Source organism: Neofelis nebulosa, chromosome 8 (genome assembly GCF_028018385.1).
Source record: "Neofelis nebulosa isolate mNeoNeb1 chromosome 8, mNeoNeb1.pri, whole genome shotgun sequence".
Taxonomy (NCBI): Eukaryota; Metazoa; Chordata; class Mammalia; order Carnivora; family Felidae; genus Neofelis; species Neofelis nebulosa.
In genome coordinates, this window is record NC_080789.1 from 100041243 (window position 1) to 100112094 (window position 70852).

Consider the following 70852-nt stretch of genomic DNA (forward strand, 5'->3'; position numbering starts at 1 on the left):
GACTCAAGTACTGTGAGATCATGACCTGAACCGACACCAAGAGTGGGACATTTCACCAGCTGAGGCACTCAGGTGCCGAGATATGAAAAGATCTTGTTGAACCAGCAGAGGGGAAGCTGACTTCACCTGGAGCCCAGTGGGTACTGAGGGCATTGATGGCAAAATGCTGCCGCACGAAGGATCTCAAAGGTGGCAAAAGTCTCCCTCTGAATCAAGTTAATGCAGAAGGAGGGAGAGACAGAATCAACAATCACTGCCCTTAGGAAAAGAAAAGAACAATACAGTTAGCAGCAGAATTTGGAGCTCGGGTGTAAACTGAGTCAACATGGGGCACGACTCAGTCATCTGAGTTCCCAATGTACAAAGTTTCAGGGAATGGAGATAATCCTTCAGTCAAAAGAAACAGCTAAGAGGGGCATCTGGGCGGCTCAGTCAGTTAAGCGTCCGACTTCGGCTCAGGTCGTGATCTCATGAATCGTGGGTTCGAGCCCCGTGTAGGGCTCTGTGTTGACAGCTCAGAGCCTGGAGCCCGTTTCGGCTTCTGTGTCTCCCTCTCTCTCTCTCTCTCTCTCTCTCTGCCCCACCCCCCTGCTCATGCTCTGTCTTTTTCTGTCTCAAAAATAAACATTAAAAAAAAGGCTTTCTTTTTTTTAACTTCATGTACTTATTTTTTTAATTAATTTTTGACAGAGAGAGAGAAAGAGAGAGAGAGAGAGAATGAATGGGGGAGGGGCAGAGAGAGAAGGAGAGAGAGAATCCTAAACAGGCTCCTTACTGTCAGTGCAGAGCCCTGACGTGGAGCTCAATCGCATGAACTGCGAAATCTGAACCTGAGCCCAAATCAAGAGTCAGACACCGACTAAGCCACCCGGGCGCCCCCCGCTGCTATTTTTTAAACTGTTATTTAACAGTTGTATTTTTCACTGAACTTTTTATTACGGTGAGACAAGCATCGATTTGGTGTCATTTGATCAAAATCATTTGTGGATGTGAATAGTTAGTAGTAAGAATAATAATAAATCCCGTTTAAGAGTCGTATGAATATGTTAATACACAGGAAAGTTGAAAAACCTCAAGGACACAAGCACAGGCAGGACACGCACACACATGCACACACACACACACACACACACACACACAGAATATCTGCCCTTTTCATGAATATAGAGCTTGCCAGGCCCCCCGGTCCAGTTTACCTTTGTCAGAAGCCATGGTGCTCTGTCACTGGACTTTTCCCCCCGGAACCGTATATTGTGCTGATCGCTCTTACCAACAACACGCCTGGACATCATAGGTGTGGCCTCTGATACCTGGCTGGGGCAAAGGATGACTCAGTCCTGAGTCTCCGGCAATTGCCGGGTATCTCGACTGTACAAATAGTGAGCAGATTAAGAGGGAAAGAGGTGTGGGGAATTCACATCAATGTGTTGATAAGAAAGCTTAGGATTCTGTAGAGTAAATCACCGAGGATATCCGCATTTCCAAGTTCTTCCCCGGAAACCTCTGAATTTAGGAACGTTTCCCTGTTTTAAAAATGAAGGGTCAGGCAAGACTGATCAATCATTCTTCATTAGAGAGCGCAAAGGAAGAACAAAGGGAAGAGAGAACCGACGGGTTTGTAGAATCTGAAAGCTTTCAACGTTACCTGGTGCAGACACTGAGGATTATTTACTTATTTCTTTACTTGAGCGACCATTTGCTTATATCTTTAACGATTATTTACTTATTTCTAACTTCCTCTTATTTTGTTCTTTGCCCCCAATCTTGTTGGAATGGGGAGGGGCACCAATAGATGCAAAATCACGAGGACTTTGGCCTCTGAGTTGGGTAATTAGTGCATCTAATTACGTCTTTGGTGATCCCTCTTCCTTTTTGAAGCTAAGGTTAAGTGTATGGCCAGGTCCACTCCTGCTTTCTCATCCTTCTTGAGGAAGTGAATACTGTGCTCCAGACTGCCGTTGCCTCCTGTTGCCTGAACCCTGGCTCATGCATCTCTGAGGCTCAGCACACACTCCCAGAATTGAGGGCATTTTCAAGACCCAAGGCTCCCTCCCTCTAGGGTCTCACAACTAGAGCTTCTGAACTCTGAATCTCAAGGACCATCCACCCCTATTATACCTAAGCCCCTACCTATAAGATCTTCCTTAATTATGAAAGTCAAAGTAGAGCCTCCACAAGATAAAGCAGTTGTTTGAGTGGCAGTTAAAGAGTTATGAAGAAGAGGGGCACCCGGGTGGTTCAGTTGGTTGAGCGTCTGACTCCAGCTCAGGGCACGATCTTGTGGATTGTGAGTTCAAGCCCCCCTGTCAGGCTCTGTGCTGACAGCTCAGAGCCCAGAGCCTGCTTCGGATTCTGTGTCTCCTTTCCTCGGTCACATTCTCTCTCTCTCTCAAAATGAATAAACATTTTAAAAAATCAAAAAAAAAGTTATGAAGAAAGGGCAGAAGTGCCACCTCATAAATGAAGGTCCTTCAGAATCCAAGTGTTTCTTTTTTTTTTTTTGCTTTTAAGTTTTCTTTCTTGATTTTTTTTTTTTTTTTTTTTTGAGAGAGAGAGAGACAGAGCATGAGCAGGGGCAGGGATAGAGAACGAGGGAGAGAGAGAGAGAATCCCAAGCAGACTCCGTTCTGTCAGTGAACAGCCGAATGCAGGGCTCAAACTCACGAACCGTGAAATCGACCTGAGCTGAAATCAAGAGTCAGATGCTTAACCAACTGAGCCGCCCAGGCGCCCCAGGAGCCAAGTGTTTAAAAGTTATGTGGGTGCTAAGTAGAATACCAACCCCCCCAGAGATGGCCACATTGTAACACCTGGAACCTTATAATATGGTACCTTACAATGGCATAAGGGACTTTGCAGGTGTGGTTAAGTTAAGGATCTTGAGGTAAAAAGATTATCCCATCCTGTGTGGTCTCAATCTAATCAAAAGTACCCTTATGAGAGTGATGCAAAAGAATTAGTCAGAGAAGGGTGCCTAGTGGCTTAGTCAACTAAGCGTCTATCCAACTCTTGGTTTGGGCTCAGCTCATGATCTCATTGTTAGGGATGGAGCCCCACACTTGGGATCTGCATCGATAGCACGGAGCCTACTTGGGATTCTCTCTCCCTCTCTCCCTGCCTCTCCCCTGCTCACACTTTATCTCTCTCTCAAAATAAATAAATATTAAAAAAAAAAAAAAAAGACGCCTGAGGCGCCTAGGTGGCTCCGTCAGTTAAACGTCCGACTTCGGCTCAGGTCACTATCTCGTGGTTTGTGGGTTTGAGCCCTGCGTCGGGCTCTGTGCTGACAGCTCGGAGCCTGGAGCCTGCTTCAGATTCTGTGTCTCCCTCTCTCTCTGCCCCATCCCCACTCACACTCTGTGTCTCTCTCTCTCTCTCTCTCTCTCTCTCTCTCGCTCTCAAGAATAACTAAACACTTAAAAAAAAAAAAAAAGAATCTGGCAGTTGAATTGCTGGATCAAGTAGGTAAGCAAGCATATATTTAACTCAAGAAAATGCCAAATGTTTATACCAGTTCACTTTCCCGTCAAGAGGGTGCGAGAGTTTCAGCCTTTGGGAGTGTCAGCTCTTAAAGTAGCGATCATTTTTGTGGGTATGGTAGTATCTAATTGTGATTTTTACTAGCATTGTCCTGATGTTGACCATCCTTTCACGTGCTTATTAGTTATTTACATATCTTCTTTTCTAAAGTCTGAACATTTTATCCATTTCTTACGGGTTGTTTGTCTTCTGAGTTATAAGAGTTCTTTATACATTGTGGATACAATTCCTTTGTTATATATGTAAACACACTTGCCTTTTCATTTCCTTAATGGTGTCTCTTCTGAAGAAAAGAAGTTCTCCACTTTAACGAAACTCAATTTGTCAATTTTTTTTTTTATGGTTAGTGTTTTGTGGATCGTGTCTGTAAAATTAGTGCCTACTCGAAGGACGGGAAAATAGTTTCAGTTTTTAGCTTTCTGGGTTTTTGAAGATTTTTCTTTTTAAGTATTTTAAAATAACTTAAGAGTAATTTTTAAGTAACTTGAAAGTAAGTTTTAAGTAACCCCACTCTCAACGTGGGGCTTGAACTCACAACCCCGGGATTGAGAGTTGCACCCTCTACCGCCTGAGCTAGCCAGGTACCCCACTTTTATATTCGTTCTATAATCTGTTTCTTTCAGTTAATTTTTGCGTATGGTATAATATGAGGGCCAGGGTTCCTTTTTGTCCATATGAATATTATTAGTCAGCTAGAGCTGTAGTAACAAAATACCACAGACTGGGTTGCTTAAACAACAGAAGTTTCTTTTCTCACAGTTCTGGAGGCTAGGAGTCCAAGATCAAGGTTCCAACCAATTTGGTTTCTGGTGAGAACTCTCTTCCTGGCTTGTAGACACTGCTTTCTTGCTATGTTTTCACGTGACCTTTCCTTGCGTTCGCAAGTTCAGAGGGCTCAGACCATTAGTAGGTAGCTCACGTAGGTCTCTTCTTATAAGGACATTGATCCTGTTAGATCAGGACCCCATTTGACTTTAATTACTTCCTTAATCCTCCACATGGGGAGGATTAAGACTTTAACAGGGGTTAAATGTGTGGGGGACACAAACATTCAGTTCAAAGTAGATTTTCTATATCATCTCCCCCCACGTGGATGCTTGGTTTTTAGCACTATTTGTTGAAAGGTCTGTACCTTTCCTATGGAATTACCTTGGCACCTTTACTGAAAAACCGATCAATCATACAGTGTGGAATCAAATCTCTCTTTCATTCCATTGATCTATATGCCTATCATTCTGCTTATATCACACTGTTATAATTATCGTAGATTTATAATAAGACTTAATATTAGTAGTATAAATTTTTATTTTCCCAATGTTTCCAAATTGCTTTGGCTATATAGAGGTGCCTGGATGGCTCAGTCAGTTACGCTTCTGACTTTGGCTCAGGTCATGATCTTGCCATCCATGAGTTCGATCCCGCATCAGGCTCTGTGCTGATGGCTCAGAGCCTGGAGCCTGCTTCAGATTCTGTGTCTCCCTCTCTCTCTCTGCCCCTCCCCTGCTCACCCTCTGTCTCCCTCTCTCTCAAAAATAAGTGAACATTAAAAAAATGTAATAAATTAAAATAAATAAATTGCTTTGGCTATATAAATTTAAGTCTGTCAATTTTTACAAACATTCCTCTTGGGATTTGGATTGGTATTGTGTAGAGTTTCTAGATGTACTTGAATAGAACTGGAACATTAAAATATTGGGTATCCAGAGACACCTGGTGGTTCAGTCCGGTAGGTGTCTGACTCTGGATTTTGGCTCAGGCCATGATTTCACGGTTCATGGCTTCAGAGCCCAGCATCGGGCTGAGTATAGAGCCTACTTGAGGTTTTCTCTCTCTCTCTCTCTCTCTCTCTCTTTCTCTTTCCCTCTCTGTCTGCCCCTGTCCCCAGCTCATACTCTATCTGTAAAATAAAAATAAAAAAAATTAATTTACAAAAATATTGGGTATTCCAAATCACAAACATGGCTTATTTTTTTGGTTATTTAGGTCTTTAACTCCGCTCAGCAATGTTTTGTAATTGTTAGTAACATTTTGTACAGTTTATGAAATGTATCCCTTAAAAATGTAGTGTTTTTCATTGGATGGTAAATGGTATTCGTTTTTCAATTTTATCTTCTAACTCTTCATTGACAGTGTTGTTTAAGGAAATTTCTGGATCACGATGGAGCTGCGGCTGCCCTCTCTGTCATGTCAGCAGACCAAACTCTAGGTACCTTCTGTGTCCCAGTAAATGCTCCCCTTGCCAGAAACACAGCATATCCAGAGCAGCTGATCTCCAAACCCCAAGCCCACTCTGAGCCTTCTCACCCCAAAGTGGACTATGTGACCCCAGGCAATCAGATGTTTTCTTTTTTTTTCCTTGTTCTTTATCCTCTAAAAGCTTCCTGCATTCTGCCCCATTTTGCAATTCCCCAAAAGGAGACCTTTTGCTTCATCAAGGTGTTAAAGTTTGTTTGCATCACTCTAAACAGTCTTCTTTAATTATTTTTTAAGAGGTTATAGAGGGGCACCTTGGTGGCTTACTCGGTTAAGCGTCCGACTCTTGATTTCGGCTCAGGTCGTGATCTCGAGGTTCGTGGGTTGGAGCCCCACGTTGGTCTCTGTGCTGACAGTGAGGAGGCTGCTTGGGATTCTCTCTCCCTCTCTCTCTGCCCCTCCCACATGCTCTCTGTCTCTCTCAAAATAAATAAACAAACTTAAGAAAAACGCAGGGGGCACCTGGGTGCCTCAGTCGGCTAAGCATCTGACTTCCGCTCAGGTCACGATCTCATGGTTCATGGGTTCGAGCTGGCGTCAGGCTCTGTGCTGACAGCTCGGAGCCCGGAGCCTGCTTTGGATTCTGTCTCCCTCTGTCTCTGCCCCTCCCCTGTTTGTGCTCAGTCTCTCAAAATTAAATAAATGTTTAAACAAATTATTAATAAAAATAAATAAATAACAAGTATACGGAAGTAGAATTGATTCATTTGTAGCTTCTAACCTTGTCAGCTTGCTAAATTCACTTACTTCTAATGGTTTTACGGGGCGTGTTTGTAGATTCCTTAGGATTTCCCAGGCACATAATCATGTTATCTACAAATAAACAGTTTTACTCCTTCCTTTCCAACATTTGTGCCTTTTCATTTCTTCTTACTGCCTTATTGGGATGGCTAAAGATTCTAATAAATGTTCAATACAGAAGATAAGAATGAGTATTCCAAACTTCTTCAAGATCTTTGGAGAAACACATTCAGTTATTCATTAGTTGTAGGTTTTTTACAGCTGCCCTTTATGGGGCTAAAGAAGTTCCTTTCTAGTTTGTTGAGAATTTTTCCCATAAATGGCCATGAATTTTGCCACATTATTCTTTTGCATCTTTGGGCATGATTATGATTTTTCTCTTTATTCTGTTAATGTCAAACTTCCACCTAATATTGTCTTATATTTTTATAATTGTCTTATATAATTGTTTTATAATTTTAATATTGTCTTATATTGTCTTATATTTTTATAATTTTATTCACATCTGTGGTTTTTATTGCCTTTCCTTTAAACTTGATTTTTTTTGTTTTTTTCTCTTTTTATCCCTTGAACAGTGGGAGGCAAAAAATTTCCCTCTACCCTTTCACATTCTTGGCTGAGACCCCTGTAACAAAAAAACAGATTAACAGGAGGATATGTACGTACATACAGGAACCCCACAAAGATATGAGACTCAAAGAAGTGACCAAGGCAGGGAACTTCATACCTATTACGCAAAGAAACAATAAATTTGTGAAGAATTGACAAATTTACGAGACAAAGGAATTTTTTCTGAAATGCCACTGACTCATTACTTTATATATTTTTTAATTTTTAATTTTATTTTAGAGAGAGAGAAAGGGTGAGCAGAGGAGAGGGGCAGAGCAGGGAGAGGGGGTAGGGAGAGAGAGAAAGAGAGAGAGGTAATCATAAGCAGGCTCCACGCCCTCCTGGGGACCAATCCCTCGATCCTGGGACCATGACCTGAGCCATAATCAAGAGTCAGATGCTCAACTGACTGAGCAATCCAAGTGCCCCTAGACAAAGGGGTTTGAGCTTTAGATAGTGAAATGCTGAAGAGGTAACAAGACTTGTTTATACAGCCTTCTCAATCTCAAACTGCCTGTCTCTGCTTTCCACCCTCCTGGTACAGCAGGGTACTGTTCACATGGGAGATTTACCTCCTATTTTCAGGGGCACAAAGGAGGGTCAGAGTGTCCTTGTGCCCACCATTTCTCAAGTACCTTCGACTCACGATAATCAATATGCCCAAGTGGCATATTTGGGGAAGACATTTTCTGAACCCCTATAGAAACATATGCAAGATCTACCAGAGAAATAAATCCATACATCTAGAGTATGGGTAAAATTGATTTTATTCTTTTTTAAATTTTTAATTGGGTTAAAAACCACATAACATAAAATGTTGTATTTGAAGAGGAGGGATAGTAGGTGAGAGCAACACTATCAAACTCTTAGGAAAAAAATGTAGGAGGGGCCCCTCGGCTGGCTCAGTTAGAAGAGCATGTGACTCTTGATCTCAGGGTCTAGAGTTCAAGTTGTACATTGGGCATAGGGATTAAGTAAATCAACAAACTTCTAAAAATTTTTAATTTTGGGGACGCCTGGGTGGCTCAGTCGGTTAAGCAGCCAACTTCGTCTCAAGTCATGATCTCACGGTCAGTGAGCTCAAGCCCCGCGTCGGGCTCTGTGCTGACAGCTCAGAGCCTGGAGCCTGTTTCAGATTCTGTGTCTCCCTCTCTCTCACTCTCCCCTGTTCATGCTCTGTCTCTCTCTGTCTCAAAAATAAATAAACGTTAAAAAAAATTTTTTTTTAATTCTAAAAATTTTTAATTTTTTTAATGTTTATTTTTGAGAAAGAGAGAGACAGAGAGACAGAGTGTGAGCAGGGGAGGGGCAGAGAGAGAGGGAGACAGAATCTGAAGCAGGCTCCAGGCTCTGAGCTGTCAGCACAGAGCTTGACGCAGGGCTCGAACCCACAAACCGTGAGATCGTGACCTGAGCCGAAGTCGGAGACTTAACCAACTGAGCCACCCAGGCGCCCCTAAACAAATTTTTTTAGAAGTAGGTACACAAGTTCATGACTTTGGATTAGGCAACAGCTTATTTTAAACACGATACCAAACGCACAAAGAACAACAGCAGAATAGATCAATTGGACTTCATCACATTAAAAGAGGACACTATCAAGAAAGTGAAGAGACAGCTCAGAATGAGAGAAAATGTTTGCAGGTTATATATCTAATAAGGATCTAGTATCACAATTATTGCAACTCAACCATAAAAAAAATCAAATAACCCAATTAAAATGGGTGAAGGAGTTGAATAGACATTTCTCCAAAGGTAGAGAAATAGCAAATAAGCACACGAGAAGATGTTCAGCATCATTAATCATTAGGAAAACCCAAGTCAAAATCACAACAAGATGCCACTTCATAACCACTAGGATGGCTTTAATCAAAAAATTTGAGGGGTGCCTGAGTCGCTCAGTCCGTTCAGTGCCCGACTCTTGGTTCAGGCTCAGGTTATGAGATCAAGCCCTGTGTCAGGTTCTGTGCTAAGCATGGAGCTTGCTCAAGAGTCTCTCTCTGTCTCTCTCTCTCTTTCTCCCTCTGCCCCTCTCCCAGCTCACATGTGCTCTCTCTCTCTCACTCGCTGAAATTAAATCATTAAAATTACAAAATAGTTGACAATAGCAAGGGGTAGTGAGGATATGGAAAAACTTGAACTCTCATGCGTTGCTGTTAGCAATGTAAAATGGTGGGTACGACCACTGTGGAAAACAGCGTGGCAGTCCCTCAAAACATTAAACGTAAAGTAACCAGAGGATTTGACACTTCTAAAAGAATTAAAAGCATATGCTCACACAAAAACTTGTATGTGAACGTTCATAGCAGTGTTACTCATAATAGCCAAAAGGTACACACAATTCAAATGTCCATCAACTGATGAATGGATAAATATGTTGTGGTATATCCATACAGTGAAATATTATTCAGCTATAAAAAGGAAGGACTGACACATATTACAACATAGATGAAGCTTGAGAACATTATCCTCAATGAGAGAACCCAGTCACAAAAGGCCATATATTACATTAGCGGGGTGCCTGGGTGGCTCACTTTGTTAGGTGTCTGACTTCGGCTCAGATCATGATCTCGCGGTCCGTGAGTTCGAGCCCTGCGTTGGGTGCTGTGCTGACAGCTCAGAGTCTGGACCCTGCTTCAGATTCTGCGTCTCCCCCTTTCTCTGCCCTTCCCCCACTCATGCTCTGTCTCTCTCTCTCTGTCTCTCAAAAATAAATAAACATTAAAAACATTTTTTTTAAGTTAACTGGAGAAAGGCAAACAAAAGAGAGAGGAGTTTTCCAAATAGTGTCAGGGCATTGTCTTGTCTAAGGCAAGACAGAACTCAGTACCACAAGGAAGCGACATGAAGAGAATTGGGTTTTAGAGGTCCCACTGTAGCTGAAGTGTGGAGAATGGTTGAAGGGGCAGTTATAATCATAAACGTACCATAAAGATATGAATGCAAAAAGAAAGAAATGATGTAAGAAATATGTCCCTTAAAAGAAATGGAGTATTACAAAAGAGTTCATGTGTACTTCTCTCTCACACACACAGGGTCATGAAGAGACAGACAGAAAAAGAGAGAGAGAGCGGAAGGTTGTGAGGAAGGAAGGAAGGAAAGAAGGAAGGAAAGAAAGAAGGAAAGAAGGAAGGAAGGAAAGAAGGAAGGAAGAAAAGAAGGAAAAAAGGAAAGAAGGAAGGAAGGAAAGAAGGAAAGAAGGAAGGAAGGAAAGAGGGAAAGAAGAAAGGAAGGAAAGAAGGAAAGAAGGAAGGAAGGAAAGAAGGAAAAAAGGAAAGAAGGAAGGAAGGAAGGAAAGAAGGAAAAAAGGAAAGAAGGAAGGAAAGAAAGAAGGGAGGAAGGAGGGAAGGAAGGAAGGAAAGAAGGAGGGAGGGAGGGAGGGAGGAAGATACCTGACTTAAGAAGAATGTTTTCTCACAACCCTATAGTCTACGGCAGAGATTCCATGAAGCAACTGAAATTGTTTGCAAAATATTGTGTGTTTATATGTATTATATTCTGGGGAAAGTCTACATGTTTTATCAGGTTCTTGGCCTCACCCTTGATCCTCCAGATGGAAGGATTTTAATAGATTTGCTCTTCCTTCTTTTAATCGCCAGAGGGCAGAAAAGCCATACCCTATGAATAAGTCCTCAGTTTCTGCCATCTATTTCCTGCCTTTGCTATAGCTTTCTTTCTTTTTCTTTCTTTCTTTCTTTCTTTCTTTCTTTCTTTCTTTCCTTCTTTTTCTTTCTTTCTTTCTTTCTTTCCTTTTCTTTCTTTCTTTCTTTCTTTCTTTCTTTCTTTCTTTCTTTCTTGTTTCTAAATAAGCTCTACGCCCAACGTGTGGTTTGAACTCACAACTCCTATATCAACATGCTCTACCAAATGAGCCAACCTGGCATTCCTTTGCTCTAGCTTTTCGCTGGGCTAAAATTCCCTACCTGCCAGACCCCTTCTTCATCTATCAAAACGCTACTGTCTCCAACTGCCCATATCAAAAGCAGCCCTTCTTGTTTGATTTAGATGGATTCGCTCCTTCCTTTCAGTTTCTACTTGCATTCTCCATGTCTACGGTAGTTATCATATGCTTCCTTTCAAAACAGCTATTTATTTAATTACTGTTCAGGAGACCTTGGGCAATTACCCGCATTAATCACTGCATAATTATTCTTTTTTTGAAAAATGGAAATACGGATTGTAGGTAAACCCATCACTCTCAAGTCACTTTCCAAAACATCTGTATGCATCTTTCTCAGAAAGGTAAATTTTACATTTGCTACAACACGGCAAAGGTAATGGTCGTCAAATACGTGATAAATATTGGCCCCAGAATAATTGTACCAACTTCCTGTTTAATATTGCTAAGCAAACAATTGAACAAAAAGAGTAAGAGAAGGGGTGCCTGGCTGCCTGGCTGGCTGGGTCAGTGGAACATGCAACTCTTGATCTCTGGGTTGTGAGTTCCAGCCCCATGTTGGGTATAGACATACTTAAACAATTAGAAAAAAAAAAAGTAAGAGAGGGCAGTGCCCCCGGTGGTCCCATGGATCCGTCTCTTGCTCCAACAATGTTTGGATGGAACAGACCCAAGGATGCCCCTTCCACCAGTCTCTGACCAACCTCCAAACTTTTTTCCAGTTGAAACCTTCAGAGCTATCTTCTTCGCAGCCACCCTCTGCCTCTGGGACCAGCCAACACCCTACTTTTTAGCTACTCTAAGTATTCTACTCACAAGCACAGTACAGAAAACTCTGTGACAATAATTGAGTGTTTAATGTTGTTTTGAAGGGAGAAACAATTGGTGAGAAAATAACCCTCGAATAACCCTGGGGGTCCTGCTACTCATGCCTCATTTCTTATTTCATTTATTTATTTATTTTTAATGTTTATTTCTTTTTGAGAGAGAGAGGGAGAGCGTGAGCAGGGGAGGGGCAGAGAGAGAGGGAGACAGAGGATCTGAAGCGGGCTCTGCGCTGTCTGGCTGAACCACCCAGGCTCGCCTCACTTCTTATTTTAAAATAAACAGGGGCGGGGTGCCTGGGTGTCTCAGTCGGTTAAGCGGCCGACTTCCGCTCAGGTCACGATCTCGAGGTCCGTGAGTTCGAGCCCTGCGTCGGGCTCTGTGCTGACTGCTCAGAACCTGGAGCCTGTTTTGGATTCTGTGTCTCCCCCTCTCTGACCCTCCCCCGTTCATGCTCTGTCTCTCTCTGTCTCAAAAATAAATAAACGTTAAAAAAAATTTTTTTTAAATAAAATAAACAGGGGCACCTGGTGGCTCAGCTGGTTAAGCATTCGACTCTCGATTTCAGCTCAGTCCTGATCTCACGGTTCACGCGTTCAAGCCCTACATCAGGCTTTGTGCTGTCAGATTCTCTAGGATTCTCTGTCTTCCTCTCTCTCTCTGCCCCTTCCCTGCTTGCTCTCCTCTCTCTCTCTCTCTCTCTCAAAATAAATAAACTAAAAAAATTTATGAAAAATAAAAAGAAAATAAACAAAAGTTAGGCCTGACCTGATTTTGGAATGCCTCGTTTTATGGCAGACTATCCAAAGACAGAAACTATGCCTTTCAAGGCATTCATTAAACCTCAAACAGAATTGAAATGGATTAAGCTGACAGTGAAATTTCAAACCCAAGTGGCCTGTGAGTGAGTGGACAGGCCTGCCAATAAATAAGACCACTAAGTCTTGAAATGCTCTGAGATAGCGGTGTCTGCCGTACAAGCCTATTTGTAGACTAACTGAACATTTATTGTTCCAGTAGAGACAGAAGGCAGTGTGTGTCCCAAAGCCACGAAGCCAGCGCTCTTGTTCATTTCTAGCCGTAGGCATAATGGCCTCAGGAGAAAACTCGATTAACTCAGGAGTGAACAAAGCTGCCGACGTCCGAACTGCAGGCAGAAGGACATAGCTGCTCTCCTTTTAATAATTGCAAATACCTTTTCCAAATAATATAATTGGGGGCACCTGGGTGGCTCAGTCAGTGGCGAGGCCGGCTTCAGCTCAGGTCATGATCTCCCGGTCTGTGGGTTCGAGCCCCGCGTCGGGTTCTGTGCTGACAGCTCAGAGCCTGGAGCCTGTTTCTGATTCTGTATCTCCCTCTCTCTCTGCCCCACCCCCCCCCCTTGCTCTCTGTCTCTCTCTCAGAAATAAACATTAGAAATTGTATAAATAAATAAATAAATAAATAAAATACAAATATGTAAAAATAATATAAATAGACACAGAACCCAAATCAAAACCCTGAGTGGACTAAGGAAATCCAGCAGTCACGCTTCCGATCAATGCAGAAGCGACTTCGGCAACGCAGCCTCAGGAATTGTGGTCAGTTGGGCTTTTGACACCTTCTTGCAATGAGCCCAAAGAAAAGGTTTAAAGTAAGAAAGGCCATGAAAGGAAGATAGATCTTCCACAGGCTGGTGTCAGGAGAGCAGGAGCATTTTAATCAATGTCAAACTCAGCAAACAGGAGCCAAGACAGGTCCCTGAAAAGCAGCAGCCTCCAAAGTCGGGTGCGTGCAGTTAGGGGATGTACAGCCTGAAACATCCCCTGAGGGTGGGGCGGGGAGGGGTAGAAGATATTAGAACTCCTATCCCTGAAACATTGAGGTAAGAGAAGAAAGCATTACAACTTCTGTTTGTATTTGTTTTATCTAGGGGCGCCTGGGTGGCTCAGTCAGTTAAGAGCCTGACTTCGGCTCAGGTCATGATCGTATGGTTTGTGAGTTCGACCCCCGAGTCAGGATCTGCACTGACAGTGTGGAACCTGGAGTCTGCTTTGGATTCAGCGTCTCCCTCTCTCTCTCTGCACCCCCCCTTTCAAAAATAAATAAACATTAAAAAAAGAAAAACAGAACCTGTATTTATTTTATCTGAAAGTAACACTTTAGGGGCACCTGGGTGGCTCAGTTGGCCAAGTGTCTGGTTTTGTTCTGACTCTTGATTTGGGCTCAGGTCATGATCTCATAGTTCCTGAGTTCAAGCCCCACATAGGGGTCTTACGCTGTCAATGTAGAGCGTCCTTGGGATTCTCTCTCTCTCCCTCTTTCTCTGTCTCTCCCCTGCTCTCTCTCTCTCTCTCAAAATAAACTTAAATAAGAGTGAAACCTTAATATGAGTGTTTTCACATATGCGCAATAGAATAATACAATAGTTAACACATGTAAGTTGTGAATAGTTAAATATTCACATCCTGGGGTATATGCTGATATTTTTCGCTTGTACGTATTCAAATACATTTTAGCCAAATATGCTAGATTCGAAGCTCTGTGAAAAAAGTGACCATCTATCTTTATTTCCCAGGACCTAGTGCAGTAATTGGTGTGTAATAGACAGTCACTGACGGTCAGTTCTGGAGGGCAGGGGGCGGAGGCAGGCGTGGCCCAAAGAGCCGGTGCAGTCACCAGCAGGGCGCGGTGTGGCCTTCCACACCAACCTTGACTACACGACTACGCGTGGCTGCCCCTGCTGGAACATGCATTGCTGTGGCCGCCGTGGCCAAGGTGCTATGTGACCCTTGTGCTGTGCTCGGTACCCATGGCCATCTGGGCGTCCTCTACCAGAGAAAGGATGATGGATTCGGGGACCTGAAACAGAAATTCTGGAATACATGTAAGAGTGGACTCAGGTCCCGGCTTTTTGTGCAGTTGTCAGCCTTGTTCCTGTTCACTGGGAAACAGCTCTCACTAGACTCTGGTTTTCTGTGGGCCACTCTCCTTCCTCTGCTTTTCCAGCGCAGTGGTGAGGGCACACTGACGTCAGCGTTCACCTCCCTATGTATAAAGCAGGCCAAGAGAAGCACCTGGGTGGCTCAGTCAGGAAAGTGCCTCGTGATTTCAGTTCAGGTCATGATCTCATGGTTCGTGAGTTCAAGCCCCACATGGAGCATTCTGCTGTCAGCACAGAGCCTTCTTGGTATTCTCTGTCCTCTCTCTCTCTGCTCCTCCCCCCACTTGTGCTTGCCCTCTCTCTCTCTCAAAAATAGAATAAACATGAAAAAAAAAAAAAAAAAGCAGGCCAAGAGAGTTGAAAGGCCCCAGAGAGATGAGAAGTCAAATTCTGAAAGTGATTGAATTTTGTCCCTTAAATACAGAGGCTTGTCTGCAGATAAAGACTGCTTAGTTATGTGCTCCATATTGAAGAATTACTAGAACATAGAGCCAATTGTTTCATTTTTATTTTTATTTTTTATTTAAAAAAAATTTTTTTTTAACGTTTATTTATTTTTGAGACAGAGAGAGACAGAGCATGAACGGGGGAGGGGCAGAGAGAGAGGGAGACACAGAATCGGAGGCAGGCTCCAGGCTCTGAGCCATCAGCCCAGAGCCCGACGCGGGGCTCAAACTCACGGACTCACGGACCGCGAGATCTTGACCTGAGCTGAAGTCGGACGCTTAACCGACTGAGCCACCCAGGTGCCCCTCATTTTTATTTTTTTAAAGATTTTATTCTGGGGGCTCCTGGCTGACTCAGTCGATTGAGTATCCAACTCTTGATTTCGGCTCAGGTCATGATCCCAAGATCAGGGATTGAGCCTCCCCTTGGGCTCTGCACTGAGCATGGGGCCTCCTTAAGATTCTCTCTCTCCCTCTGTCCCTCTCCCCTGCTTGCTTGCTGTCTCTCTGAAATTAAAAAAAAAAAAAAAAAATTAACATTTTTTAAATTTATTTATTTTTTAATGTTTTCTTTGTTTTGTTTTGTTTTGCTTTTTACATTTATTATTGACAGAGAGAGACAGAGCATGGGCATGGGAGGGGCAGAGAGAGAGGGAGACACAGAATCCGAAGCAGGCTCCAGGCTCCGAGCTGTCAGCACAGAGCCAGATGTGGGGCTTGAACTCACAAACCGCAAGATCATGACCTGAGCTGAAGTCAGATGCTTAACCAACTGAGTCACCCAGGCGCCTCAAGATTTTATTTTTAAATAATCTGTATACCTGGGGCGCCTGGGTGGCTCAGTCGGTTGAGCGACCGACTTCAGCTCAGGTCATGATCTCACAGTCCGTGAGTTCGAGCCCCGCGTCGGGCTCTGTGCTGACAGCTCGGAGCCTGGAGCCTGCTTTGGATTCTGTGTCTCCCTCTCTCTCTGCCCCTCCTGTGCTCATGCTCTGTCTCTCTCTGTCTCAAAAATAAATAAAACATTTAAAAAAATTAAAAAAAAAAAAAAAAGAGTCGAAGCCTGCTTTAAAAAAAAAATAAATGAAAATAAAAACTAAAGAATCTGTACACCCCAAATGGGGCTCAAATTCACAACTCCAGGGTCAAGAGTCACATGCTTTTCTGCCTGAGTCAGCCAGGCACCCCACACCTGGTTTTTCTTTTTTTTTAATTTTTTTTTTCCACGTTTTTTATTTATTTTTGGGACAGAGAGAGACAGAGCATGAACGGGGGAGGGGCAGAGAGAGAGGGAGACACAGAATCGGAAACAGGCTCCAGGCTCCAAGCCATCAGCCCAGAGCCTGACGCAGGGCTCGAACTCACGGACCGCGAGATCGTGACCTGGCTGAAGTCGGACGCTCAACCGACTGTGCCACCCAGGCTCCCCTGGTTTTTCTTAATTATCAATGAGCACTTGAAGTTTTATTCAAACCTCCATTTTTTTTCATTCTAGTCTGAAAGTATTACTTTTCTAATATTTTCACTTCTCGAATACTTTGGTTATTAACTAACCACGGTGGGGCACCGGGGTGGCTCAGTCGGGTGAGTCAGATGACTCTTTTGGCTCAGGTCATGATCCCAGGGTCTGTGGGTTGGAACCCCCAGTCCGACTCTGCACTGACCACATGGAGTGTACTTGGGATTCTGTGTCTTCCTCTCTCTCTGCCCTGCCCCCGCGTGTGCACTCATGCTCTCTTTCTCTCTCAAAATAAATAAGTAAATATTTTGAAAACACCACCAAGAGCAGCATAACGACATTTTACTATTATTACTATTTCTATTCTGATATTTTATTTTATTTTAGAGAGAGAGAAGTGCGAGGGTGGAGAGGGGCAGAGGGGGAGAGAGAGAGAGAGAGAGAGAGAGAGAGAGAGAATCTCAAGCAGGCTCCAGGCTCAGCATCGAGCCTAACCTGGGGCTCGATCCATGACCTTGGGATCGTGGCCTGAGCTGAAATCAAGATTCAGTTTCTCAACTGATTGAGCCACACAGGCCCTCCTCTATTTTAATATTTCAATGCCAGCTGGTTTAAGGAACCTATTTTGATTGTACACACTTCTCTTCTAAAATCTCACATTATCTCCTAAACACCTTTGGTCAGATTACTTTTTTTTCTTTTTTTTTTTTATTTTTAATGTTTATTTTCAAGAAAGAGAGAGAGCCAAGTGCGAGTGGAGGAGGGGCAGAGAGAGAGGGAGACACAGAATCCAAAGCAGATTCCAGGCTCTGAGCTGTCAGCACAGAGCCCCACACGGGGCTCGAAGCCACGAACCGTGAGATCATGACCTAGCCGAAGTCAGATACTCAACTGACTGAGCCACTCAGGTGCCCCACCTGTTTTCTTCTTTTTTTAAGTTTACTAATTTGGGGGGGGGGAGGGGGAGGGAGGGAGAGAGAAAGTTGGGGAGGGGCAGAGAGAGAGGAAAAGAATCCCAAGCAGGCTCTGCTCTGCCCGAGCAACTGAGCCACCCAGGAGCCCCCTCAAAATGATTTTTTTAAGTAACATTGTTAGCATATGAGATCTGCCAGGGAAAGTTGATGACTTTAAGGAAACGTATTGTTCAGCTGCTCTGTCTATGAAGTATAAACCGTAAGAACAGTAAGGCCCACTTCAAGAAACAGTGAAATAATGTTTATAGGTAACATGTAGAATAATGCTTGCCATTAGACCACCAATAAATGCCAGTTTTCTTTTTTTTTTTTTTTTTAAACATTTTTATTTATTTTTGAGACAGGGAGAGACAGAGCATGAACAGGGGAGAGTCAGAGAGAGGGAGACACAGAATCTGAAGCAGGCTCCAGGCTCCGAGCCGTCAGCACAGAGCCCGACGCGGGGCTTGAACTCATGAACTGTGAGATCATGACCTGAGCCGAAGTCAGCCGCTTAACCGACTGAGCCACCCAGGCGCCCCTAAATGCCAGTTTTCTTATGTCTAGTGTCTAATATACTGTCAACCGCATCATGACTATGTTAGATCATTAGGGCTAAGTGTGTGTGTGTGTGTGTGTGTGTGTGTGTGTGTGTGTAATTAAGGATATCGTTAGTTATGACGGATTTTCCAAGAAGACAAACTGTAAACATAAATACATTGATATTTCAGATCCAAGAAGCCATAGACCAAGTCGCGAGTTTTATTAGATTTACCCTAAGAACACTCCTATTTTCTATTTCTGACAGCCTACCCACAGCCACATTCATCAACCACCATTTCTTCATAGTGTCGTAAAATGACATTGTCATCATTGTCCTGATACAGCATGGAAATGGGGGACAGCTTGGTGGGGATACAGACTGCCTGGGGGATCTCTGGGTCCACTGCATGCATCAGGGCTTGCATGAAAGCATAATTGGAGCCGTTGAGGGAGGTGGTCAGAGAGAAAGGACAGTCCCCGTGGCAATAGTTTGCCGTGAACCCTTTGGGAGCGATAATCCACTTGTGCCAACCTAAGTCCCGGAAGTTGATGAATAGCTGATGACGATGGCAGAGGTTCTTGCAAGGAGCCTTCGGGGCGGGGATGGCTTCCCTCCTTTTTCGGGACGAAGGGTCACACTGCTCAGGGTGGAGAGTCACCACCAGCAGGGAGGCACGAAGGGACTGTCTCAGTCCGGCACAGGCGTCCTGAAGCTGAAAAGTCACCCCAATGTCTCTGTTTCCTTTGACCAGTATCTCTAGCAACAAACCCAAGTTCTTCTGGGGGTCGTTTTTCCAATCCTTAGCCACATCCAGCAGGTTGAAGTGAACGACGCCTTGAGGCCGTGGTACTGACTGTAACACAAGCATTCTACCCGGTTTAGGGATGGGCTGGTCCCCCACCTGAGGCTCCTGAACCAGGAACAGAGCCAACTCCAGTTCTGGTCCCAGCTTATAGTAAGTGTTGGGCCCCAAATCCAGGCCCAGTTGGGCCATTGTTAACTGTTCCTTCTCTTTAATGGCAGACAGGTTAAAATAGAGGAACTTCTGCAGGCAAGAGGAGGCCTGGGAAAGTTTCCTGGAGTAAAGAAAGAGACCTAGATGGGAACAGAGATGTAAGAGTCACCATAACATAGTTGACTTCATATCCGCCATTATGATATAAATATCAAATGTTATATGATAGCCACATATACCAAACAAGGGCAGGAAATGATCAGTTAGACTCGAACCCTACCATTGGGAGGATTTGTTTCTCCCACTCCTCATTCACAGCCAGAGGTTCTTATCTTCACATCCGCAGGTCCCCAAGGGGTCCTGGATAGAATTTAGAAGGCCCATGAACTTGGATGGGAAAAAGAATTATATCTTTATTCCGGTGGAACTCTAAATGAAATTTGGCATTTCTTTCAGTTATGAACATAGGCAACAAACAAATCCTAATAGGACCTATGACATTGTTACCAGTAAAAATCATAGGTACGTTCATAGATTAAATTGTTGTAAACATCTTAAAATAAATTAATGCTCATACTACTTTCCTTTTTTTTTTTTTAATTATATATCCATTTTGAGAGAGAGAGAGAGTGCCAGCGGGGGAGGGACAGAGAGAGAAGGAAAGAGAGAGAATCTTAGGCAGTTTCTGTGCTGTCAATGCAGAGCCTAATGTAGGGCTCGATCTCGTGAACCCTGAGATCACGACCTGAGCTGGAGTCAAGAGTCGGACACTTAACTGACTGAGCTCCCCAGGAGCCCCCCATTACTTTCAATTTAAGGTAAATATAGTCCCTTCCCTAGATCGTTTTATTGATTGCATTAATAAAGGACCCATGCTAGATTACTATACACACATTTGGTTTAAAATATTTTTATAAATGTATCTCAATATTTAATTGATTTCTTTGGAAATCCTAAATAGTTTTAGGCATATAAATCATTACTCTGAGAAGGGGTCCGTTAGCTTCAACAGAACGGCCCAAGGGACCCATGGCACAAAAACGTTTAAGAACATCGTAGGCTGTCAGGCGTCGCTGTCCCAAATCTAACTACTCAGATTGACTTCAAAACAACCTCCTACCATCTAGCCAAGACTGACCCTCCCAAAATCCCTTATGTTTCATCTTTAGATGATTCTTTATCTAAAGCCCACAGTTGTCAGTGTCAACAATTCCTAGTCTGGGATCTCTGAAGACATCATGTCCCACTGCACTGAAAGTTGGGGTGCAGCGTGATGTCTCCAGTTTCTCCACAAGGGACCCTCCCGTCTCTGTATCTTTGGCAATTGTAGATGTACTCTCCCTGTTTTCAAAGCTGACTTCTCTGCCTGGATTTTCAAACCTTACCTATTCCTTTAGAGAAAGGTCAATACTTTTATCCCCCCCCCTCCCTTTTTTATCCCTTCATCTTCAGTTTTCCCCTCTCTGCAAATAACCTCTTTGGCCTAATGCCACCCTATTGTTAGGTTGGGTGGCTTCACCCTAAGTAGGTATTTTCTAAGGTCATCGGCTTATGGAGAAATTACAACAGAAACCCAAACATGCTAACCATTCCTCCTTCATTCTCAAGTCTCATTCAAAAAACAACAAAATCACAAAATCAGGGTGCCTGGGTGGCTCAGTTGGTTGAGCATCCGACTCTTGATTTTAGGCTTAGGTCATGATCCAGGGATCCAGCGGCTTAAGATTCTCTCTCTCTGCCCCTCCCCGCCCCCTCCCCCCCCGCCCTGCCCCACACACTCTCTCTCTCTCTCTAAAACTACAACAACCAAAAATTACTAAGCATTTGAAATTATCCAGTCTCCTCTTCAAGCCTACCATATCATCTTTCCCTTTCTTCTCATTGGCCATCTTTTTACAAAGGTGGGTCTATATACGCTGTCTCTGCCTCTTAGTTGGTATTTTTCTGTTAGTTTCCAATTCTTCTACCCTTACTACTCCACTGGAACACCTTTCTTAAACGTTGGCTGTCCAATACAGAGATGTCTTCACAGAACTTACCTCTCTCCACTTGTCTGAAAAGTTGACCTCTCCTGTTCCAGGCTAGAACTCTAACCTGCCAGTCTCCCTTCCTCTTCCTGTCACTAAATCAGATTCCTTAAGCATAAAAGAAAAGCCAAAGCCAGAATGGAAAGGATGGACAGATTGGAGAGCATGAAAATAAAAAGGGATGCTTGGGTGGCTCGGTGGGTTAAATGTCCAACTTCAGCTCGGGTCATGATCTCGCGGTCGGTGAGTTCGAGCCCCACGTCAGGCTCTGTGCTGACAGCTCAGAGCCTGGAGCCTGTTTCGGATTCTGTGTCTCCCTTTTTCTGCCTCTCCACTCCCCCCCCCCCGCCCCCCCGCTCATGCTTTTGTCTCTGTCTCTGTCTCTCTCAAAAAAAGTAAATAAACATTAAAAATTTTTTAAAAAAGAAAGAAAAGGGGCGCCTGGGTGGCTTGGTCGGTTGGGCGGCTGACTTCGGCTCAGGTCATGATCTCACCCACGTCAGGCTCTGGGCTGACAGCTCAGAGCCTGGAGCCTGTTTCGGATTCTGTGTCTCCCTCTCCCTCTGCCCCTCCCCTGTTCATGCTCTGTCTCTCTCTGTCTCAAAGATGGATAAACGTTAAAAAAAAAAAAATTTTTTTTAAAAAGAAAGAAAAAAAAAACTTCTATGTTCAAAAGACATCATTAACAAAATTAAAACCACAAAGAACAACCAAGAATACTCGTAATACACATGGGTGAAAATTCACAATTAGAAAGAACTTTTACAAATGATTAAGAGGACTTACAAATCATTAAGAAAAAGAAGACTCCTCAATAGAAAATGGCCAGAATGTATAAATACGCAATGATTTGAAAAAAGTAAAAATGAATGATTCATTATCCATTTGAAAATGCATTCTTCCTGGGGCGCCTGGGTGGCTCAGTCGGTTAAGTGTCCAACTTCAGGTCAGGTTATGCTCTCAGTTTGTGGGTTCGAACCAGGCGTCGGACTCTGGGCTGACAGCTCAGAGGCTGCTTTGGATTCTGTGTCTGTATTTCTCTCTCTCTCTGCCCCTCCCCCACTTGTTCTCGTGCTTCCTCTCTCTCTCTCAAAGATAAATAAACGTTAAAAATAATTTTTTTAAAGAAAATGCATGCCACCTTTTTAAAGAAATAAAAATCAAAACAGCGAGATCATGTTTTCCTGCCAGTTAAACAAAAATTAAAAGCTAGAAGAGTATTGCTCCTCAATGGCCTTCCAGGGTAGCACACATAAGTACATTGTAATATATTCAGAGAATGAAATACCGTAAGCAATGAGAATGAACTAAAAATACACACACCAGGGATAAATCTCACAAACAGAATGTTGAGAGAAAGAAGCCAGACAGAAAAAAGGACACATTTTACATTTCCGTTTACGTGAAGTTGAAGTTGGGAAACAGGCAAAACTAATACAGAATGTTAGACGGCAGGAGAAAAGTTACTCTTGCTGAAGAGTCGGATTAACCAGAAGGGGGCGTGAGGGTCCTCTGGGGTAACCGTCTGTTCTGTTTCTTTCTTCTTTTTTTTTTTTTTTTTTTTTTTTTTTTTAACGTTTATTTTTGAGACAGGGAGAGACAGAGCATGAACGGGGGAGGGTCAGAGAGAGGGAGACACAGAATCTGAAACAGGCTCCAGGCTCTGAGCTGTCAACACGGAGGGCTCGAACTCACGGACCGCGAGATCATGACCTGAGCCGAAGTCGGACTCTTAACCGGCTGAGCCACCCAGGCGCCCCCGTCCGTTCTGTTTCTTAATCAGGGCGCTGGTTATTTTGTGAAAATTCACTGCGCTGTTCTCAATGATTTGCACACCTTCTTATTATGTGACACTTCAATAAGTTTCTATTACATTTCTATAAGGATTCCTGTCAAACTGTGGGAAAGTGAGAAATTCTTAGACACTCATGGTACCAGAAAAATGATTGTAAAGCTGTTCTTTTTTAGATTACGTCCACATTTGTCAACAGAGTACCAGTTACACAGATGATAGTATGTCTATACAATGGAATATCACGTAATCCTTACAAGGAGATCATCGTGACTTTTAGTTCTGATTTGTACGAGATATTCATACTTGAATGATGTATAGTATGATCTCATTTATTTAAAAAATACGAGTTTCGGGGCTAGGAGGGCAGGGAGGGTGGGTGATGGGTATTGAGGAGGGCACCTTTTGGGATGAGCACTGAGTGTTGTATGGAAACCAATTTGACAATAAATTTCATATATTGGGGAAAAAATAAATAAATAAAAATAAATAAAAATTAGAATCAAATAAAAAAATAAAAAAATTTAAAAAAATAAAGAAAGAAAAAATACAAGTTTCTATTATAAATACATGCAAAGAAGAAAAGTCTGGAAGAATATATATGTCAACTATTAATGGTGGTTTTCCCTAGGTGGAGGTTAGGGAGCGATGATGGGGAGATCATGTCCTTTTCCTGTGTCATTTGAGAGGATTATGGTCACCATAAAAACCAAAGTTTTTTCCCTGGGGGAGGAAAGGAAGTATCTTCAGCTCTTTTCTACTTTCCATGGAAAGCTCTTCAAACTAGCTTCCCACACCCCTTAACCTTCCTCCAGGAATTTTCCCTGAACCCCCCACCCCCAAGGTCCTGAGTCATTTACATAATAATGCTTAGCATAAAGTATGGAAGTTATATGTTTTCTATTTCCCTACTATGACCTTTTTTTTTCCCTTTGACCTTCTATAAACTCTTAAAGGGCAGACTTTATCTTTAATTTCTATATTCTCATAGCCATGGACAGTTCCCAGCACCTAGTAGGTCTCCAACAAATGCTTCTTGGACAAATAAGTATTCAAATTTTATCTCCAGTTACTATAAAACTAACCAATCAGGGCTCTCAATTCCTCTTCTGATCTGCGCCCGCCCCCCACCACCATGGAGGCTATACAGAAATGCAGATTACAACACCCATCTCTGACTTTGAATAAGACTTGAATAAGAATTGGGAGAGTGAGGGCAGGAACCGGGCTGGAGAGTCAACTTCTAACAACTGACCTAGGTAATTTGGGTGGGTGGTCAGTTTGACAAATTACTGAATGGCATTCACTTAGATCCTCATATAAACGGTGTGACAATGGCATATATTATTGCTCTGTACTCACAAATCATTTGTCAGTGTTTATTTATTTTCCAGTGAGAGAGAGAGAGAGAGAGTGGAGAAGGGACAGAGAGAGAGAGAGAGACAGAGGATCTGAAGCGGGCTCTATACTGACAGCAGAGAGCCCGATGCGGGCTTGAACTGATGAAAGGTGAGATCATGACCTGAGCCGAAGTCAGACGCTTAACCGACTGAGCCACCCAGCCGACTGAGAGCCCCTGTGCTCACAAATCAATAGCCTTTTCCATGCAACAAAAGTAGTGGGGGAGGGGGGGTGCGGAGGAGGGAAGCAAGAGTCCTGGGCAAACTGAACGCCCCATGTTCGCCTCCTTGCTTGCCATATCATAGGCACCAGAATGCATCAATAGTGGCCAGAAGAGTGAAGCCTGGGCCCTAATTCCACCCCACTCCTCCCACCTTAACCGTCGCACAAAAGCGTTGATTCTGAACAAACCGAATCTGAATCCTGAGTTGGTTCACGCACTGCTAGCTGTATGATCTTGGGTAGCTTCCAGATTGTCTACTGTCTGAGACTTAGTTTCCTTATTGTTAAAAAGCAGATAAGAATACCTGACTTCTGAACGTGAGGGTGTAGTGGGGGAGTAAAGGAAATACAATATGTAAAATACAGCACAAGGCCTCCTACACACCCTTCAGTAATTGGTACTGCCCCCCTTCTTTCCTTTCTTCATTATCACCCGCTGCCCGGCTTTTCTCGAGAAAGCACCCTCCCTCATTTCCTTACCTTGATCCGGGAGAAGTCGGAGTACGTTCCCGCGGATACCAAAATCCTTTATGTAGCAGAAATCTCGGGAGTCCACACTTGTTGCTGCCTCTCGATCCCGGAAAATTTTCTTCAAGATGTAAGGCACAGGTTGGAACTTCTGGGGTGAAGGCACTTTGTCTAAGCCCAGAAACTGGAGAAAGACATATTCCTGAAATTGGACCGTCTGGGCCAAAGCCACGGTTAACAGGAGGCCAACAGCCAAGAGGGGCAGGGAAGGAATCATGGTCTCTGAGCTGAGACAAAGCTGGCTGATCAGGCTGGAGAGAGCTCTAGCACCCGACTGCCTAGCAATTCAGAGGCTGCAAACTTACCTGATGTAAGATAATCAGGTGTGAATTGCTCTCTTCCCAGCTCCTCAAAGGCAATTGGATGTGAAAGGACACAGAATTTTTTTCTCTTCCCTTGCCCTACTCTTCTTTCCCAAAAGTTCACAAAACAAAGACTACCAATGCCTGGACCGGACTCCAAAACTCTGAGGTTTGTCAGCGGCGGATAGAATGGAAAGGAGACAGGCATGTATTCATTTGACCAACATTTATTACTCATCTATTATGGGCAAGGCTCTGAGGTAGGTGCTAGAATGGTAATGAAAAATGGTCACGACAAAAGTCTTGTCACTCGCGATCGATTTAGACAAATACACAGGGAGATTTCTGTTAGACTCTATCTACAGCGATGGGGGAAGCCAAACCAGGAAGAGAGAACTCTACCCAAGAAAGGTGATCTACACTCTGTTTTCAGCTCTAAGAGGGACTGAATTTTATTCATCTAACCTTGCTCTTCCTTTTTATATATATATATATAACTTTTACTTATTTAAGTAATCTCTACACCCAACGTGGGGCTTAAACTCATGACCCCTACCTAGATCAAGAGTCGCATGGTCCTCAGACTAAGCCAGCCAACTTTGCCCTTCCTGTTAAAAATCAGACTGACTGGGTTAATTCTGATTCGACTACTTTTTAGTTACATGACATTGGGTATGCCGCTTAACCTTTTGTAGTTTTTGTTTTCTCAACTGAAAAGAAAAACTGACCTTCTAGTATGCTATATGAATCTGATAAGATGATGTATTTTTTATTTTTTATTTATTTATTTTTAGATGATGTATTTTTTAAATCTTTTTTTAAATTTTATTTTTCAGAGACAGAATGTGCAATGGGGGAGAGGGGCAAAGGGAGAGAGAGAGAGAGAGAGAGAGAGGGAGGGAGAGTCTTAAACAGGCTCTACGCTCAGTGTGGAGCCTGACGAGAGGCTTGATCCCACGACCCTGGGATCATGACCTAAGCTGAAACGAAGAGTCGGATGCTCGAGTGAATAAGCCACCCGGGCGCCCCAAGATGATGTACTTAAAGTGCTCTGCACAATGCCTGCCAAATGGTAAGGACAAAAAAAGTGGTCACACAGGGGAACGATTTAAAGTTGAAGTAGACATTTTCTAGTAAGACGATCATGCATTCAAGACTGAAGGAATTACATGTGGAAAGGCATGGAGGTTATCGAGACACTGAGGTTTGGCAGTATATATCAATTCCTGGTTTTGTGTTTTGTTGTTTTATCAAACTACCGGTAGATTGTCAAACGCCGTAGAAGAATTAGCTGGTTTATTGCCAAACTAATTTTCGCGCTTTTTGAGAGCAGGCACTTTTTCATTTTACACGACTTTATTCCACCCATTCTAAGAACTTGTTTCCCCTAAAGGAAGAACAAAATGCTGTCTTTACTATATAATCGTTTCCTATCACCTACAGGATAAAATCAAAACTCTTTAGTTTGGCATTTAAAACCTTTATTGATCTCGCACCGTATCACTAGCCTCATTTCCTACCACCCACCATCACCAGTGTTAACGCCCTTGTAAGGATATTGACCTATTTGTAGATCTCCTATGACCTCATTGCATCTGAGAGCCTTTGCACGGACCAAGTTCAAAGGTTACTTCCACTTGTGCTCGCTTCGGCAGCACATATACAAAGGTTACTTCCACTCAAAGACGTCTTGACTCACTAAAATATATTTAGATGTTTCTTCTTTCTCCCACTGAGCTTTGAGTGAGCCCTCATGAGAGCACTCACCTCAGCGCATTTCACTGTGTCTTTTGTCCAGGTCCCTCCCAGGCAATGTACTTCTTGGGAATCAGACTCATGTGTTTTCATCTAAGTATCTCCACTGTGTATTTTCCTCTAAGTATCTCCACGAGCCAGGAAAGTGTCTGGCAGGTAGTAGACATTCAGTAGATATCCGTGCAAGAAATAAATGGACAAATGAATTGGTGCTGTTTTCAGAGGTCTCTCTCTTCTAGATAACCAAATTTTCTCCATTCCCATGTCTCCTATCTCCTCTTGCCTGCATCCTAAAAAGTTAAAAGTTAACACTCTGAAATTAATCTGTAATCTCCACCTGTTTTCAACAGTAAGTGTGGATTGCATTTTGTTTTTCACTATTTAACGTTTATGACTTAAAGTCAGAATCAGACAAACGGGCTTAAATTCAGGTTCCACCACTTATTCGTTGTGTGATCAATGAATGACCAAGTCACTCAAATGTAAACTAAGAACAAACGTTCTTTGCTACGGTACTGAGGAAATCTTATGCGATGATGTGTATGCCATGCTCAGGGCAATATCTACCAGTGAAGCACTTGATAAAGTTAATTAGTTTATTGAACCCACAAGATGGAGACCACCCCATTGGCCTGGTGCCCATGTCACAAACCTAAACCTAAGTTAGCCTGCATTTATGGAAACACCTATCAGGGAAATTTAACATACACCAATCACAATCCTCCAACTCAGCTTTAGCTAGCTCACCTTTCCCTAGAAAACGGGACTTGCTAGCCTTCTAAGGAACTCTCCAACCTCCTCGCAGATCATGCCCTGTGTTCATGTTGCCCCTTCTAATGTTCTATAAAACTCCCATGTGCACTAAATCCCTTGGGAACAGTGTCCCTTTGCTGTGAAGCACCGTATTTAACCAATCCATGGTTGTTTTCTCTTAAATGCTTTTTTTTTTCCACATTAAAAAAATTTTTATGTTCTTTCATTTTTTAAGTAGGCTCAATACCTATTGTGGGGCTTGAACTCACGATCCCAAGAACAAGAGTCACATGCTCTACCAACTGAGCCAGCCAAGCACCTCCATAGTTGTTTTCTCTTAAGTAAAGAACATCAAACTTGTTACTAAATTGTTTTAGTTTCATCATTTGACATGCTCAACAAAAGTTAGTAGATATTAATTATTGTTATCATTTTTATTTATTAAAGGAGAGTTTAATCAAGGGAAGGAAAATAATTGAGAGTGTGCAGTATAGCAATATATATATCACAAGAAAAAGCACCAAATCCAGCAGGAGTCAGAAGGTCTAAGTTAATCGCAGATCCTCCAAAGACCGTGTAATCTTGGTCATTTCACTCAGTGTCTCAGTGTCGGTGTTTTATGAAACATACCCAGACATGGAAATTTTTTTAAATAGAAAGATTTAAATGGTCTAAGATGTCATAAAGGGTCAACCTACCTGGGCCTCACTTTCTTTACCTATACAGTCACCAGGTTAAATTTGATGGTCTTCAAGGATTCTACAAACAAAAACATCCCGATTCTGGATTTTCAGCTTAAATCAGAAATTCAAAAGTGAGGCAGTATGGCTAAATAGCACAGAACTGCTTCTGAAGTCAGGGACTTAGATTAAAACCCCAGTTCTATCAATTTGTCCTGGACAAATTGTTTCTCTGGATTTTGGTTTTCTTATCAATAAAGTGAAAAAGATATCAGGCCAACAGAATTATTGCGATTGTAAGCATAAAAGATATTCAACCTCACTAGTAAAAAAATAGAAAAGCAGAATAAAGCAATGAGATGTCTATCAATTAGCAAGATGAGAAAAGAATAGCAGAGCGCGTGGCTGGCTCAGTTGGTAGAGCATGTGACTCTTGATCTTTGGGTCATGAGTTCAAGCCCCGTGTTGCGTATAGAGCTTACTTAAAACACACACACACACACACACACACACACACACACACACACACAAAGAACACTAGCTTGTGTAGGTAAAGAGGCAAGGAAACACAGCATTATACCCAACTCTGGGGTATAAATTTTTTTATTGAAAATTTTTTTTTAATTTGAGAGAGGAGAGAGAGAGCAGGAGAGAGGGACAGAGGGAGAAAAAGGGAGAGAATTTTCAGCTCTATACTCATTGCAGAGCCTGACTTGGGACTTGATCCCTTGACCTGGGATCACGATCCAAGCTGAAATCAAGAGTCAGACACTCAACCGACTGAGCCACCCAGGCGCCCTGGGCTATAAATTAATAACATTTCTCTGGAGGAAACATCTGCAATGTATATTAAAAGCTTTGAAACTACTCAAGGCCTTCCCTATATGAGGTACTTTAGTCAAATCTTAGAGACAGGAAGCAGAATGGTGGTTGCCAAGGCTCGTGGGAGGAGAGAACGGGGAATGGGGCATTATTGTTTAATAGATACAGAGTTTATGGTTTGTTTTTCTTGTTCTGTTTGTTTGTTTGTTTTTAGTAATCCCTACACCCAATATGGGGCCAGAACTCACAACCCTGGAGATCAAGAGTTGCATTCTCTTCTGACTGAGCCAGCCAGGCCCCGCCCCCAACCCCCAACCATCCAGAATTTCTGTTTTGTAAGAGGAAAGAAGTTCTGGAAAGGTGGTGATGGTAGCCCAGTGTGAATTTGTTTGATATCATTGAACTGTACATTTAAGAATTATTAACACGAGGGACACCTGGGTGGCTCAGCTAGTTAAGCATCCAACTCTTGGTTTTGGTCAAGGTCATGCTCTCCCGGTTCATGAGTCCGAGCCCCCAGTCCGGCTCTTCGCTGACAGTGCAGAGCCTGCTTGGGATTCTCTCTCTCCCTCTCTCTCTCTGCCCCTCCCTGCTTGCTCTCTCTCTTTCTCTCTCAAAATAAATACATACACATTGAAAAAACAGAATTTAAAAAAAAAGAATGGTTAAGACGATAAACTGTGTTATGTGCATTTTACCACAGTCAAAAAAAATACTTATGTCCTTTGATCAGCTATTCCAACTATAGAATATCATTCTAAGCCACTAGAATATAAGCTAGGGGCATCTGGGTGGCCCTGTCGGTTAAGCGTCTGACTTTGGCTCAGGTCATGATCCCGTGGTTCGTGAGTTTGAGCCCCGTGTCGGGTTATGTGCTGACAGCTCAGAGCCTGGAGCCCCCTTCGGATTCTGTGTCTCCCTCTCTCTCTCTGCTCCTCCCTCACTCGCACTCCCTCTTTCTCTCAAAAATAAATAAACATTAAAATAATAATAATAATAATAAAATTGTAAAAAACAACCAGTTCAAAGGACTAAGGGTATGGAAGCACCAAAACAAAGTCCTATAGGAAAAGAATTGGATATAGTGACATTAGGAACTAAGGAGAACTTCAAATATAGAATGAAGCTTCTCCAACCCTAACACACTAATCCCACTCATACCCTCCTACTAATATATATATAAGCCCCTTTTCCTGTAATAAAAAGACACTGAAACTTTTTTTTTTTTTTTTTTACATTTATTTACTTTTGAGAGACAGAGAGAGACAGGGCACAAGCGGGGGAGGGGCAGAGACAGAAGACAGAGACTCCAAAGCAGGCTCCAGGCTCTGAGCTGTGAGCACAGACCCTGACACGGGGCTCGAACTCACAAACCTTGAGATCATGACCTGAGCTGAAGTCGGATGCCTAACCGACTGAGCCACCCAGGCACCCCAACACTGAAACATTTTTTAAATGTTTATTTATTTTTTATTTTTGAGAAGGTCAGGAGGGGCAGAGAGAACGAGAGAGAGGGAGAGAGAATCCCAAGTAGTCTTTGCACTGTCAGTGCAGAGCCCTACTCGGCTCTTGATCTCAACACCCTGGGATTATGACCTGAGCTGAAATCAAGAGTCAGATGCTTAACCAACTGAGCCACCCAGATGCCCCTCAACTTCTTTTTGATAAAGCTACCAAGAGTTATCCCCTCCCTTAGTATTGTTCTCTGCATTCATTATGATTCTTTTTATATTTTTGATATTTTTTAGTAAGGTTATTTATTTATTTTGAGATAGAGTGAGTGCACACAAGGAAGCTGGGGAGAGGCAGGCTCCAAGCTGTCAGCATGGAGCCTAACTCAGAGCTCGAACTCACCAACTGTGAGATCATGACCTAAGGTGAAATTAAGGCTTGGATGCTTAACCAACTGAGCCACCCAGGTGCCCTATGTTTCTTTTTAGTTTAAAGTTTTTATTTTTTTAGGGGGCGCCTGGGTGGCTTAGTTAGTTAAGCGTCTGACTTCAGCTCAGGTCCTGATCTCACAGTTTGTGAGTTCGAGCCCCGCATCAGGCTCTGTGCTGACAGCTCAGAGCCTGGAGCCTGCTTCGGATTCTGTGCGTCCCTCTCTCTCTCTGTCCCTCCCCTGCTCATGCTCTGTCTCTCTCTGACTCTCAAAAAGTAAAGAAATGTTAAAAAATTTTTTTTCAAAGAGAAGAAATTAGGCCTATTTAACCTTCAATGAAATTGCTACCTTAAATCCATAAATTTACATACTCAGAAGATTTTTGAAATTAGAATGGCCTACCTCAAAGTATTAGGCATGGGTAAAAATTAGAATTTTGGAATTGGAATGAAAAATTGGAATTAAAATAAACATAAACATATAGCAATAGTCAATTATACATTTTAGACAGGATAAATATAATTATAAAATAAAATAAACATTTAACTCAGAGTTGAATAACTTTATAAATTAAAACTAGGTGAAAGTTTATATAATATTTCATTATAAAACTTTATATTTGGGGCACCTGGGTGGCTCAGTTGGTTAAGCATCTGACTTCGGCTCAGGTTCATGCGTTCTTGCGGTTCATGCGTTCCAACCCTGCGACGGGCTCTGTGCTGACAGCTGAGAGCCTGGAGTTTGCTTCGGATTCTGTATCTCATTCTGTCTCTGTCCCTCCCTGCCTGCATTCTGTCTCTCATTCTCAAAAATGAATGAACATTAAAAAAAAAAAAATTAAAAATGAAATATTTTTAAAACCTTTTTATTTAATATTAAGAAATTGCTTGAATGGCAATTTAAAATTTAGATAAATGTTTGTGAACAACTTCTCTTCTGGGTAACAGCTAGTGAATCTCTTTGGTTTCTACAAAGCCAAGGAAAATAAAATATTAATGCTACGTCTAAATTGTCTATCTTATCTAAAGCAGAACCCTGAATGTCTGGGCACAGAGCAAGGAAAACAAAAAATAGACCTCCTTCCCTCCAAGGGTATGTATATACATTTGTAGTTGATAAGGATTGATGGGGTCATTTTTATTGCCTTGGATAACAATGTTTTGTAAGCCTTGCATTCTTAGATAACAAATTCTTAAAAGTGTTCTTGCTTAAGAGGGTCAGAAGACAATAGAAAAGATGTTGCTTTTGACCTTTACCCTTGGGATTAACCTCTTTAAGCTCTGCTGAGATTCAGGAGCTCTAAGTTTATTCCTGCTTTTTCAATAATAGTGGCAGAATTTTCAAATTTTAAGGGAGAGGAAAAAAGAACAAAAATCAAAACAACCTTGAAAACAAATGTACTCATTCTGTGAATACTTGTGACTTACTATGTATGAGTGTGAAATATACATGTCCATTGATTTAACAATGAATGAACGAATGATTAAACAGATATTATGATGTCTTAATTTTGTTCCAGGCCCTGCCCTACGTGAGTGTTCTTCAAGCTTTGTTTTGAGTCATTAATGAATAGTGAAATGAAAAAAAAAAACAAAAACAAAAGTAAAAAACAAAAACAAAAACATAGACAATATCAGAGTGCATTATACACTGGCTAAAAATTCTGTTAATGCTGTTAATATTTATCTGGATCTGTTACTGGGTATATTTCTTTTCCCTTGTTTGGGGTGGGGGGGGGCTTTCAATTTATTTTATTTTTAAAAGTTTATATTGGGTATATTTCTCCTTTCTTTATGCCACCATACTAGTGACATTCTTGAACAGCTCTTTTCTTTCATGAAGTTTATACTCTGGTGAGGTGACTGAAAAGGAAACTAACAGTGATGATGTGATAGGGTGAGTACAGCATCCTGAGGCAGCAGTGTGAAAAGCACTTCACCTAGAAATGAGGCTTCCGGGCTGCTTCCTGGAAGAAGTGACATTTCAGTAAAGACTAGAGAAGCAGCTAAGAACATGTATTCTGAAGACAGACTGCTTGGATCCTACCGGGGCTCCAACATTATTTCTCGTCTGACTTTGTGCAAATTACATAACCTCTATGTCCTAGTGTTTTATTTTATTTTATTTTATTTTATTTTATTTTATTTTATTTTTATGTCCTAGTTTTTTAATCTGAAAAACGTTCCTATAGGAACGCTGCAAGGATTAACTGACATAATAAAAGTAAGGCACTCAGCCTGACCCAGTCTTAACAAATGTTTGCCATTAGTATCGCAGGATTGGGGATGGGCAGGAGTGAGAAGTGCCCACGTGCCCCCTGGTGTGAGGCCTGCTGGCACATAGGACTTATGATGAGGTTAAGAATAGAGCAGGGGGTGCCTGGGTGACTCAGTTAAGTGTCTGACTCTTGGTTTCAGCTCTGGTCATGATCTCGCAGTTCATGAGTTTGAGCCCTGCATCAGTCTCAGCTAAGAGCCAGGAGCCTGCTTCTGATTCTGTGTCTCTGTCTCTATCTCTCTACCCCTCCCCCACTCGCGCTCTGTCTGTCTCTCTCTCAAAAATAAACAAACATTATTATATATAATTTTTTTTGAATCTCTGTTTTTGTTTGTTGTTTTATTTTTTTAAAAAATTTTAGGTTTATTTACTTTGAGAGAGAGAGAGCACAAGTGGGGGAGGAACAGAGAGAGAGAGAGAGAGAGAGAGAGAGAGAGAAACCCAAGCAGGCTCCACACTATCAGTGCAGAGCCCGATGAGGGGCTCCAGCTCACAAACTGTGAGATCATGACCTGATCCGAAATCAAGTTCAACGTTTAACCAACTGAGCCACCCAGGCGCCCTAGTGCATATATGTTTTTTAAAGCCTTCCTCGCTGGACAGTGTTTTAGATGCACCTTCTTCTGGACTAACAGACCTCCATTGTAGGGCACAGGCTGGATTTCCCCATCACCTTTCTGCAAAATATACCCTCAATGAGAAAAGCAATGGAGGGACGCCTGAGTGGGTCAGTTGGTTAGGCAACCAACTCTTGGTTTCAGCTGAACCTTCAGAGAGGTTCGTGCAGAGCCTGCTTGGGATTCTCTCTCTCCCCTCTCTCTGCCCCTAACCCACTTATGCTGTATCTCTCTCAAAAGAAATAAACTGGAAAAAAAAAAAAATTAGAAAAAAGAAATGGATTGCAGAGGACTAGATAATACAAGGAGGTTAGCCAGGAGACTGTCTCAGTGATTCAGACTGCAAATAATGCTGGCAATGAGGATTGAAGAGAGAAACATGAATACATAGAATTAAGTAGAATTGGTGAATGAATATCTAGGCTGAAGAAAGTGAGGGATCATATAAAAAAATTGTTTTAATGTTTATTTATTCTTGAGGGAGAGAGAGACAGAGTGTGAGTGGGGGGGGGGGGGGAGACACAGAGAGAGGGGGAGACACAGAATCTGAAGCAGGCTCCGGGCTCTGAGCTGTCAGCCCAGAGCCCGACGCGGGGCTCGAACTCACGAACTGCGAGATCATGACCTGAGCTGAAGTCGGACGCTTAACCGACTGAGCCACCCAGGTGCCCCTCTGTCTCTCATTTCTGCCCCTTCCTCACTTGTGCTCTGTCTCTCTCTCTCTCAAAATAAAAAAATTTAAAAAATTGATAGCAATGTTTCACATATATGCTCAGCTTTTGTGTGAGGGGTATAAAATATGCATATAATATAATAATTGTTAATTTCTTCTTTTAATTTATAAAAATTAAAAAAAAAATTTTAGAGAGCAAGAGAGTGCACAATTGAGGGAAGAGGGGCTGAAGGAGAGAAAGAAAGAATCTCAAGCAGGCTTCGTGCCCAGCAGTGGAACCGGACCCAGGGCTTGATCCGAACACCCTGGGATCAAGACCTGAGTCAAAAATCAAGAGTTGAACACTTAACTGGGGTGCCTGGTGGCTCAGTCAGTTACATGTCTGAGTCTTGATTTTGGCTCAGGTCATGATCTCAAGGTTCCTGAGTTCAAGCCTCGAGTTAGGCTCTGAGATCACAGCAGAGCCTGCTTGGGATTCTCTGTCTCCCTCTCTCTCTGGCCCTCCCCTGCTCATGTTTTCTCTCTCTCTCTCTCAAAATAAATAAACATTAAAAAAAAAAAAAAAAGTTGAACACCTTACTGACTGAGCCACCCACCCAGGCACCCCTCATCTCAATTTACTGATGTTAGAATTCGATAATATTTGCAGTCCCTGAGTCCTAATGCTTCTTCTGGCAGCCAATAAATAAAATGCAACAATGGCAAATTGAAGTCAGAAAAGCTTTCAAATTATATAGCTAGCTTACAAAATGAGGATAATGACATGGGAACGACAAAGCTGCAGGGAAAAGACAAGGGGATCATGGACACTGTAATATGGGGAGTTGAAAAGCATAGGTGTCCAAACTTCTTGCCCTGTTGTCCTTTCCGTAGAAGGGATGGGAGCTTGGTACCAGGGCTGAGGCCCTCTGCCAGCATTTCTGAGGAGCAGGAGGCTGGTGAAAGCAAAGCACGTAAGAACTATTAGGGTGAACAGCATCCTCTGAAAGTCCCTTGTCCCTCCCAAATTAGACACCCTCTTTAACAAGTGAACAGAGGACTGCCTGGAAGTTCTTCAAGGGGAGAAAAAGGAAAGACCCGGAGACTTTGTGTCTGGGTTTCTTTTCTCAAAAAAAAAAAAAAAAAAAAAAAAAAAAAAGCCAAAGGGGCGTCTGGGTGGCTCAGTCAGCTAAGGGTCCAACTTCTGCTCAGGTCATGATCTCACAGGTTCGTGAGTTCCAGTCCCACATCAGGCTCTCGGCTGTCAGTGCAGAGCCCCCTTCAGATCCTTGGTCTCCCTGTCTCTCTGCCCCTCCCCCATTCCCACTCTGTCTCAAAGATAACTAAACATTTATAAAAAATAAATAAAAATAAAAAAAAGAAGGGGCACCTGGGTGGCTCAGTCAGTTAAGCGTCCGACCTCGACTCAGGTCATGATCTCATAGTTTGTGGGTTTGAGCCTGGCGTCAGGCTCTGTGCTGACAGCTCGGAGCCTGGAGCCTGCTTCAGATTCTGTGTCTCCCTCTCTTTCTGCCCCTCTCCCGCTCACACTCTGTCTCTGTCTCTCTCTCAAAAATAAATAAACATTAAAACAATTTTTTTAAATAAATAAATAATAAAAAAGAGAAGCCAAGGCAGAAGGTTAATGAAACAGGGGCAAAGACACAAGGCATTCCTCTGATCTCTGGACTGGGTTTCCAAAGCTGAAATAGAAAGTTCCACTCGGGCTGTGCCTCTCACCAGGATTATCTACTGCGTGTTCTGTCGAGCCTTACCAAAAAAAGAAAAGCCTTTCTTGAAATCTCACCTTTTAGCAAACCTGGGAATGCTGACAATATTTGCTACTCTCCTCTGATCGGCCTGATTTGACTAGTTAACCAGTTACCTCCCTGGTTCCAGTATCTTCATTCAAACCTCCAATGTTGGAAATTCACCGGCCAATCCTGAGCTCTTCCCATAAGAACCCCGTCCCGCACGCTGCACTCCGGCGGGCTCTCACATTCTCAAAGTCATTCAGCGTTTTCCACTAAGCTGTCCAATAACGGCTCGCAGACGCAGGATTCGACCCCTGGGAGCATCGATTCTCCGCTGTGCAATTTCAAGAACTAAGGTGGAAAGGAAGGCAAGTGCAGGCGGTGCGGGGAGAGAAGGGGCAAAGCGAGGGGCAGTTCCGCGCACAGGCGCGGGGGCCGCAGCGACCACTGGTCCCCAGGCCGTTGCTGGTCCCAGGTGCCAGGCAGCTCGTCCCCCACCCCGCTCATCGGGCCTCCAGGCCCGAATCCGGGGCAGATGGCCTGGGATGCGGTGGAAACACTTCTCGACCCAAGGCGCCGTCGAGAACTGAGTGGGCGCAAAGGGGGACAACACCTGCGGGGCTGGGAGGCCGGGGTGGGGCCGGCGGGTGAGCTAGGCAGCGGAGGGAGTTCATTAATTGTGTTTGGGAGGATTTCGACAACAGCCGCCTTCCCCTCTCCTTTACCGGGCTTGGCCTCTCTTTGGAATACTTTTCACGACCCACCCTGTATTTTGGATCTCTGGTTTGTCGTCCCTACCCACCAGAATATTTGCTCCCTGAGGGCAACACGTTTATTTTGCCTGCGGCTCTGTTGCCCAGCCCGAAACCAATCTGGCACAGTTGAATGGAAAACAGTTTCAAACCGGAGAACCCACCCGGAGGGGAAAAAGGTGGGCTCCACAGATTTAAAAAAAAAAAAAAAAAAAAAAAAAAAAAGTAGAGCCAAGATTCTGACACCATCGGTTCACACCCCCGGGGCAGATTAGACTCATCCGATTTTAAAGACTTTCCTCCTCCTCCGGCCTCCAGCAGATTAAGCCATTGGGCTGTCTAACATTCCCCTTTGCAGAAATGAGTCCAGGGACTGGAGGGTTCTGGGCTGTTAAGAGATTAATTTATGCAGGCGGTCCGTGTGGGGAGGCGGCTGGGACGCTGCTGTGGCGCAGGGTGGCCGCAGGTACCTGGCGGGGCTTGGGATGCTGGCCCCTGGAGCCTGAAGGAGAGACCAGCGCTCGGCCCGGCCTGCCTGACTCCTGGACTCCGGCGCGACGTCCACTGCGGCGCGTGGCCGAGGGGCAGCGGGCGTCCGGCGCCTGGAGTCAGGCCCGGCAGATCGTTCTGGCCCCAAGTTAGACATCGATATGCTGGTTTCACTTTTGAGGCTAGAAAATGCAAGAGACGTTTGTGTGATTAAGGTTCCTCCAGAAGTGAAACATACAGATTCCTCTGTGACTGAGAGTGGAACTTGCTTGCACGAGACGCTCGCATGCCATCGCCGACTACATGGTGAAAATGTAAAATACCCGAGATGTAAAAGTGGACCTCCTGTTAAGATAGAAAGGAAGGACGATGATGAATGGCTCTGTGTGGACTTTGGCAGCATGGTGATTCACTGGATGCCTCCAGAAAGCAGAAACCTGTGAATTAGAGAAATCAGGGACCCTACCTTCTTATGATGACCGCTTAGCTCAGACAGCCCTTGAGACGTTACCTGAAGACTTCATTCTTGGGATGAAAGATGACACTTCATCCCTGACTCCAGTGGAGTTCAAGTATGAATAAAATTATATGGACTGCTTTAGGAAAAACAAAAACAAAAACACGTCGTGAACTTATGCATATTAAAACGTGTCAAGAGTTTATTTGAGCAAAATCAATTCGAATAGGCCAGCATCCAATCTAGCAGATAGAAAGAAGCTCCAAGGGGCTGTGCAACATGAAAGATTTTTAAGGCAGAAAGGAGCGGGAACTAAGCCATTATACGTGGGCAAAAAGCAGGCTGGTTATGGCAAGGTTACGTCACTTTAGGGGATGGCAGGGGTCGATCAGATTATCTAACTAGTGCTGATCAGGTGATCCCTGAATGACTGGCTTAAGATTCCATTTCTAGGAAAGCCAAACTGTAATTAATTCTTGGTTTGGTGATGTGGGGCTTAGCAAAGGGATTCCACTTGGGGACTGTTACCTTGTTTTTAAGAATGCAATGTCGACATAGTTTAACAATGCAGCTCCCCCTTATAGACTTTCCCTTCGCTTTCCTGTCTTGCCTCCGGAGGCCACACTCCTGCCTCTTCTGGTTTGAGGAACTTTGCTTAATTACATTTCTCCTTCGAAGCACCTGGGTGGCTCAGTTGGTTAAGCCTCCCACTTCTGCAGATAGCACCAAGCCTGCTTCGGATCCTCTGTCCCCCTCACTCTCTGCCTCTCCCCAGCTTGCACGTTCTCTCTCTCAAAAATAGATAAACAAAAAAAAAATTATATTGCCTCTTCAAAGGCTGGAAATTAATACAAAGAATCTGAAATTTCCTCTTATCAAGAAAGGGGAAAACAAAAGGGGGTTACTTGGCCTGTCTTCCTGTTAATTTTCTCCCCTGGTCTTTCATGAATACTCTAGTTCAGGGTAAACTGTGGTCAGTCTGTGGAGCTCTAGCCACAGCCTGAAGTTTCCTCCTAGATCTCTGAGTCTGCAAAGAAAGGTGACATTTAAGGCTTCCAAATGGCTTTAAGAGGATCTGAAAAGAAATTCAGATCAATTAGAGCCAGACTTCCAATAAAATGGTAGGTGGAACTGACTTGGAAAGTCAATGCTTACCTCCTTTGAGCCTATCAAATAAGCCTATCTGGCAGCCATTTAAAAATAAATGAACCATTGACGGAGAGAATCAGGTGGGTGGTATCGAAACTGAACTAGAACAGATATGCTTCCAATTTCAATTCTCTCACAAAAACTACAGCTTCTACAATTTTACTGGAAAATATAAAGAGCCTGTCTTTTCTAGTGGTATCTCTTCAGGATTGCCTAAAAACCTCCCTGCTGTGCAAGCTAGACCTGAGTGTTGGAGGACAGAAGGAAAAATAATGGCAGTCTTCCCCAACACATAGAAAAAGTTTGAGCTCCTTGGACTGTTTCCTTAAAGGTTCTCCTGTCAACCACTCTGTCCACCTCCTGGGTCCGTCCTCCTTTGTCTTCTACTGAGGGTAGCCGAGAACAACATGAAGAAACAAGTACAAAGCACTAAGGTACCAGAAGAGGAAATCACGTGCAGCTTGGATGTAAGTTCTCGAGTTCTGATGGACAAAATAGTGATTATAGTATTGTAATCTTCAAAATACAAAGTATATAATCTTTGTATTATAAACTTCAAAAGTTGCTAAGAGACTAGATCTTTTTTTAAATGTTTATTTTTGAGAGAGAGAGGGGGCGGGGAGGAGCCGAGAGAGAGGGAGAGAGAGAGAGAGAGAGAGAGAGAGAGAGAGAGAGAGAGAAGGAAACACACCCCAGGCTCCCAGCTGCCAGCACAGAGCCCAACACGGGGCTCGAACTCACGAACTGCGAGATCATGACCTGAGCCAGTTAGATGCTTAAGCGACGGAGTCACCCAGGCACCCCGTTTGTCTCCTCATTTCAAAACAGCAAGCTTACAATGATACTTCTTTATTTTTATTTTTGTTTTTTGGTGTTAGGCATTAGTATCGAATTCCGACACACAGATTTAGTCCTTTCTTATCCCGTACCTCACACTCACATATTTCCAATCTCCTCATTCTTCTGATTCGGTTATTTTCTGTCTTAGTTAGATCAACATTCCTGTTAAAAGGTACAACATGCATTTGAAGTGTTATTTGAGAATATTCAATTCTGCAATAGAGGGAGAAAAGAAATAGGATGGAGATACTTTCAAATGTTAAGCCCGGCTGTAAATTAGTACTTAGGAGATAACTCATAGTTAAGTGTCGATACTCACTAAATAAGTAGCACATGAGGTATTTGTAGAGTTCATTGGGTGTTTAAAAAGACAGTAAGTTATTATTTTTGTAATATATTTTTGATTTTTAATGTTTATTTTTAAAAATTTTTTTTTAACGTTTATTTATTTTTGGGACAGAGAGACACAGAGCATGAACTGGGGAGGGGCAGAGAGAGAGAGGGAGACACAGAATCGGAAGCAGGCTCCAGGCTCCGAGGCATCAGCCCAGAGCCTGACGCGGGGCTCGAACTTACGGACTGTGAGATCGTGACCTGAGCTGAAGTTGGAGGCTTAATGACTGAGCCACCCAGGCGCCCCTGTTTATTTATTTTTGAGAGACAGGGGATTTATTTACTCTGCGAGCAGGGGAGGGGCAGAGAGAGAGAGGGTGACACAGAATCCAAAGCAGGCTCCAGGCTCTAAGCTGTCGGCACAGAGCCCAACGCGGGGCTCGAAGTCACCAACAGTGAGATCATGACCCAAGCGGAAGTCGGTCGCCCAACCCACCGAGCCACCCAGGCGCCCCCAAATATACAGTAAGTTAAAATATAAATATATACAGTAAGTCAAATAGCAACCAATAAGATTTAAAAAAAACAGTTATTACTTGCAGAAAGAAAAGTAGGGAAAGAACAAGCTATGATCATATCACCTGCGGACTAGCAACTGCCTGATCCCTAAATCAGCCACCGGTTAGTGGCACCCACTTTTATCCCCTTGCGGTCTGCCTTTAAAATGCAAATAAAATTCATGATAGCTCACCAGGCTACTCGGCAAGCTATAGCTATGGCCAGGCCTATTTCACTGGTGGAATCAGTGTACGTTACTGGTACCTAGCACCTGCTCCTTCCGCACTTTCCTCAAACCTCAACTCTCGTTCTCATGACCACCCAGTCAAAGCGGAAGGAGGAGCGGTAGAGAGACAAACATATAAACTCGGTGTGGGGAACGAAGCAGCTTTCCTTGACCCCGTGAAGGTCCCTGGCTGGGTCTCAAAATTAAACTGACCAAGGCAGATTAGCAGGAGAAAAGCACACACATTTACTCATCGCAAGTTTTCCTTACAGGAGCCTCCAGGAGGAAATGAAGACCTGAACGAAGAGTTAAACCTGAGCGTTTTTATGGTAGGTTTGAGGAAGAGGAGATGGTCGTGGAAGGATATAATAGGTTAAGGAGTAGGGGGGGTGGGGAATTTAGCAGGCGATGAAGACGTTCCCTTCCAGGTATGGGAAGAGCACCTCTCAGCTTGAAATAGTCAATATGCCAAGACGTCATATTTTATGTGTTCATTTTTTAAAGTTTATTTTATTTTTTTTAAGTTTATTCATTTTTGAGAGAGACAGAGCATGAGCAGGGAAGGGGCAGAGAGAGGGAGACACAGAATCTGAAGGAGGCTCCAGGATCCGAGCTGTAAGCAAGGTGGGGGCGGGGGTGGGTTGGGGCTTCAAACTCAGGAACCACGAGATCATGACCTAAGCCGAAGTCAGATGGTTACACCGATTGAGCCACTCAGGCACCCCTAAAGTTTATTTATTTATTTTGAGAGAGAGAAAGAGTGGGGGAGAGACAATTCGAAGCAGGCTCTGAACTGCCAGCGCAGAGCCCAATGTGGGGCTCTAACTCCCAAACTCACATAGGTGGCTTAACCAGCTGGGCCACCCAGGAGCCCCAAGATGTCCTATTTTAGGGGAGCGTGTATGAACCCTATCAACTGCATATCCTGTAACTTCAGAATTAAGATCCATTCATCTAGATTGTATCCTATTTCTAAAAAACAAAATTCAGGGGAGTAAATTTTAAAGATCATATTGGCTTTGTTCAATGATTCATGAATTGGGCAGCATCCAGTATAGCAAATAGAAAAAAATTCTAAAGAGCTACACAAGAAAAGAGAGTTTATAGGCAGAAAGGAGCAGGATTAAGGAAGTTGTTCTAGGCAAGAAAGCAGATTGGTTATTGCAAGGGTACTTTCCTTTAGGGCATGGCAGGGGTCTATTAGTTGCACAAATTACCTAACTAGTATTGATGTGGAGATTCTGATTAACTGGTTTCAAATTGCATGCTGGGAGAGCCAACATTGTAATTCAATTCAGTTTCAATTTGGTGACATGGAGCTTAGCATGAGCGACTCCATTTTGGGCCTATCGTCTTGTTTTTAACGTTCTGTCTGCCCCCTTCCTTTTGCTTTGCTTTTTGCTGTGCTCGTTAAATTGACTTAAAAAACTGGCAAGATAGGAGTGTTTTGATTTTTAATTAAAAAAAAATTTTAATGAGCTTTTTAGTATGGTCTGTGAGCCTGTTTCATGACCTTAGGAATACTTACCTGGTAGTGTTCTCAGATCAAGTTAATTTGCCATAGGACTAAGGAAACTATGCCAGTGGTGACATTTTTTGAGAAACTGAATGTTTGAGGATGTTCCACACTGGCTCAGTCGTTTGACTAATGCAGAATTCTAGGTTGGAAAGCATTTTCCTTCAGAATTTGGAAGGGATTTCTCCACTATCCTCTAGCCTTCGGTGTTGTTGTTGAAGAATCTGAAGCCATTATACTTCCTGATCTTAAATTTTCATTTTCTTATATCTCCTCTCCTATTTTACATCTGTTTGTGGTTCTGCTTTAATTATTGAGGGAATATCTTTGATTTCTTCTTCAAACCATGTTTTTTTTTAGTTTCTGACATCAAATTTCTCATTTCCAGGTATTCTATTTTCGCTGTTTTCCTTCTTTAAAAAGAGCATCCTGTTTATATGTTATATAGCATTATATGTTATATGATTTTTTTTTAATTATTTTTAAGTAATCTCTACAGCCAGTGTGGGGCTTGACCTCACGACCCTGTGATCAAGAGCTACATACTCTTCTAAGCCAGCCAGGTGCCCCTGTTATATGATTTCTTATCTCTGGAGAAATTAGGGATAGTTTCCTTGATGTATGCTTTTACAGTCTTTTTTTATTCTCCAAGTTGCTTTAGTCTGTTTGGCTTTTTACCTCATCTTTCATACTATAAAGAAAAAAAAAAACATGTTAAATAGAAATGTGTCATAATTTTGAAAGTTTTTTTTTTAATGTTTATTTATTTTTGAGAGAGAGGCAGAGAGTGAGCAAGGGAAGGGCAGAGAGAGGGAGACACAGAATCCAAAGCAGGCTCCAGGCTCTGAGCTGTCAGCACAGAGCCTGACATGGGACTCGAACTCGTGAGACATGAGATCATGACCTGAGCTGAACTCAGTCGTTTAACCAACTTAGCCACCCAGGTGCCCCCTGAAAGATTTTTTTAATCTCGGGGCACCTGGGTGGCTCAGTTGGTTAAGCATCTGACTCTTGGTTTTGGCTCAGGTCATGATCTCAGGGTTTGTGAGTTCAAGCCCCATAATGGGCTCTGCACTAACAGTGAGAGTCTACTTGGGATTCTCTCTCTTCCTCTCTCACTGTCTCTCCCCTTCTCAGGCTCGTGCCTTCTCTCTCTCTCTCTCTCTCATAAATAAATAAGACTTTTTTTTAAAAAAAAATCTGATTGTTTAAAGCATATTTTGGGAGGGTGTTTCCCCAACTATCCCGTCTCTCCGTATTTTTACTTTCCTTTGCTTTTATCTCAGCTTCTGTCATGTTGAAGCAAACTGAACCTCCACCATTCATATCCTGCACCTTCTTGCAGCCAAGGCTCTCTCCCCTTTGTCCTAAACCTGGATTTCTTGGGAGTCTATACCGGCCTTTTTCACTGTCTTCTTAATCTTATACCTCCTGTAATCTGATTTTTGCCCTCACCTCTCCCAACGGAATTTTGAGAGACTGCCATGGGACCAGTATCCAGGGCAAGGGAGGAAACAGCCGAGAACAACAGGCGTGGAGAGTCAAGAATGCCATTAAGCAGAGCTTCCTAAACATTAGCACACCTCAGAATCACTACATCGATGATGGCTGGGCTGTGGTCTTTGATTCAGTGGATGTGGGTTGGAGCTCGGTGCTTTCTAATCATATCTAACAAGTTACCAGGCGCTGTTGATGCTGGCTATCTGGAGGCTGCACTTTTCCAGAAACACTTGAATAAAGTTTTGTGACCTAACATGTACTTAGGGCTGTTCGTCATCTCCTATACAAATATTTCTTGATCAGAACCTCGACTTGCTTTTTTACTAAAAACAAGCAAGATTGCTTTTGAGTATTTTCTCATGATTTCCAGCTAAAAGGGGAGTGGGGGAAGCTGCACATTGAGGGGGGGAGAGGGTGGGACAGCTGGGGACTCGTTCTCCCACCTCCAGCAGAAAATCAGCAGTTAATATTGGTGCTCTTGGCCAGAGTTCAGCACAAATGGGGGGAGGCAGGAAAGGGATTTATAAATTTAGTTAATTTCAGCTGCTCACAAATGTTAAATGCGATTCAACTAATAGTCTATAAAACAAAGTAAAATTACAGGGACCCCTGGGTGGCCCAGGAGGTTGAGTGTCTGACTTTGGCTCAGGTCACGATCTGACTGTTCGTGAGTTCGAGCCCCAATTCAGGCTTGCCTTTGTCAGTGCAGAGTTATCTTGGATCCGCTACCCCCCCCCCGCCCCTCCCCTGCTGGCGTGCTCAGGCTCTCTCTCTACCTCTCTCAAAAATAAAAAAAAAAGCGATCCAAGATACACATCCATAAAATACCAAGCTAGTAAAGTGTTTATAACAGACACTTTATTTCTCCTCTACTTTCCCTTACCAGCAAGCCCAGGTTTAAGATGCGAGGCAAGGAAAACTTTAAGGAAACTTCCTCAGTCAGTTTAATTGGGAATTAATCAGCGGTTGGGAGGAAAACCACCCTTCACCTCTCTGCACGAGAATACCTTAAGGCCCAGTTCACAAACCAGGAGCCATCTCCCGAAGTAGTTTGGAAAAAACAAACAAACAAAAAAAGATTTTTAAGGCAACCTTAGGGAGACACAACCCGAGGTTCTTGTAAAAATTTCCAGCCTACATGACAGAGTATGATTGTTTTAATGCAGAGCAGATGAAGAATTATCCTCTTATTCCACTAATAGGATGACGCCCACTCACCTTACCCTTTAACCATTAGCATTTACATTAAAATAGGCTCGCTGATTGGCTTATCTGTAGTTTTAAGAGGAAACCAGATCGAAACTTTGAGGTTTGTTCTTTTTCTCTCGCCACGGTTTGTTGGAGCCTCGGTTTTTCTCGCCCTTTCTGGGCTATCTCGTTCTTTCCAGGCTACTTGGCAGCTAGTTGAGCCCATTGCTTTCCACTGGAATCCAAAGGTCTAGAAGGACTGAGACTTGGCTTTCAGGTCTGAGACTTGCCTTTCGATGGATTCGCCAATGAAGCTTTACCCATCCTGTGGCCCGGAACCTTCTCAGATGGCCAGTGAAGAAAATTCCCAGGGAGGCTCAGGTAAGCCAGATAGTGCCTTTTGGGAACACACAGGAATGCAGAGAAGTAAACCACTTCCCTGCGGGAGGGCCACGTTGTGTATGTAGGTCCCTCTGGTGAAGAAATGGGAAGAGCTGGAAGCTGGGGAAGGGGTGTCGAGAACTGCATTGCTTGCTTACTGGGCTCAGGAATACTTCAATCCTTTCTGCCCAGTTTCTGGGGGAAAGCAATCCAGAATACTCCTAGGGCGTGCCTGAAAATGTCTGCCTATCCGCAATACGTGTCAGGAATGGTAAAAAGGAAAGAAAGAAAAAAAAAAAACAAACATTAGAAGCCTAAACTCCCAAGGTAACCTATGGGCTTTTTTAATCTCCCCAACCTTTTCTTTTTTTTTTTTTTTTTATTTTTTTAAAAATTTTTTTTAACGTTTATTTATTTTTGAGACAGAGAGAGACAGAGCATGAGCGGGGGAGGGTCAGAGAGAGGGAGACACAGAATCTGAAACAGGCTTCAGGCTCTGAGCTGTCAGCACAGAGCCCGACGCGGGGCTCGAACTCACGGACCGTGAGATCATGACCTGAGCCGAAGTCAGACGCCCAACCGACCAAGCCACCCAGGCGCCCCTCCCCAACCTTTTCTGAATTGGTTTTCCAGCTAAATTTCCCCTTTAGGAATGTTAATAAACAGGGAAATGGCTTTGCGGAGGAAATTGAAGGAGGGGGCCCATGGATAAAAGCCGGTGAGTGTAATGTAAATAAGTAGGATGCATTCTGGAGGTCTTTCTTGGGAACACTGCTCCAGGGATAGTGCTAATTAGGCCCTCTCCTTCCTGGGTTCTTCTCCTACCGGAGAAGCTCTTGGAGCTCCACCCAATCCCAGGCTTGGCCTTGGAGAACCAGACCCTTGGGATTTGAAACCTTATTACCCTAATGGTGGGGCTGGGTGGCGTAGGCTGATGGTGGTAGGTGGGCCCCAGCTGGAAGGGAAGCCTGACATTTTATATCCTGCTACCATCAGTATCCCCTGCCAGGCACCACTCTCCTCCCCGCCCCCTCACCAGTCCACACCGCCACCCCACCCTGCGTCTTTGAGGGAAGAGCCTGAGTGGACATAGACAAGGGGTGAAATTAATGAAGACATTTGTAAGGTCTATTCGATCGGATCTTTGGTTTTCCTCAAATCTGCCATAGACCCTGACAGTTCTGCAGCTAGGGATCTTTATTTACATGTGCACAAGTCCCTAGAAGTCAGATGGAAACTGACTTTTATATTTAATGCTTTCACACAGGAAAGATTAAGGTTAACTGCCTTCTATGACATGGGCGTGCGTCTGGGGTATGCATCATGGTTCGGAAAGAGGCAAGTGAGTGGCAGACTTCCCAAAACAAATGAGTTTGAGTGGAGAGAATTAACACCACGAAAAGGCTCGGTAGGAGTGAAGGGGGGGAACAGCCAGTTGACTTCTAGTTCTGCTTAAGGAGACAGACTGTTACATTTCGGGTTGCTTTGTCTATTTCACTGGGTGAGTGTTTTCTCCTACCCACCCTCCCCTAGGAAAATTTAAGAGGTTTTTTTTATAATTATCAAGGTGAACTGCTGAAACTTGTTTACTAATTTTGACTTGCATTAATGCTTTGCTTCCCCTCCCCACCCCGCTATTAAAAATTCACACACATGAAAATGGGAGAACTGCCAATACCTGATTTCTGTCCCATATTTGGAATCCTATACATAAGGTATCTTTTGACACTGGGGGAAATTCTGAGAACGAACCCTTTTCCATTATAGTGGGTTCTTATTTATTTATTTTTTAGCTTTTTTAAGTTGATTTATTTCAAGAGGCAGAGGGAGCAGGGGAGGGGCAGAGAAGGAGAGCAAGAATCCCAAGCAGGCTCCCCACTGTTAGCACAGAACCCAATGTAGGGCTCAAACTCCACGGAACTTGAGATCACGACCTGAGCCACAACCAACTCTTGGAATCAGATGCTTAATTTACTGAGCTACCCAGGTGCCCTCTATCACAGTGGATTCTTTTTAACTTTTGTTTGTTTGTTTAACATTTATTCATTTTTGAAAGGCAGAGAGAGACAGAGCACGAATGGGGAGGGGCAGAGAGTGAGGGAGACACAGAAACAGAAGCAGGCTCCAGGCTCCGAGCTGTCAGCACAGAGCCCGACGCGGGGCTCGAACTCACGGACCTCGAGATCATGACCTGAGCCGAAGTCGGACGCTTAACCGACTGAGCTGCCCAGGCACCCCTATCACAGTGGATTCTTAAGCACATTTTCAAATGTATGCTCTCACCATTTGAAGTGTGTTAACCTAGCACAGTAGGTAATGTCTATGTGTGATCTTAACCCCGAAGAACCTCCCAATGTTTATTGTTAACCTGTTTTAACAGGCACACCTACTTTGAGCAAGAGACAAGTGACTTCTGGATATTGCAATTCACCCTAATGGATCTTAACTTTCTTTTGTCTTTCAGCTGCCTCTCAAACCATCTCCGAAGTATTAATAAAGAACCTTAGTCAATTGACTCTCGACCCTAGTATCAAACTTCCTTCCCCTCTACCAGAATATCCACCCCAACAGCAGGACACAGAGACGAAACCACAGGGACTTGTGGACCGAATACTCAGCAACAGGAGGAGGGGTGGAGTAAGGACTTTGTTAACTGCTCGGAAAGAAAGGATGGAAAGGCTGATGTGGTTTATTAAAAATCATCGCTACTTCAACCAGCGTTCCACGGTAGGTTCATGTGATCTGGGCCGACAGCACTGCCTAACTCTGGGCACCCAATGTCAATTAGGATGTTAAGAATGATGACCAGCGGTCACTCATGAGTGCAGGATGTGAATAACACTTGTGTTTTTAAGATTCTTTAACTTTTAGATCACCTGGGTGGCTCAGTGGGTTAAGCATCTTGACTCTTGATTTCGGCTCGGGTCCTGAGTTCGAGCCCCACATTGGGCTCTATGCTGACCAGCCTAGAGCCTGCTTGGGATTCTGCCTCTCTCTCTGCCCCTCAGCCACTCGCTCTCTCAAAAATATTTTCTATTTTTTATTTTTTTTTAATGTTTGTTTATTTTTGAGACAGAGAGAGAGAGACAGAGTATGAATGGGGGAGGGTCAGAGAGAGGGAGACACAGAATCCGAAACGGGCTCCAGGCTCTGAGCTGTCAGCACAGAGCCCGACGTGGGGCTCGAACTCACGGACCGCGAGATCATGACCTGAGCCAAAGTCAGCCGCTCAACCAACTGAGCCACCCAGGTGCCCCTCAAAAATATTTTTAAAAACTAAGATTCTCCAACTTTTATCTTATGGTAGATGTACAATGTACTCTGTAGTAAGAGGGCAATAACATGAGTACAGAGTCTAGGAGGACTTAACATTTAAGGCATTCAGAGAATGACCTTAGAATATATTTTTGACGCTCAGATGTTACCGTTACAAAATGATCTGCAATCTGGCATTCTTTAGTACCCATACGTTTCAATCTTGCCTCCTCTTTGCCCCACAAGTGTATTTCAAAGGCTATTCTAATAACCAGTTCTAGATTTGAGGGTTGTTACAGTTCAATTAGTGGTGCAATTAATCCATTTTATTTAAATTAATGCAATTCATCTCTCTTTTTTTTTTTCCCAGGATGAATCCAGAGTAGAAAGATTTAGATGTAGATGTCATTATTGCCTGTATCATAGACCTCCCGAGGATACCAGCATGGAGAATAATTATGACATGGAGTCTATGTAAACATAAACCTTATTATATGGTGTTTTCCTTGCTAGTAATTTTAGAATCATTATGCAGCACCTTGGGAAGGCTGCTCTATTATAGACAAAGTATAATATTTTGATAATCTATATTAGCTCTGTCTTTTCTACCTTGATAACAATAATTTGTGAGGAATCCGGTGTTTTGCATTTGAGTGACCTCAATATACTTTAGTTCCACTTTTTGATATGACCCAAGGAAGCACTAGTGGGTTTTGAGTGTAGCCTGGGTGTTTGAGAAACCTGAAGTCCTGAAGATCGGTTAACCTAACATGGGGCTCCTGGGTGACTCAGTTGGATTAAGCATCCGACTAGAGCTCTGAAGAGTAGGGTTCTGTGCTGGCAGCTGGGAGGCTGGAGACTGCTTCAGATTCTGTGTGTGTGTGTGTGTGTGTGTGTGTGTGTGTGTGTGTGTATTTCTCCTTGCCCTTCCCCCACTCATGCTCTTGAATAAAAACATTAAAAAAAAAAACAACCCTAACATCAAATTGGAAGCCATGTAACTTGTGCAGGGAGGAATACATAGAGAATATTGGGTGGTTTGGCTGGAGAGCATAATTATAATTATGGCAGGGTACATAGGCTAGGTTTTCTGGTTTTCAAAAATTAGAGTTGTAATAAAAGTTTTTTGTGGTAGTTCAATTTTCAGTAGCAAATGTGTATGTAGAGGATCTTATTAAAATTGAGGCTTATTTGAATACGTTTCAAAGAGTCTTGTTTTTTTTTTTTAATGTGTTTTTGCCCGCTGTGTGTTCAGTGAACGATGACATTCCTAGAATGTCCACACTTGGCATTCTAATAATGTGTGATACTGTCTTGGGAAGGAACTTTACACATTTGGGTGAGGTTAGGAAGCAAGGACACATACTTGCACATCCAACTTCTGGAAGAGATCTCAAAGAAATGGGAGGGAGCTGGAAGGGAAGTGTGGAGCATGTGTTCCAAATGCTTTGTTCACTGAAATCAATTAGGTACCTAAGCGAAGCTACTAGAGACCTGGGGTGAAGAAATCTATGCCATGCTGATAAGTACACAGGTAGGAACAATAATGTGGTCTTCAGTATGGAGTGGAGGCAGAAACAAAGCATAAACTTGGGAGGATTGGTTGTAACATGGCAAGTTCAACAGTGATGAGAGGGATATTAAATATTAACATCTTGGGGCGCCTGGGTGGCGCAGTCGGTTAAGCGTCCGACTTCAGCCAGGTCACGATCTCGCGGTCCGTGAGTTCGAGCCCCGCGTCAGGCTCTGGGCTGATGGCTCGGAGCCTGGAGCCTGTTTCCGATTCTGTGTCTCCCTCTCTCTGACCCTCCCCCGTTCATGCTCTGTCTCTCTCTGTCCCAAAAATAAATAAAAAACGTTGAAAAAAAAAAAAAAAATATTAACATCTCACTGCCAAATTAGGTCTTCAGAAATTATTCTAAGAACTAGTCAAACTATCATAGCCTACCAACATGGATAAGTGCGGGCTGTCTTGAAGTTTTATCAAACTTGTAATAAAATTAAGCATGTTTTAGTACTTTTTTTTTTTTTAACATTTTATTATTGAGAGACAGAGTATGAGCATGGGAGGGGCAGAGAGAGGTGGAGACAGGGAATCTGAAGATGGTTCCGGGGTCTGAGCTGTCAGCACAGAACCTGACGCGGGGCTTGAACCCACAGACCTCTAGATCGTGACCTGAGCCAAAGTCGGATGCTCAACCAACTGAGCCACCCAGGTGCCCCCAGGTTTGAATAGCTTTACAATCTCAACTACACAGGGGTCAATTCTGTCTCCTCTCCTGGTATCCCTTCTTCCTCTCAACTTTTTCATGGTCATTTCTACATGATTCGATTAGCACTGCTTATTCTGTTACTCCTTTCTGCACCCTTTTTGAAGTCTTTTTTTCCCTACAGTTCCATATATGTAATGCTCATCACTATCTCTCTTCTGTAGTGAATCCAGTTACTTCTCACCTGACTTGTTCTGTTCTCTAGTGCTTTCTTCAGAAAGAACTCTATGCCCCGAGTTCTTTCATGTCCAGAATTGTTCTCTTATTTCTCGAAAGACTGCTTGTCTTAACTCCTTTTGCTCAAGGATATTAAAAGTATTGTTCTGGCTCAGTCAGTTAAGCGGCTGACTTTAGTCATGATCTCATGGTTTTGGTCGTGATCTCACGGTTCGTGAGTTTGAGCCCCTCATCGGGTTCACTGCTGTGAGCACAGCCTGCCTCCCATCCTCTGTTCCCCCTCTCTTCTGTTCCTCCCCTGCTTGTGCTTTCTCAAAAATAAACATTAAAGTATCCTGTGGCAAATGCTGAATGTTAATGAGAACTGAGGCCAGCTTGATCCCCCACCCCGCACCCCCCTCCTTAACCCCTTAGGTGTCCTTTTGCCTGACTTTAAAAGGGCCTTTTATCTTTGAAGATAGCTCTTCAAATAGCTCTCTGTTTTGACCATTCTGGATCACCATTTCCTCTTGAACATGGTGTGTGCTCTCAGTTTCATTTAGTAGTCTTGTGAATTGTTCTGTTCCATTATTTTTGTTTTCTCTGGGGAGACCAATTCTGTGTATTTTGAATGGCCTTTGCTTATCTTCTCTGCATCTTTCTCTAGACTCCTTTTTAAATAATTATTTCCAATTTGTATAATTATTTCCAATCCTATAAATTATAATTTATATAATTAACTTTCTTGGTTATTCCACTTTCTATCTTCCACTTACAGGCGTACCTCAGAGATCTTGTGGGTTTGGTTCCAGACCACCGCAATGAAGTAAAGATCACAACAAAGGGAATCAAATGAATTTTTTGGTTTCCCAGTACCCACAAAAGTTAGGTTTATACCATACTGTAGTTTATTACACTTGATCTTAGTCAAAAGGCCAAGATTCTATACTGTAGTTTATTAAGTGTGCAAAACCATTATGTCTAAAAAATGTAGATGCCTTAATACTTGATTGCTAGAAAATACTAAGCATCATCTTTTTACCGGCGGAGGGTCTGGCCTCCCTGTTGATGGCTGCCGACTTGATGAGGGTAGTGGCTGCTGAAGGCTGGTGTGGCTGGGGCAGTTTCTTTAAGACAACAATGACAGTTTGTGCTGCATTGATTGCTTCTTCCTTGCAAGGACAATTTTTTTTTTTTTTCATTTTTTTTTTCCAACGTTTTTTATTTATTTTCGGGACAGAGAGAGACAGAGCATGAACGGGGGAGGGGCAGAGAGAGAGGGAGACACAGAATCGGAAACAGGCTCCAGGCTCTGAGCCATCAGCCCAGAGCCTGACGCGGGGCTCGAACTCACGGACTGCGAGATCGTGACCTGACTGAAGTCGGACGCTTAACCGACTGTGCCACCCAGGCGCCCCTGCAAGGACAATTTCTATGCAACATGCATCAATGCTGTTTGGTATTTTACCTGCAGTAGAATTTTCTTTCTAAACTGGAGTCCATCCTCTCAAATGCTGCTGCTGCTTTATCAACTAAGATCATGTAATATTCTGAGTGTTTTTCATGTTTATTTTTGAGAGAGAGAGAGAGAGCATGAGCTGGGAAGGGGCAGAGAGAGAGGGGGACAGGATCGGAAGCAGGTTCTGTACTGACAGCAGATAGCCCGAACCCATGAATCGTGAGATCATGACCTAAGCTGAAGTTGGACGCTTAACTGACTGAACCACCCAGGTGCCCCAAGATTATGTAAAATTTCACACCCTTTGTTGTCATTTCAACAGTCTTCATGGCATGGTCGCCAGCACTAGATTGCCATTTCAATAAACCACTTTCTTTGCTCATCTGTAAGAAGAAACTCGTCATCCATTCATATTTTATCATGAGATTGTAGCAATTAAGTCACATCTTCAGGCTCCACATCTAATTCTCATTCTCTTGCTATTGCAGCCACATCTACAGTGACTTTCTCTACTGAGGTCTTGAACCCCTAAAAGTCCTCCATGAGGATTGGAGTCCACTTCTTCCAAATTTCTGTTAATGTTGCTATGTTGACCTCTTACCTTGAAGAATAGATAGTGGCATCTAGAATAGCAAATCCTTTCCAGAGGTTTTCAATGTACCTTGCCCAGATCTATCAGAAATCACAAACAATGGCAGCTATACAGCCTTACAAAAGGTCTTTCTTAATAAGACTTAAAAACCCTAAAGTAAGACTTAAAGTTGAAATTACTCCTTGCTCCATGAGCTACAGAATGGCTGTTGTGGTAGCAGGCATGAAAACAGCATGAATCTTGCTGGACATCTCCATCAGAGCTCTTGGGTGACCAGGTGCATGGTCAATGAACAGTCATAGTTTGGAATAAATCTTTTCTTCTGAGCAGTAGGTCTCGACAGTGGGTTTAAAATATTCAGTTAACCATATAAACAGTTAATGCTGTCATCCAGGCTTTGTTGTTCCATTTATAGAGCACAGGCAGAGTAGATTGAAAAGTTCTTGAGGGCCCTAGGGTTTTCAGAATGGTAAATGAGGATTGGCTTCAAATTGGTTACCAGCTGCATTAGCCTGTCCTTTGAAGCATGACTTCCCTCCAGCTACGAAAGTCCTAGATAGCATCTTCCAGTAGAGGCCTATTTCACCTGCATTGAAAATAAGTGGTTTGAAAGTATTTTTCCCCATTCTAGTTTTTTTTTTTTTTAATTCTCTTAACAAGGTTTTTCATGGAGTAATAGTTCTTGATTTTAACGAAATCCAATTTATGGATTTTTTTCCTTTTATGGGTCATGCTTTTAGTGTCAACTCTTAAGAACTCTTTGCCTAGCTCTAGAGCCTGAAGATTTTTCTTCTGTTGCTTAGTTTTGTGTTTAAAAAAAAATTTTTTTTAACGTTTATTTATTTTTGAGACAGAGAGAGACAGAGCATGAATGGGGGAGGGTCAGAGAGAGAGGGAGACACAGAATCCGAAATAGGCTCGAGGCTCTGAGCGGTCAGCACAGAGCCCGACGCGGGGCTCGAACTCATGGACCGCGAGATCATGACCTGAGCCGAAGCCAGATGCTTAACCGACTGAGCCACCCAGGCGCCCCTAGTTTTCTGTTTTAAATGTTAATTTAAAGTTAATTCATTTAAAGTTAATTTTTCTATTAGGTCTGAAACTTACATAGAGGTTCATTTTTTAGCCTGTAGAAAGCCAACTTCTCTAGCAGCATTTATTCAAAAGGCGATCCTTCCTCCACCGAATTCCATACCTTAGTCAAATCCACCCCACTCCTTGTTTTATTACTGTGGTCAAAATACCATAAAGTTTACCATTTTAACCATTTTTAGTGACACAGTTCACTCAGAAAGTAGTTTCATATTGCTGTGCAGAAATCTCCATATTCTACCTACTTCCTATAAGTGTAATCATACAATTTGTCTCTTTGCGTCTGGCGTATCTCATTCAGGATGTTTTTCAGCTCCTCCATGTTGTAGGAGTATAGACCACAATTTGTTTATCCATTAATCCATCCATCAATCCATTCCTTTTAAAGACCCTTTTGGGAAGCCTCCTACAACACACCTGCTTGTCCCTCTTTGGCTAGTGCTTAATCCCACGGCCGTATCTGATCATACGAGTGGTTTGGAAATGTACATAGTTAGCTGAGCAGTAATAGACCCAGCTAAAAATCAGAGTCTATTACTAAGGAAGACAAAACTGATTTGAGACGCAACTATTAGTCTCCATATTTGGGTGATATCAAAAGGAGTTACCTCGTCTTCAGAATAGAATTCAGTGCTCAGGATAGTGAATTCTGGAATTGTTTTCCTTTTCTTCGGTATTTACTCCACTTTTTTTAAGTGTTAGATTTTTAGGTAGTCTCTACACCCAACGTGGGGCTCAAATTCATGATCCCAAGATCAAGAATCCCATGTTCTGGGGTGTCTGGGTGGCTCAATTGGCTAAGCATCTGACTCTTGATTGCAGCTCAGGCCCAGGTCCCAGTGTTGTGGGATCGAGCCTCCTATCTGGCTCTGTGCTGAGCATGGACCCTGATTGGGATCCTATCCCCTCCCCTCCCCTCCCCTCCCCTCCCCTCCCCTCCCCTCCCCTCCCCTTCTCCTCCCCTTCTCCTCCCCTTCTCCTCCCCTCCCCTCCCCTCCCCTTCTCCTCCCCTCCCCTCCTCCTCCCCCTCCCCTCCCCTTCTCCTCCCCCTCCCCTCCCCTTCTCCTCCCCCTCCCCTCCCCTTCTCCCCCTCCCCTCCCCTCCCCTTCTCCTCCCCTCCCCTCCCCTCCCCTCCCCTTCTCCTCTCCTCCCCTCCCCTTCTCCTCCCCCTCCCCTCCCCTCCCCTTCTCCCCCTCCCCTCCCTTTCTCCTCCCCCTCCCCTCCCCCTCCCGTCCCCATCCCCTCCCTTCCTTCTTTCCTTCTTTCCTTCCTTCCTCTCTCACTCTCTCCCTCTCTTTCCCTCCCTCCCTCTCCCACTGCCCTTCTCCCCTGCCCACACTCTTTCTCCAAAAAATAAGAAGATAATAGTGTAAGGCTCTTTCCACTATTTAGAAGCCATGGAGGCCTGCCGGTGACAGGACGTCTAAACCAAATGTCTGGAAGGCTCCGGGCTAAGGCCAATTTTGCTGGTTATAAGTAGTGTCTCTGAAACCAAAGGGCCCACACAGCTCTTCTTAAAATTGAAGGTAAAAAAAATAAAAAGAAGGTATATTTGTTCAAGATGAAATAATTCTGTCAAAGCGAGACACAGGCTTATGTGTGCAAAGCAGAGAACACCAGAGTAATTTGAGAAAGGTAACTGGTGCCCAAAGAAACAGCGGCAGGGTTCATGCCTAATTCCTGCGAAGGCCATCGGGCACGGGATCCAGGTGATGCTGTAAGTCTCAAGGCTTTAAACGTTTAAAAAGTAAGTAATTTCAGGGCGCCTGGGTGGCGCAGTCGGTTAAGCGTCCGACTTCAGCCAGGTCACGATCTCGCGGTCCGTGAGTTCGAGCCCCGCGTCAGGCTCTGGGCTGATGGCTCGGAGCCTGGAGCCTGTTTCCGATTCTGCGTCTCCCTCTCTCTCTGCCCCTCCCCCGTTCATGCTCTGTCTCTCTCTGTCCCAAAAATAAATTAAAAACGTTGAAAAAAAAATTAAAAAAAAAAAAAGTAAGTAATTTCACAGTATGGATTTGTCAAAGAAAACAATGAGATAGCAATATGATAAAAATTACATTTCTTAATAACCTCCTGTTTCAATTTGCTACCAGAAAAAATTTTAATTTTCTTGAGGAACTATTAAGTTCTCTTATGAAACTACCTAATGAATACGTCCCTGTTTCCCTTTTTGCCCTGCAGACAGGGAAGACGGGTGCTAAATTTAATGTTTAAGCCTAGTTACTAGAGATAGAGCCACTAGTTAGTGTGTTAGCTCTTTTCTCTTTTTCAAGGTAAGATATTCTCTTTCTACCTAAACTGGTTTATTGTAAATACATATCTTATTTTAAGCCACCCGAAATCCAATTTGGAAACTGATTTCAATGATTAATATTTTTCTTACATTTTGAAGATTGGGCCGAGCCTCTTCCGCAGGGCAAGAAATCTCCCGCAGGGACCTAGAGACGGCCTTTCCCGAGGCTTGTCAGGGTCCAAAGAAGTCAGCCCACAGCCCAATCCAACAAATGCGTGTTGGCTTTTCTTGCTGCGGCCAAGGGGACATCCCAATAAAGCCTTTGCCCTGATAGGCACTGCTGGTGTTTCTCAGCCCCGATCTGGAACCTCCTGCCGGCTGCAGAGGAAGTGAGCCCTAGACGAGGCAGGAGGCCAGTCCAGAAGGTCCCTCTGTCCTGACGGCTCAGACCGAGCCCTCTAAGCCTAGGGGCGCAGGGAGGCGTGGCCTCCCCCAGGGCAGGTTGCTCGGGGGCTTGCACCTTAAAGCTCTGCCAATCGGAGGCTCCTGTGCCGGCGCAGAAGGTATCAGTGAGCACCTCCAATTCGCCGGGCTGGCTGTTGCAAGAGTTTGTGGTGGCAGAAGCATGTGCTCCATGCTCTAATTTCCAGGCTAACCACGACCCCCGTCCTGAGTGTGATTCCACAGGGTATATGGAGAAAATTACATGCAGCTCATCAAAGAGGAATGAATTGAAAAGCTGCCGCTCTGCTCTGGTGGAACATCACTTACTTCTGGAAATCTGAAGGGTCTGTCGTGGGCGTGGCTTTGGTCTTCGCTTGACTTGTCATCGTTTGGGACAGCGGGGCAGAAAAACTCTGGAAGGGGCCCAGAGACAAATCGAGTCCATGTAGCTACCTTCTACCCTTGCATAAGAGCCTTAGGGGTTGTACCTCAGACAGACAGTAGGATGAATGGACTTATGCCCCCTCGCTCTTGGGGACTTGTGGCTGCACCTCCATCTCCTGTATAGATCCCCAGCGAGCAAAATAAAGAGTAGAATAGTTCCCTCCCCTATTGTAATTTGGTTTGGGACAGGAATTTGGTTTGGAATGTGGTGGCAGGCATGGGAATGAGGTAGCGACTCTAGGCCTCAATTTACCTATCATGCCTTTCTGCTGCTTACTTAAAACTTTGGGGTAGAGACTCTAGGCCTCAGTTTACCTATCATGCCTTTCTGCTGCTTACTTAAAACTTTGGGGTAGAGACTCTAGGCCTCAGTTTACCTATCATGCCTTTCTGCTGCTTACTTAAAACTTTGGGGTAGAGACTCTAGGCCTCAGTTTACCTATCATGCCTTTCTGCTGCTTACTTAAAACTTTGAATAGTTCCCTCCCCTATTGTAATTTGGTTTGGGACAGGAATTTGGTTTGGAATGTGGTGGCAGGCATGGGAATGGGGTAGCGACTCTAGGCCTCAGTTTACCTATCATGCCTTTCTGCTGCTTACTTAAAACTTTGAGGATATACTTTCAGCAAAAAAGTTTATTTCTCAGCCCAAACATGTTTCCCCCTCAATACTAACCCCCAAGAAGAAATAACATTGCAGATGTACAACTAGAATACATAAAGATCTCCCACTTTAGGTACTTAGAAAGAAATCCAAACTTGTCTGTTTTCAGACGAGACGCATCCATATTTCAGATACTTGAAGCTGCCGGAAAAACCATTCTTTTTATTTTTTTTTCCCCCTGAAAATCATCCTTTGCCCGAACAAGTTTTATCCATGCAAAAAGCATGGGAAGCATGATCATTGTTTGCTACCAGTGTTCCATCACACTCCTAGATCAGTGGTTCTCAACTGAGGTTGCAATTAGACTCACCCGTGGCACTTTTAAATGTTTTTTGTTTGTTTGTTTGTTTGTTTTAACGTTTATTTATTTTTGAGACAGAGAGAGAGACAGAGCATGAACGGGGGAGGAGCAGAGAGAGAGGGAGACACAGAATCGGAAGCAGGTTCCAGGCTCTGAGCCATCAGCCCAGAGCCCCACACGGGGCACGAACTCACAGACCTCGAGATGGCGACCTGAGCTGAAGTCGGACGCTTAACCGACTGAGCCACCCAGGCGCCCCATTTTTTTTTTTTTTTAATTTTTTTTTTTTTTAAACAATACCTAATCTGGGCCCATCTCCAGACCTATTAAATCTCAGTTTTCCAGGGCAGGGTTGAGGCAGAGGCAGAGGCAGATATATATATATACACACACACACACATATGTATGTGTGTGTATATATATATTTCTCCCCCTCCCCCTCCCCCCAGCTGATTCTAACATGCGATCAAGTTTGGGAACTACTGCTCTTGAGTCTCTGCCAGTATCTGTAAAGACATCCCTACCTGAAGTTTCCCATCTGGATTTCCTTCTCACGAAAGGAACCGCGATTGCAGGGGAACCGCCTATGTAGGTCGCATATCTCAATCCCTTGGACCTTATAATCTTTAAACTCTTTTTTTGCTCCCCAAACCTCTCCAACTGAGAAGGCAGAATCAGTATGGCGTTGAGAACTGCACGCAGTAAAGCTCAAGACGGATGATAAACACCGTAAGTAGTTCTCAACTGGGGGCATTCCGTTCTCCCCCCCGCCACCCCCACCCCCACCCCCACCCCCACCCCCACCCTATCTGGCACGGGCTGGAGTGTTTGGAGGCATTTTATTGGATGACTCCAACTAAGGGAGTGCTGCTGACACCTAGTGGGTAAAGGTCGGAGAGGCTGCAAAACCGCTGCAATGCAGAGCTCTCTAAAACAAAGAATTATCTAACACAAAATGTCAACAATGATTGAATTCATCAGTGTCCTTAAGTCCAGAATGTTTTACAACTTCATGTTCCCTGGGGAAATAAAGCCTGACACTTCCCATACTCTGTTTTTACACATTTAATTGTGTGATTAGAAAGTGAATAATCACTAAAAAAAAAAAAAAATAGAAAAGTGAATAATCACTAAGGATTAAATTAGGAACGATAAGGGGGGGGGGGAAGCTTGTTTATGTTGAGGGAGGAAGGGATGGGATCACTGATGAATACTGATACACTGTTGTACTCTTATATATATCATCCAGAGTTGTTTTTACATATTTACTGAGTTTACGGTAGCAGAGAAATAGAAATCTCCTAAATAAAAAAGCAGAGGAATAGGACTTACCATGTTTATGTTCTGATTTATTCACTCATTTAGGGAAAACAGTATGATTTCAAAAACTTAAAGGGGGCGCCTGGGTGACTCAGCTGGTTAAACATCTGCCTTCGGCCCAGGTTCTGATCTCACAGTTCGTGAGTTCCGTGAGTTCGAGCCGTAGGGGGGCTCTCTGCTCTCAGTGAAGAGCCCACTTTGGATCCTCTGTCTCCTCTCTCTCCCCTGCACGCATGCTCTCTCTGAAAAATAAGCATTAACAAAGAAAAAGACTTCTGAGTCTGACTTCCCTAAAACCTGAGCCCGATGTGACAATTTGGGAAAATCGAGATTTTTTCAAGGAACAGGTTTTCCTGTTCAACCTTAACCCAGAGGGGGCGACCCTGGCACCATAGCAGAGTTCTAATCTAACTGATTTATGAGTTCCTCCGGGCTCCAAGTTGAAAGCCTCCACAGCAAGCTTTAGGTAAGCCAAATGCCTGCCTTAAATGCCTGACAGCAGTGTTTCTCAGATTTTAATGTGCACACAAATCCCCGGAGGATGTTGCTAAGGTACAGGTTATGATTCAATAGGTCTGACTTTGGGTCTGCTCCCACGTTATATCGATGCTGCTGATTGATGGTAGAGCGCATTTTGACTGGCCTAGAGAAAAAAAAAGGGTAGGGCCAGAAGGGGTCCTGCTGAGTCGCCGTCCTGGCAATAATCCAACATGTCTGAAGAGCTCGTTAAAAGATACCCTTCCAAGACTGTTCTGCACTAGAGGATGGGGTCCTCCAGCGGGACTACACGATGGGGCAAAGGGATAGAAATCCAGGGGTGAGAACTGGACCATATGTCCCCTACTGGAAAGAATACTCCATTACTCCTTGAACGTAATTGGGAAGAATGATCCTTCTCTCCTTAGGTTGGTGTTCAGGCCAATACACTGTCACGGTCTCATCAACCTTTCCTTATCAGCAATAAGGCTAGGATGATGGAAATGTTCATAATTCAAGGTCTACAGAAGTCTAACTAACCTAGAAGTCTCAGAGAGAATCCCAAGCAGGCTCTGCACTGTCAGCACAAAGCTCAACGTGGGGCTCAATCTCACAAACTGTGAGATCATGACCTGAGCCGAAATCAAGGGTCAGATGCTTAACCCACTGAGCCACCCAGTCGCCCCTATCAAAAACATTCTTTTTTCAAGTTTATTTACTTATTTTTAAGAGAGAGAGTGTAAATGGGGCAGGGGCAGAGAGCGGGGGGCAGAGGATCTGAGACGGGCCCTGAGATGTCAGCAGAGAACCTGATGTGGGGCTGGAACTCACGAACGTGAGATCATGACCTGAGCTGAAGGCAGACACTTAACTGACTGAGACAATCAGGTACCCCACTAATCAGCTGTTGTTTTAAAATCATCCTGGATTATCTGGGTGGCCCAATAGAATCAGAAGGGTTTTTAAACATGGAAGAGGGAAGCGGAAAAGAGTTTGCTAGAAGGAGATGTGAGAAGGACCCAACCCACTGTGGTTGCTTGCTTTGAAGACAAAGGAAGGGGGCCAGGAGCCAAGGAATGCCAGTAGCTGCTACCGGTTGGAGAAGAGAAGGAAACGGATTCTTCCCTAGAGCTTTTAGAAGGGAAACCCAGCCCTGCCAGCACTTTGATTTTAGCCAGCAAGAGCTGGCTATAGAATGGCTATTTTGACCTATAGAATGAACTGCAAGATAATAAATTCATGGTGCTTTCAAGCCACTAAGTTTGCGGTGATTTGTTGCAGCGACAATAGAGCAATAACACAGGGGGAGGAGACAATAGGAATAACTCTTGGTTTTCAACCTGGGACAATTTTGTCCCCCAACGTAGTAATGTCTGGAGACATTTTTGCTTGTCATGACTGAAAGCAGGGGGTACAACCAGCATCTATTGGGTAGTGGTCAAGAATGCTGGTAAATGTTCTGTAATGCACAGGGCAGCCCCTCAACAAAGAATTATCCGGCTCAAGATGTTACTAATGCTGCTATTAAGAAACCCAAGAGAGGGGCGCCTGGGTGGCTCAGTCGGTTGGGTGTCTCACTTCGGCTCAGGTCATGATCTCGCAGTCCGTGAGTTCGAGCCCCGCGTCAGGCTCTGTGCTGACAGCTCGGAGCTCAGAACTCAGAGCCCAGAGCCTGCTTCGGATTCTGTGTCCCCCTCTCTCTCTGCCCCTCCCTTGCTCATGCTCTGTCTCTCTCTCTCTCTCTGTCAAAAATAAGCAAACATTTAAAAAAATTTTTTTAAGAAATCTGGGAGAAATGTAGATTACTGTCAAGGTACCAGCATTTGTTTTGAACGCTGGTTTCATGAGTGCCCCTTGAATTATTAAAACTGATGACATAGCTGATTATAAATAAATAAAGGCAGGCCATTTGTAGACTAACAAGGGCATGGCTCGAATTGTCACAAACCAAGGTTTATGATTAATCCATAAGTGTGTACCCCAGATTCCGGGAGAAAATAATGATGAAACAGATAAATAAAAGAAGCCATGAGAAAGTTTGCCGGTTAGCTCACCATGTTCTCACTACCAGGTTATAAGGAAAGTCTGCTTCAGACCAAATACCGAGGTATACTCAGACATTCGGCATTTATTCATTAATAAGGATACACAAAACATTTCGTACAAGCTGTTCTATAGACCCAGTGGTGTTTCAGCTTTCGGTCTTTTTAGGTCCCTGAACTAATACCTCTCATGATAGGTTCATGCCAGGCAGATGTGACAACATTCCAGAGGCAACTACAAATTCTGTCAAACAGGGAAAGTTAGTATTCAAGCCACAAAGGCCTCAGGCCTTACAGAATTCTTCCTTTTTTTTTTTTTTTTAAGTTTATTTCTTCATTTTTCAGAGAGAGAAAGAGAGACAGAGAGAGCATGAGTGCTTGTGGTGGAGGAGCAGAGAGAGAGAGGGAGACCCAGAATCCGAAGCAGGCTCCAGGCTCTGAGCTGTCAGCACAGAGCCCGATGCGGGGCTTGAACCCATGGACCGCGAGATCATGACCTGAGCCGAAGTCAGACACTTAACCAACTGAGCCACCCAGACGCCCTTCTTGCAGAATTCTTATTCCCTCTTCATGCAAGAAAGGAGAAGTCTCTAAAATATTTTTACCAATGCATGTATCTTAAATACCTTTACTTTCAACTGGGTCCATTTATAACAAGTCTCTAATGTCACCAATAAAAACACAACTTGTCATAGTCACTCTGCAAATTCACCAAGTCTTGGGTTCTAATCAAGATAAGGATATCAGAAGCATTTTTTCATAGGTGTCTCTAGAATGTGGCTTTTCTTACATAAACTGGATTGTCACTAAAGTATGGATACCGAATTAAGGCAGCTAACTACCCCTGAAGTTTAAACAAACTAGGACATACAACATACAACATCTGGCCAAAGCTAGATGCTCACCCAACTGAGCCACCCAGGTGCCCCGAATCACCAGAGCTTTTAAATGTCATTCTGGCCACTAGGCCAGAGACAAGCCTAGAGAGGTGTGTCCAGTCTTATATCTAGACACTTCTAAGGCTCGGTTCAAATTACCAGCAATGGCAATGATTCCATGAAGGAATTCTCTACGAGCCTTGCCATATCCTGGGAAGTCTCTTTAAAAACAGGCATGGTTTTTGAGGTGCCTGGGTGGCACAGTCGGTTAAGCATCCGACTTTAGCTCAGGTCATGATCTCACAGTCCATGGGTTTAAGCCCCACATCGGGCTCTGTGCTGACAGCTCAGAGCCTGGAGCCTGCTTCGGATTCTGGGTCTCCCTCTCTCTCTCTCTGCCCCTCCCCTGCTCATGCTCTGTCTCTCTCTCTCTCTCTCAAGAATAAATAAACATTAAAACAAATTTTTTAAAAAAATTAAAAAACAGGCATGGTTCCTCTCTAGTCTCAGATCTCCAAAAAAGAACATTCCTTTATACTGCCACAGTTGGAACCGACCTCAGACAGGGGACAGGCTATAAAGTACCTCAAACGCATGTAGAAATCTCTATCTTCCTACCCCACGTCCTTCCTCCACATCTCAGTGTCATCTGTTTGTGGGAAAGAAACCAGGATTAAGTTTGTTCTGCTTCTGTACTTCTTTCAAATCTCTTCCCTCTTATACTAGGGCTGTGCAGTAACCAAAGAAGACAGAAATCCAAACATTTGAATTCTCTGATTTTGCCATGACCGCACTATTGGGGGTTCGAAAGGGAAATTATGCCTCCATTAATACCTCACCTATACCCCACCACAATGGGCTGAGGATGTGGACTCCTTGGCATTGAACTCTGATGATTCCTGGTCAGTAGCCTCCCATCACAGTCGACAGACTGAGCCTTTAAGATAAGGGCTAAAAAGTACCTGTGGGACTTCATGATGTGAAGATAACCATCGGTGATGTGAAGTTGAGCAGTTTCTATGGAGTTGTAGGAAAACTGAGGCAACAAAATTAACACTACTTTTGAGTATTATGGATGATAGGAGGATGCAAGGTATTTGCCAAGTTTTGGATTTCGGTTGCCCATGGTGTTCTAAGAGAAGGAACTGGAGCCCGTTACTAGAAAAAAGGAACTCGCGCTGCCTGGGTGGCCTCCGTTGGTGAAGCATCCGACTTCAGCTCAGCTCACGATCTCCCGGTTCGCCGGTTCGATTTCCGCATCAGGCGCGCTGTTATCAGCCTGTCAGTGCAGAGCCTAGAGCCTGCTTCAGATTCCATGTCTCCCTCTCTTTTTAGCCCTCCCTGATTTGTGCTCTGTCTCTCTCTGTCTCTCAAAAATGAATCAACATTATGGGGCGCCTGGGTGGCTCAGTCGGTTGAGCGTCCGACTTCGGCTCAGGTCATGATCTCACCGTTTGTGAGTTCGAGCCCGGCATTGGGCTCTGAGCTGACGGCTTGAGCCTACTTCAGATTCGGTGTCTCCTCCTCTCTCTGCCTTTCACCTGCTCATGCTCTGTCTCTCTCTGTCTCTCAATAATAAATAAATGTTTTAAAAAAAAATGAATCAACATTAAACAAAATAAAAAAAAAAAAGGAAAGGAAAGGAAGAAGGAATTCACAAGTCTTTGTTATTTTGTTTTCTTTCTTTATTTGTTTTTACTTTAGAGGGAGAGGGCATGAGCAGGGGAGAGGGGCAGAGAGGGGATCTCAAGAAGGCTCCCCTATCAGTGTGGAGCCCAAAGCAGGGCTCAATCCCACCATGCTGGGATCATGACCTGAGCCAAAATCAAGAGTTGATTGCTCAACCGAGCCACCCAGGCAACCCAGGACTTCACGTCTTTGGACCATGGGGAAGAGGAACATCAGAGCTGTGGTGACTGCTTGGCCCCAAAGGAGGAGAAGAAAAGGTAGAGGGTCTCAGCCTTGAGATTTGAGAGCAGGAGTTGGGATACACGGGAGGAGAGACGACTTATTTCTTTGTTGTTGTTGTTTTTAATTTTTTTTAACGTTTATTCATTTTTGAGACAGAGAGAGACAGCATGAATGGGGGAGGGTCAGAGAGAGAGGGAGACACAGAATCTGAAACAGGCTCCAGGCTCTGAGCTGTCAGCACAGAGCCCGACGCGGGGCTCGAACTCACGGACCGCGAGATCATGACCTGAGCCGAAGTCGGATGCTTAACTGACTGAGCCACCCAGGCGCCCCAGAGAGGACTTTATTAACAAGAGGAAAATACATTACGTGGAATCACACAACGGCCTGTTTCTCAGTGAGGTGGAAGAAAGGTCATCTGCTGAGAGTGAGGGAGACAGCAATTCTGTGGCTGACATTAGAAGTGGTGGGTAATCACAGTAATAATCCTTGCTAATTAATAGTTATACAGTGTTACTAGGTACCAAACCCTATGCTAGGTGCTATACGCACATTTTCACATTTACTCATCGCCACAGCCCTATGTGGTAGAAACTCTTACTATTCCCATCACGCATACGAGGACGGGAGATAAGTTGCTTGCCCAAGTTCGCACAGCGAGTCCTTGATTGTTTCAGGTTGGAGAATGAATCCGGTCCCTGTTACTCCATCTTGGCCAGAAGTCCTTGTAGTATGTCTTGATTTGTTTGTTTTTGTTTTTAAAAATTTTTTAATGTTCGTTTTTTGAGAGAGAGAGAGAGACAGAGCATGAGTGGGGGAGGGGCAGAGAGAGAGGGAGACACAGAATCCAAAGCAGGCTCCAGGCTCCGAGCTGTCAGCACAGAGCCGGACGCAGGGCTCCAACGCATGAACCGCAAGATCGTGACCTGAGCCAAAGTTGGATGCTTAACCAACTGACCCAGGTACCCCTAGTATATCTTAATTTGAGGGAGTATATTTCTTTTTTTTTTAATTGATATTTATATGTAATTTATATTAGAATTCTTTTTTTTTATTTTATTTTTTAATTTACATTCAAATTAGTTAGCATATAGTGCAACAATGATTTCAGGAGTAGATTCCTTAATGCCCCTTACCCATTTAGCCCATTCCCCCTCCCACACTCCTTCCAGTAACCCTCTGTTTGTTCTCCATACTTATGAGTCTCTTACACCTTGTCCTCCTCCCTGTTTTTATATTATTTTTGTTTCCTTTCCCTTATGTTCATCTGTTTTGTCTCTTAAAATCCTCATATGAGTAAGGTCATATGATATTTGTCTTTCTCTGACTAATTTTGCTTCGCATAGTACCCTCTAGTTCCATCCACATTGTTGTGAATGGCAAGATTTCATTCTTTTTGATTGCCGAGTAATACTCCATTGTGTGTATATGTATATATATATATATATATATATATATATATATATATACCACATCTTCTTTATCCATGCATCCATCAGTGGACATTTGGGCTCTTTCTATACTTTGGCTTTTGTTGATAGTGCTGCGATAAACACTGGGGTGCATGTTTCCTTTCGAAACAGCACACCTGTATCCCTTGGATAAATACCTAGTAGTGCAATTGCTGGGTCGTAGGGTAGTTCTGTTTTTAGTTTTTTGAGGAACCTCCATACTGTTTTCCAGAGGGGCTGCACCAGCTTGCATTCCCATTTTCTTTAAATAATTGTTTTAAATGTTTATTCATTTGGGAGAGATAGACAGAGTGAGGGAGGGGCATAGAGAGAGATTCACAGAATCTGAAGCAGGCTCCAGGCTCTGAGCTGTCAGCACAGAGCCTGATGCAGGACTCAAACCCACGAAGCGCAGGATCATGACCTGTGCCGAAGTCAGACACTCAACCGACTGAGCCACCCAAAGGTGCCCCTAAGTGAGCATCTTTCAAGTACCCAGTAGTGATATGTGGCTAATGGCTATCCTAGTGGACAGTGTGGGACTAGAAGGTCTGAGAATCTAGATGAAGTTGAAAGCCATGAACTGATAGTAAAATACATCTTCAGTGTGATGTGACTTTCTCTGTGAGTTCTAAACTGAACAGGTAGGCAGGTAGGACAGAAAGACTGAGATGCGGAATAAGTAATGCTTCAAGTAAAAGGTTCAGATGTGCAACTCTGGGATCCAGACCAGTTGAGGAAGGAAGAGAGACTGGGAGGATCCCATGGTCTGGAAGACATGAGGTGATAAGGAACTGAGGGTGGAAGGAGTTTCAGGAGGATCGTGGACCATCCTGAATTTGGGAGTGGCACCCTTTGAGGGTTCAGCTCCAGGATGCCAAGATTCACGAGGCATAGCATTTCTGGGTCCGCCTATGCCGATACTCAAGGATAACATCCATCTACATATGAAATAGAAAACTAGAAGGTTTAGCGAGAGTCTTAGAAGCAGTAAATAAACACAGGCGCCTGAGTAGTTCAGTCCGTTGAGCATCTGACTCTCGATTTCCGCTCAGGTCATGATCCCAGGGTCACAGGATCCAAGCTCTGCTCAGCGCAAAGCCTGCTTGAGATTCTCTCTCTCCCCTACTCTGCCCCTCTCCCCTGCTGGTGCACACACACTCTCTCTCTCTCTTAAAAAAAAAAAAAAATTAAAGGAAAAGAAGCAACAAACACATCATTTTTCGACACTGATTAGCAACATGGAGAAAAGGTGTCTCCGAACGTTTTCTAATCAAAGCAAAATCTTGCCAAATGCTGATACCCCGTTTGCCGAATTTCCCCAGAGACACATTGATCCGGAGAATTAATCTGCTCCCTACCAATCTAGGAAGTGTGTCAGATCGGTGGGTAGACATAGAGGTTTTTGAGTATGTGCCAGAGTCCGGCCCCAGCAGGTCCAGGGGTTCCTGAAGGATGAACAGCGTCGACGAAAGAGTGAAAATAAAATAAAACAAAAATAAAAATGGACACGGACAACAGCAGTGTGTTGGACTGGCTGCTTTATTGTGGCAAACGAGGCATTATATTTGCTAGCAATTTCCTTATGCTAGCAAATTCCTCTATGTTTTCTGGCATTCCCTAATTCTAAAAATGTTCCTATGTGTAATCACCCTTTAAGGAATAACATGGTTATTTTCTCATAACGTTCCCTCCTGCCCCTTACTTATTGATTAATTTCTTACATTATTTTCATTATGTATCTACGTTTATCTATAATATAAAGCATTTGCTTTGCTGTTTTCGTGAAAGGTCATCTATCTCTCAACACCTCAGGTGGAACAGTTACAGGGACATGACCTCTTAGTTGTTTCCCTGAACCACTTGTGGTTTAAGGAACAAAAGTGTTCGCCTTGGTCGGAGGAGCCAGGAAGGGGCCCAGAGGGCCTTAGGAACCCATGCCTTATGCCTTCTCAGAGAGACAATGTACCTAGGAACCAATGAACCATTCTGTTTACCTTAACTGACTAGGTTCAATCATCATCTGGAATGCCTCCTGGGGGCCAAGCGGGCCTAGGGGTCAGAGTAACTTGTGACCATAGATACACTCCTTTGTTGCCGGACTGGGGATTTCAAATCCATTTGTTCCTTCCTTGACTGGGAAATGTATGGGGCTATCCTTCCTTTCGGTAGAGGAGTCTTTATAGGGGGTGGCAAGGGCTAAATGCAGGGCCGCACAATTTCCTTGCGGAAACTTATTTCTTTCCCCAATAGTTCTTTTTTCCCGGGGGGCCTGTCAAGGGCGATTCCCCAACAGACAATCCCCCAGGTACTTTTATTAAGGCCAAGTTACATAAAAGCGGGAGTACGAGAAGCTTCACTGTCCGTGGGCCGCCTTGCAGTCCCGATCTGTCCACCCCCTGGGCCCTGCCATCAGGCTGGTTGGATAGCTCGGCTTCCGGCAAGTATGTTTCCCTTCCTTTGTCTTTCTTTTAGTAGCAAAGACAGTATAATAAGGGAATAGACTTAATAGCATGCAGTGTGCTAATACCTATCTTTCCCAGCCTGTTTCTCCACACTCCGTCCCAAGTCCCAGTAGGAGTTATGTAAATGGATAGGCTGTTTAGGGTAAGTGAGCCATGCTTGGTTGAGAAGGCTCTACTTATGGGGCGCCTGGGTAGCTCAGCCGGTTGGGCATCCAACTTCGGCTCAGGTCATGATCTCACAGCTCGTGAGTTGGCCCCGCGTCGGGCTCTGTGCTGATGGCTCGGAACCTGGAGCCTGCTTCAGATTCTGTGTCTCCCTCCTGCTCGTGCTCTCTCTCTCTCTCTCAAAAATAAACAAACATTAAAAAAAGAATTCCTTCAGAAGGCTCTACCTAGGAGAGAGACGTGATGCCCCTAACAAGAAGCCCCAGAGAGCATATCTGCACCTAGAACGCAATAGAACCGTAACTTCAGGAGCAACACCAGTCGAATGGAATGCACGGATAGCGGGGACTATGCTAATGTGAATTGTCACTGTTCGTAAAGTTTAGGTTTTAATTATTTATTTCATAGAGATTTACAGAGCACTTGTCATGTACCAGGCATTGTTCTAGGAACTTATGACACAAGCAAAATACAAGTGCCCCAAATCCCCACATTCCAGTGAACACGGGGTTTTTCCTGTGTTTGAATGTTCTGAAAAAAACCATAGCACGTTGCTAGAATTAGACAAATCTAGGGGCACCTGGCTGCCTCAGACGGTGGAGCATGTGACTCTTGATCTCAGGGTTGAGAGTTCAAGCCCCACACTGGGTATGGAGATTACTTAAAAATAAAACCTCAGCCTTCCATGCCGACAGTGTTCTCGCAGCCATGGTGGACGTTCCTAAAACCCAGCCGACTTTCGGCAAGAAGTGTGGCAACCACCAACCCCACAAAGTGACACAGTGCAAGGAAGGCAAAGATTCTCTTTGTGCCCAGGGAAAGCGGCGTTATGCGAGGAAGCAGAGGGGCTATGGTGGGCAGACTAAGCCGATTTTCCGGAAAAAGGCTAAAACTGCAGAGAAGATTGTGCTGAGGTTTGAATGGGTTGAGCCCAACTGCAGATCTAAGAGAATGCTGGCTATTAAGAGATGCAAGCATTTTGAACTGGGAGGAGAGATAAGAAGAGAAAAAGCCAAGGATCCAGTTCAAAGCTTCATATTTTGTTACATTATGAAGACAATAAAATCTTTTTTTTTAACTTTTTTTTTTAAACATTTATTTATTATTGAGAGACAGGGAGACACAGAGCGTGAGCAGGGGAGGGGTAGAGAGAGTGGGAGACACAGAATCAGAAGCAGGCTCCAGGGGCGCCTGGGTGGCTCGGTTGGGCGTCCGACTTCGGCTCAGATCATGACCTC

The 70852-nt window shown here is 43.7% G+C and overlaps 3 protein-coding genes and 2 pseudogenes across 3 annotated transcripts in view; 3 read left to right on the forward strand and 2 right to left on the reverse strand.

Annotated features, from left to right (window-relative positions):
* APOBEC1 (apolipoprotein B mRNA editing enzyme catalytic subunit 1) overlaps nt 1-1297 on the reverse strand; it is a 9237-nt gene extending 7940 nt beyond the window's left edge. The window contains exon 1 of the mRNA XM_058743780.1: nt 1197-1297. Within this exon, the coding sequence (XP_058599763.1) occupies nt 1197-1212 (16 nt within the window). The 5' untranslated portion in view covers nt 1213-1297. The remainder of the gene's footprint in view (nt 1-1196) is intronic.
* Nucleotides 1298-18456: 17159 nt separating this feature from the next.
* On the reverse strand, nt 18457-25333 carry GDF3 (growth differentiation factor 3). Its single transcript, XM_058682332.1, has 2 exons — nt 25069-25333; nt 18457-19286 (listed from the first exon to the last, which is right to left on the reverse strand). Exons 1-2 carry the CDS (start codon nt 25331-25333, stop codon nt 18457-18459), a joined length of 1095 nt encoding a protein of 364 aa, XP_058538315.1.
* Nucleotides 25334-37145: 11812 nt separating this feature from the next.
* Nucleotides 37146-38433, forward strand: LOC131483890 (mitochondrial assembly of ribosomal large subunit protein 1-like; annotated as a pseudogene).
* A 7165-nt stretch (nt 38434-45598) lies between these two features.
* Nucleotides 45599-49753, forward strand: DPPA3 (developmental pluripotency associated 3). Its single transcript, XM_058682333.1, has 3 exons — nt 45599-45999; nt 48464-48726; nt 49625-49753. The coding sequence occupies exons 1-3, from the start codon at nt 45915-45917 to the stop codon at nt 49730-49732; spliced, it is 456 nt and encodes a 151-aa protein (XP_058538316.1). The 5' UTR covers nt 45599-45914; the 3' UTR covers nt 49733-49753.
* Nucleotides 49754-56492: 6739 nt separating this feature from the next.
* LOC131483891 (protein JTB-like) lies at nt 56493-58035 on the forward strand (annotated as a pseudogene).
* The last annotated feature ends 12817 nt before the right edge of the window (nt 58036-70852 follow it).

Bases quoted from the DNA above. Each gene is read 5' to 3' on its own strand.
- GDF3 (XM_058682332.1), bottom strand. From the start codon at position 25,333: ATGATTCCTTCCCTGCCCCTCTTGGCTGTTGGCCTCCTGTTAACCGTG. The intron at 19,287-25,068 runs GTAAGGAAATGA...GTTCCCATCTAG, and splicing joins CCGACTTCTCCCGGATCAAG to GTCTCTTTCTTTACTCCAGG.
- DPPA3 (XM_058682333.1), top strand. From the start codon at position 45,915: ATGGATTCGCCAATGAAGCTTTACCCATCCTGTGGCCCGGAACCTTCT. The intron at 46,000-48,463 runs GTAAGCCAGATA...TTTGTCTTTCAG, and splicing joins AAATTCCCAGGGAGGCTCAG to CTGCCTCTCAAACCATCTCC. The intron at 48,727-49,624 runs GTAGGTTCATGT...TTTTTTTCCCAG, and splicing joins ACTTCAACCAGCGTTCCACG to GATGAATCCAGAGTAGAAAG.